A 72089-nucleotide genomic window follows, 5' to 3' on the forward strand; every position below is an offset into this window, starting at 1 on the left:
TATGCATGACATTTTAATTTGTTTACATAGTTATTTGAAAATAACTCAGTATAATGCACGTTGTTCCTGACAGAAAAATATTCTGCCACATTAAACCAGTGTACTTCAGGCTTGACATTTGCATAGGCTGATAAAGTTGTCTTTTCTTTACAGACTCACTTAAAATGAGGTTCTCCTTGCGCTGTCTAGTCACTAGAGATTTTCATTAGTGTCCTGACACTTTGTCTCTCAAGTTAGTGCATTTATCACCTTCCCTGTCTTCTGAAAGGTGATATGACATCTTTGCCTCTGAACAGTGTGACAAAATGACAAACGAAGCATCCAGCTGGCCTTTGTATAGCAGGGGATTGGGAAGGAGGAGGGAAGAAGGATGCAAAAAAACAAAAACCAACAGGAACAACAACAACAAAAAGTTTGGCATTCTGCTGCTTAATTATCAGCTAGAGAAGAGGAGCTTAACAGTCCTGCAATGGGTGGAAGGAGCTTCTCAGCATCACAGGAAACAGTATGCAATTAGAGAGGGTCAGGATGCCCAAGATCAGATTTGCTTAAGGCTAAAGAGAGATAGAGCAAGGCTATGGCAGTGTCACAGTCTGCAGCCTGGTTGTCTCCCTGCGGCAGGATGCCTTTCGTTTCAGTTTCTAATTAAACAGCCAGGCAACCAAGCGTGTCCACTCTTGGCTTACTTGTGTAAGCCATGTGTCTGCATTCACGGACTTGGAAAGCTTGGGAAGGTATTTACTAAAGCAGAGGAATAAACTACAATTATCGTTATTAAAAGTTGATGGATACAATAAATAGTTGACATTACAATAAGAAATCTGGAGTTGACTATGTAAAAATATCTAACTTTTTAGTTGCACTTAGAATTATAAATAAGTTCCTCAGAGGTATACAAATATAGATGAGGCTTTCATCGCTGGTGTAATGTAAGTGCAACTGTGTCTGACTGTGGTCAGTAACAGGAGCCCAGGAATGAGGGTGGCAGTGGGGCAAGTGCAGAGATGTTGCCTCTGGAGTAGCATACCAGGCCTAAAAACCTGCCCTTCAGGGATTTCCTGAGCTGGGTATTGTGTTTCTGTCTTTGTGTTTAATATGTCCCAATAGGCCTTTCTTTCATGAATACATCTAATGTTGTTTTGAACTCATTTATACTTTTGACATACCAAGTCATTGGTAAGGCTATGTCTCTTGAGAACAAACACTTTCACTTTTTTCTAAAGCTGCTGGTTTCAGTTGTGGTTCCTACTTTTTATGTTATGGATAATAATGGGTACACACATCATACAAACAACTAACATAAAGGGAAAACACTGTATGCATTTTCTTCTCAACATCTATGATCTTAGGGTTGGATCATATTTTTCCGTTTTAAGTGACTCTCACAGGCAGTGTCCTAGATTATTTAGTATCTCCACATAAAGAAGATCTTTCATACACCTGATCATCTTTTCTGCTCTTTTCCCCACTATTCCATCTCTTCTGCAACTCTTCTGAGGTGTGGGGGTATATAGAAGCAGATGCAGAATTGGACACAGCAGTTATATACAGTGGCACATGATTTTTGTATATGCATTATTTTGGACTTGTTTCTAGGGCATCCCATCTGCCATATTTTTACCCAGTCACTCAATACCATGATATCTTTCTGCAGCTGTTCACAGTCAGTTTGATGACCACAGATCATTATGTATCAACACCAACGTTAGTCACCTCATCATTCACCCCATCTTCCAAATCATTCATGACTAGGTTGAAAACTAGATGTCTCAGAATATCACCAATGGGATCCTGGTGAGTTCCATGTATTGTGGTCATACTACTGTAATACAATGCATTTTCTCTGAGAATAAAATAAAATAAAATAAAATAATTCACTATAGAGCATATAAACTGCTCATCATTGCCATAATGGTCTACTTTGCAAGTTGTTCCACTTTAAATAATTCTGCTAAATCTTTAATATTTATTCATTCTGTGTTGGCTGTAAGCTCCTTGTTCATTTCCACAGCTCCTGTCTTTTGACTGGTGGTGACAGCTTTCCTAGCAGTATGTTTGGTGTCTCCTACCCATCTGGTTCATCCAGAGCAACTCACAATTCCAGGAGGGGTACAGTGCCACTCAGTATATTTTCCTAATGCATTAATATCAGGCCATATTCCTGTTGACCAATTTCTTCTATGCCAAGCCATTCTGTTGTACATCTACCATATGTTCATTGTCTGCTATTTTGTTTTTACAGGGAAGTCCAGACTCAGGAGACTTTGGGCTTCAGACTAAACCAAGGCAAATTCCCCCTACGTATGACTCTATGCAAAACTCAATGAAGATTAATTGGTTTGAGGGAGCAGAGGGTGACAGAGAGGTGATTGAAAAGAACTCAGTAAAAGACCTTCTCGTTTGATAGTAAAGGAAATAATAGCATTCTAGAGTACCTATGTCTTTCCAGATTACATCATCTGGATATTTCCTAGAGACCAGTTTATGTTACAGATGCTATAGGATACTGCCCTTCCATCAGACCTATGGATATTAAAATAGATGCAAATGCAGAAAACCTTCATTTCTGAAGCACAAGCAGCGGAGACAAAATCTTTTTAGGGAATAGGCACTACAGTGTCTCAGCATTAGGGCTGGCTAATGCTTCTGCTCACTCCTGATACCTTGTACTAGTGTTTAGTATGTATTTGGCTATATCATATTTTCCCTTGTACGAGAACAGCGATTAGCTTCCTAACGGGGAGCATCATAATTTGAAGCATATTTGTTTGTGCTAAAAGACCACAGTCTCAAAGTATAATCCAAAAGATAGTTACATGATATATTATCCCTGACAAGATTTAGGGAAATGTCACATGTCAGACACACAGGCCAACAGTATGTAACAGGACTGCTGCCTCTGGCAGCTTAATTCTAGCAGATTTCTAATCATGTGTAGTTCAGAATGATAAGAGGCATACACAAATTCTTTTACAGTTTTTGAGGAGTCCTACAGACCAAAATGAAAGGCACACTTGAAATACATTGTATTTGTGGATTTTAATTTTTTTTTGCACCAGCAGTCCTAAATTTTTCTGTGATAGACCATTTATTCTTCAGATATAACTGAACAGTTTTTGATGTATGGTTTTCACAGATTTAACATGTTAGGTCTCACTGTACCCTTCTTTTTTTCTTCCTTTCTGTTAACACAGTTTTATAACCTCACTTTTGCTCCTTTTTGCTCCTCTAATCACATTTATGCTTCTAATATTTATTCTTCTTGCCTTCATTAGCCATTGGCAGGAAATAGAGTTCTTGGGTTCTGTTGGAGGTTTCATTGTCTTTCCTTCAAAGTATTGCTAGGAAAAACAAACACTGAAAAAAATTGCCCATTTAAAACTGATGATTCATGCTACAATTTCTTCTCATTTTCTTTGTTTTTTCTTTGTTTTGTCTCTTGATGACAAACATATACCACATATTGGGAGGGGGTCACAGAAGAAAGAGGAGAAATCCCATTTTACATTTAAGGTTGTGTGTTAGCCTTCTAAAGAGAACTGTGTAATTCCACAACTTCTTGCTCAGCCAGCCATACAAATGCTTCCAAAATAGCAGAATGCTATCTTATCTTTTTTTCTTTTTCTTTTTTTTTTTTTTTTTAATTTAATTTTATTTTTTAACACAGCTTTGCAAACAAGCTTGGAGGCTGCAGAGTTGCTTTTAAGCTCTTAGGGCTTGGCCTGTGAGCAACCTCCTTGCCCAAACTTGCTAGCAAGCTGAATAGCTTAATTCAGCTTTCAAAGAAAGAGATACAAGCCATCATAGCATGATTATTTACTGCAAAACCTTTAGCCTGGATTCCTTCCATTTTGTGGCTTTCTGATGTGCTATATATGGGCCTGGTCATGTCCTTGTGGAGGAAAATAGAACCCAAATTTCTGCTGTGCTTGCTGACATGTGCTGCTTGTGTAAGTGAAAGCAATATCTGCAATTTGCTTAGTCTGAGGCTTAGAGCACAGGATCCACCAGCTCAAGCTACTGGTCGACCATGGTCATTATCACATTTCTGGCAGTAACTGCTAGCAGATGCTTTAGAAACAGCAAAGGCAAACAACATAATACATCTTGCCAAATGGGAAGTAGCACCAAATAGGAATGAAAATTATTTTCTGACATTTGTTTTGATCAATGTGTGTCTTGAAACAAACAATGTAATTGTCTTGTGTTTAAGAATAGTTGCATGTATGGTTTTCACGAAGGAGCTTAATATTTTTTTTCTGGAAGATAAAAATCATCAGATAATCAGAGAAACACTTGAGAAATGGAGCCTGAGATACTGTGAGTTCTTTAAAATTCACTTCAATCACTGATGAGATTTCAGTAGAAATATATGTTTTGAATTAAAAACTAATGTTGATTTAAAAAAATTGTAATTCAAAGACATTTTTCATTTTGCCACTATAGTTTGTGATGAGAGACTGAGTTTCGTCATATGTTGCCATGTGATGTATCATGAACATAGCTGTAAGTACCAGGCAAGCATGTGATCAGTTCTATTGACCTGCATGTCATAGTGCATGAATGGCTGCTCTGTTTACCATGGGTCTTCAGATCAGAGTTGGAAGCATTGCCTAATTGCTTGTGCTGCTCTTTGTGGGCCCTCTGTACTCCTTGTCTCCTTGTACTCTCTCTCCCCTCAGCCCATACCCCTTCATCAGATCTTTGTTTAGGAGGGAATGAATCCGAAAGTGTTGTTTGTCTCATTAACCAAACTGTCTGGGTTTCTTGGCTAGCTTCTTGTTATATGGAAGTTTTGATTAGACCACATGTATTTGGGGACTAAAATATACTAGATCCCCTGTGGGGCAGTTGAGCAACATCTTTGCCTGCAGTATATTTGGGTAGGTCTAAGGAACTGGGCCTAGTCTTTCACTGTGTTGAACTGATTTGCAAAATACAAGAGTCTTGTTCTATTCATAGAATAGTTAAAATACGTTCAAAAGCACGGGCTTCAGTATCTTCATCACTCATGTACCTCAGTCTCAGTAGAACAGAACCACTTGGAAAAACACCAGGAATAATTCATCCTTTGTATTCAGTACTGTTTTGCTGAATCTGTTTCCTTAGTATTTTTATTAGCCTGTTACAGCCTGTCTACCTGCTGCAGTTTCTCTACCTTGTCCTCTCTGCAGACCTGTGAACAGCAGGTGAACAGTAGTGCGGTAACAACTTTCAGACCTGTGTTTGATTGGAGGGAGTGACCTGGGGCAGAGAGGCTCGGCAACTTTTCACTATGCATAAAGTGATGATCACGGTGGTCAAACCTGTCTTTAGGGGCAGAAAAGTAATAAAGAATATGAAGGCTTTTATAGACAGATGGGAGTCTTCATGTTCCCTACACTGGTAAAATTAAATGTGCTTTTACTCATGGTTTTATGCATAAATTAATGTTTCTGTAGAAAGGTAATACATTTTATTTGATAAATATCTCCTAAAATATTGACCTTTCTTATGTTGTTCTAAATAGAAAGTATATGTAAACCATATAAACCTGATGTTGCTCGTGTTCTTAGGATTTACAGCTACAGTAGTAATGCTACCCATATGTAATGCAACACAAGGTTACATATTTTGGTAAATCAAAAACAGTAGCTCAGTACAACTGAAGTAACAGAGTTGGCTCTGTTGGTAGGGAGGAGGTGTCAGTAGATCTTTAGGGAGCTTTGCACTGTGTAGTAAACCCTGTCTACACAGTGAGCATGATGCCCACTATGTAGACATCCCTGAGAGATAACCCACCCAAAAGCATGGAGAAGGTGTTCTTCCTGTTAAAAAAAATAAATAAATAAAAGGCACTAAACCATTAAGAACCATAAAGATTGTTTTGTAATTCAAACTGTTTGTAGGAGGCAGAATTGAGAAAATAGTAATGGGTAATACAGAACAATTTTGGCATTTTCTCATAAATAATGCATCTGAAATTTTCATCAGTGTTCTGCCAGCTCTATGTGGAGGGGATGGTATATCAACACAAAGAACATTGTGTACTGTTATGATAAGGCTCAGCAGGCAGAAACATGGTTTAGTGAGCCCAATTCATGGAGTCAAGATGCCTCGTTGTTTAAAAAGAAAAAAAAAAAAATCAAAACAACAACAACAACAAAAGCTATATTAGGCAGATTTTTTTTTTTTTTCTTTTTCCTTAAAAACTTAATTTTGAGGCAACTTTTCCAGGATACTGGAACACATGAAATGATTTGGTTTCTCTCTCTCTCACAGGCCTGAATAGGAAGCTACACATGTATACTCTTTGAGGGAAGATTGCTTCTTCAGTCCTTTGTGACTATAGTGTTGTTTGTCAGTGTTATAAAATGAATACAAACTAGAAAGCAAGGTTTTTCTCAGGCTAAACTCCTGGATCCTAAGAATTCAGTGACAAAACTTGCACCAAAAATGCCTCAGGATTTTTGCTCTGAGTTTTCACTCAAGCAGAATTGTCATAGAAACTCAAAATTTGCCAGAGGACAGACTTAACATGATTCAGAGATTGTCCCTGGACTAGGAAGGTTGCTACCTCAAGCGTGTAGTTTTCTGCAGCTCTCCTGTGACTGTTTTGCACATATGGATGAAATATAACTCTTAGAATACACATCTGTGCATTTCTTACTTACCTATGACCCTGTGGGTCAAGCATTAAACGCCATATAAACTATAGCTATAAATAGAGCAGAAAGTGTCCTTGAGAGAAACACTCTTTTCCTTCACTTATTCCCAGCTGAGTGCTTGTAGGATTTGTGTTTTTCACGGATAGCTGATAGTTTTCTTGACTGAAATGGAAGGGAAAGCCATTTTTGCCCCTTTGACCTTCCTCTGTGCTGATTTCCATTCTGTGTGCTTGCGCTGATTTCACTGAAATGGTATGGACAGTTCATCACCCAGCCTCCATTAGAAGGAGGATCTGTGGATCAACCCCAATGTAACATGATGTTGGTCGGACAGAAAGTTCAGATCATAAACACACATCTGTTTTCCTGTGATCTCCCCAGCCCCCACCCCACAGCTTGCTCCGTTCATAAAAGCATGGTTTATGATTTTGCCTGTTAAAAATATGGTCTGCTTTTCTAATACACCAGTTTTACCTTCTGATTCATATGGAAAATATGTTGTGACAGTGCAATATGTACTCAAGGTTATTCTTACTGGTAGTAAAAAGCAGATTATCTCTGAAAACATATGGAATCCTGCACATATGCACATCTCCTGCAGAACTGGGGGAGGCAAGTGAAAACAAATGCAATCAGCAAGGTAATGAGTAGCTACAAGCTACTTTTAAACATGTGCAGCAAAGAATGCAGTTGGGCCAAAGCAAAGAAAAGTTGGAAGGAAAGTCTGCGCCCCCCCCCCCCCCCCCCCCCAAAGCACCTCAAATGACTGTTATCACAATGTACGTTGGCTCATACATGTACCTCGTATCCTGTTTCAGTTACAACTCTATTGCATGCTAGAATATGTGCATTCAAGAGTATGCAACATGGAGGATTCTATGTCATATGACATAGAGGATACTACATCACACCCAATAATGAAATGATGAATGAGGAAAACATGCAAAGATTCAAAGTGTCAAGTTCAGGGAATAGATGTGCAATTTAAAACTCCAGTCTAGCAAACTGAGTGAGGTAGGCAAACAACCACAGACTTGTTTTCTACCATGCAACATATCCTCAGTTCACTAGATGCTGAGGTGGGGGAAAATGGCTTGTGTGAAATAGTATTGAACAGCCCCCCACATCTCCTTCTAGTCATTTTTCTGGGATGAATGTCATTTGGGGTTCTTTCTGGTTTGTAGATGGAAGGCGAGATGACAAACAGCCTCAGGGCAAGTGGGGAAGGGCTCTCAGTTACACCAAAAATACTGAGTTTTGAGAATTGGTGTTTTGAGAATCATAAGAGACAAAATAAAAATTTAAAAAATAATAATTAAAAAAAAAAAAAAAAGTAGTGTTAATAATCCAGGAGATATACCCAGACCAGGAATTTCGTGAATGGTCTCTGAAATACTCTCTGCAGAAGTACTACATGTTTTAAGAATCTGGGAGTCTATTCTGATGCTTTTAGCAGTTTTAGAAGTTGCAAATGAGTGTGAAGTCAGAAATGTTGGTAAATGTTGGTATTTCCTTTGTTATCCTTACTGCACTAAATGAGAACAAGCAAGACTGAGTGCATCAAGAGTTATTTGTAAGGCTGAGCCTGAGTTTATCTAATGGCTTCAGGACAGATCTTTCCATGGTTGTAAAAGATCAAAGAATGGGAGTTGGGAAACCAATATCTGTACCGGTATTCTCAGTTTTTTTTCAAGTAACTCTAGCAGGACTACCATGTGCCTGGGTTGACGTCACTTGTAGCATACAGTTGAATTACTGTATGCTTTTCAACAGGCTCTGAGTCAGGATAGACCCTTTTGTGACTGAACACCCTCTGCTAGAATGCACCAAGGTGCCTGGAAAGCCACAGCTAATGCTGGGACTGTAACTTCCATATCTGTGATGGTTGTGTAATGGAACTGAAGGGAACCCTTGCTAAACTCTCAAGATAATGGCCCCAGGGCAAACTGCCCTACTGAGCCTTTATTTGAAACAGGGCCAGTGCTACTCTGCTATCCTCTGGGACAGCGGATCCATTAAAGTGTGTGTGGTGCTCTGCTTCTGAGACATTGGGAACAACAGAGAAGTTAATAAATAAACACAATTAAAAGGCAAATCAAGTCTCTCATGAATGCATTGTCTTCCCTCTTTGCCCAAATTCTTTACATTCCAAAATCATATTGGAAAATGGGAGGCAAATGCACAATAAATGCTGTGAGCTGCTTTTTGGGCCATGTTGTTTCCATTTCTATGGCTGTTTGAAAAGTGCATGAATGCAAAGCACTTTTAAACACTCTAAAAATCAATACAGAAGAAACAATAGAAGCACATTTATTCTTGTTTTATTCGATGTCCCTATTGCTGAGTTTTGCTTGACCAGATGTTGCAGGGTTTCAAATCTGTTCAACCGTAGCTGTTAACAAAACTGTCCTTCTTTCACCAAAATTAATATATATATATATACACATTTATTTTAGAAGATGTCTTTGACTTCTCTTTTTAATGAAATAAAGATGTGATTTCTATGTTAATACTAATACTCACGGAGATCTCTGAGTGTAGCCATCACAAGGCTTTTTACACATGCTTCTTGCACAGTATTTGCACAATTACTTGCAATTCTGAAAGCCCAGTTTTAACTTGGTGATACTGGTCTTGCAATTTCATTTTTTTATTATTTTTTATTTTTTAGGAACACATGTTCACAATAAGTAAAGATTTTTCAGATAGAGACTGGAAAAGCTTAAGTCTTTCCTCTCTGTGTGGCAGTTTCCCTTCTCTTTCTTTTTCCGGACAGAACTGACAAGCAGGCATTGTCCCTCCAGTGAGCTCTGCAGTATTACTTTGACCCTAACCCATCAATCTGCCTCAATTGGATAATGATCTGTAATCACTTTCTTTCAGGGGAGTCTATAAATTTGCCAAGGCCCCATTCTTCTCTGAAGGCCTCCTTATGTTCACTCCTGTCTGTGCAAATGCTCTCTCTTTTACAGCACTAAATAGGCATGCACATGGCCCTCTCTGTTCAGAGGCACCAGGCTGTTCACTGTTGATTTTCCATGGCTCTGCTCTCTAAAAGGAGGCAGAGCTCTACATGCCATTGCTCGGCAGGGTGCAGGACGAAGACACACCACTTCAAGAGCAGCCGCTTTTCTCATTAAGACTGACCCATCATTAGGTTGCTTTGTGCTGGCCGTTGTAATCGATGAGAGGACTGTGTAGTGTGAAAAAGCTAATAAAGATGAGCATGAGGTGGTAGAGGAGAGGGCGGGGGAGCAAAGTCGCTAACCCCTGTTAACAGAGAAACACTCCTTTCCCAAAGCTCAGGCACATGAGGGAGAAAGCTCAGGTTAGCTGGCAGGGTGCAGACCCCTCTGAGTCATTTATTTGATTATCTTGCACTTAATTCCCTGAGCAGCCTTGTGCTATCCTCTTTATTGGACCAAAGAAGTAGAATAAGCATGAAAGTCAGTTCATATCCTCCTTCCTCAGCCGACTTCCCTCTTCTGATTAAAGGAGATCAAAGGCTGAAGAGCATGTAACTGGACTTGTGCACAGTGCAAGGAAAAGTCCACATGTGTGTGTGAAGCACTTCAGGTTTTCTTTCATATCCTCCTGAGAGTTTCTAAGGTGCTGAGATAATCACAGAAAAAGTAGGGGAGAGTGCAAGATGTTAAAGCTGCTAATGTGTCTGGGGAAGCATCAAGCAAACACTTGGTCTGTGCTGTATTGGACACACTCTGCAAGCACTTCAGAGAAAAGATGGGACAAGGAAGAAAGTAAGCACTAACATGGTCTTGAGGGAGGGATGGCCATGGGAGGGGACAAAGATGATATTCTCTCTGTCTGTACTGCAGAGAAAGCCACGCAGCTTTAGAAGTTTGCATATGGAAATCACACCAGAAATAAGCAGAAGCAATCAGTGGATGTGACAGCATGCCTTGGAGAAATTAAAGGACCCTCTTGCCTGGGGGAGGAGGAACAGTGTCTGCATCTTTGTGTATACTAGTGAGAAAACATATGTAGAGATATGGAGAGTGAGGTTGCAAAGGGATGATGTCAGACATTGTACAAATGTGGAAGAGCTCAGTAAGGGACCATTTCTCCCTTCTGAACAGGTGGCCTGCAGGGCCTATACTGCTCTTCAGAGTAATGCTGTTTGTTCTTTCCCTTGTAGTCTGGTTTGCTTTTGCATACCTGCCTGGACAGCAAACACATCAACACCTCATCTTCTCTCTGCTATGTCCCTCCTTCTCCCAGTGGCAAAAAGAGCAAAATATGCTGCTCATTCTGATAGCCTGAGAGTGTGAAAAAGCATCTTGTGCGTGAGAAGTGTAAAGAGGGGGTGACCAGTTGCACTCTCTCTTGTACCTGTCACTCAAATGAGTCTTGGTGAACTGCTCAGAAGTTTTTAATGTTAAGCTTAGATTTGTCTCTCCTTGGCCATATGTACAGGGACATCATCATAAGCTTGTAATTCAGTGTTTGCCCTTCAGTACAGGTAGGTCTGGTCCATAGTCTTAGATCACTAACATTGTTCACGGTAGTTTGCCTCAAGTTCCTGGTGACTATAGAAAGGCTCAAAATGGAAGGGAACTGTTAAAGCTACTAGCATGCCTGATCAGCACATTGCTGATATACTATTTTTAAATTATTGTCATAATTTTTGTTTAGTGAATGGATAATTCTCTCTTTTACTGAACACCTTCACCCCACCCATCATGCACAGTTTGGTCCTTTACTCCAGCCAAGGAATACAAATACAGTTTCTGTGCCAGCGCTAGAATTTTAGAGTTGTTATTGAATAAACTGTGCCTAAGTGTGGAAATATAATCTGAGTTGAGAAATGTATGGGAATTGTGGTTTTGTTTGCTGAGGCTTTTTTTTTTTTTCTTTCATTCTTTGAAAGAAGCAAATTGTAAGAGAATTGCATAAGAGAGATACCCACTTCAAAACAAAAGCTGCATGGTGCAGTATCTTCTCCTAGCCTTCTACATCAGCTGTGCCACTCAGTATGTTTCACAGGGGATTTTGTGTTGCTGTCAAAGAGAAACTGCACAGATTTACTTGATTTGAAACAGGGAAATTGTTTGGGGCAAATTTGCCTGGTAAATTGTTTTGGGCAATCTGGGTGAATATGTGTTGTCGTTTGTCTTATTTTTATTCTACTCAAGATTTCAAATGATAACCATCTCGAAGGTAATTTGTTCCCATTGTGTTAAAAATTCCATTGGAAAGTTTCTTTCTATTGTAACTTATTAAACACTTAATTGATATCATGTAATAAAAAGAATCAAAACCCCCTCTGGTCCCTCTCAGGAGCTCAAGTTAACTCCGGTAGAGCCAGCTCTGTTGCCACTTCCAAGTTCTTCTGTAGTGTTCTAGCAATTCATCAGTGTCAAAGACACATGGGAACTCTCATGTTTGTAAAAGCCTGCAAGGGATCCATGTCCTACATTTCAACAAAAATCATAAAATCACATTTCAAGGTGGTCAAAGTTAGAAAAACATCAGGCAAATAATTGCTAGCCCTTTTTTGAAGTGGATAGTAAAACATGGAGAAACATGCAGTTGCAAGAGGTTAGTAGCTGCAACGAAAGGTGAATACTTCTTTGAAGTACCTAGAAAACTGGAAATGAAACAGTGTCAGGATACCAGAAGCACTTGGCTACTGCATGAGGAGTAGTGGTATGAGAACATAAACAGGCAAATATGTTGATATGTCACAGAAATCACAATGGAGCAATAATGGAGGGGCCAATGAAGATCTCATTTGATTCATTGTTTTATCTTCACTAGCCTGCATCATAGTAGAGATTTTTCTCCACCTTCTCTCCACCTGATAGTTTATAGTTTTACCCAAACTTTCAACAAGGCCATAAGAACATAAACTTGTCTGCCTTATTCCTCACCATAGAAATTTAAGGACAGACACAATATAGCCTGTGAAGAAGACCATCATAAAGTACATGATTTCTTGCCGGTGTACATTATCCTTTATGGGTAATTGTCTTGGTCTCCCACCAGTCAAGATGAGTCACCATGAAAATGAATCTTCACATTCAGTGTACTCCATATTTTACCTTATCTTTTAGAACTATGTAGACTTCAGAATACTGCAGTAGTTGGTGTGATATTTCTATATGTCATAGCTGCTAAGATGGTTCACAATTTTTCTTGCTGACTTCACAGGAAATAGTTTCCTTTGTCTCAAGCTGATCAGACAACTGGGTTTTGTGTAGAAAGTTCAGACTCACGTTGTTATGTTGTCTTTTAACTTACTGGTAAATTTGGTTCTCCAGTGGGCAATAATTAAAGAATGTGAAGTACGTACAGTTTAAAGAAGACTGGTGACATTACCTGTACACATGAAGTTTTTTTTTACCTACTGCCATGTCCTTAATATTTAAAAACATGGCAGGGAAAAAAATTTTCCAGCTTACTGGTCAAAAATGTTATTTGGTAGCACAGCTACATCTTAAGTTCTTTCAGGACACAAAATAAAGAGTGGAATACATTTGGATTCAAAATAGAGTGATGAGAAAATTCTTCCATCTACTCTGTCATTGTGATCTATGCAGTGAGATTGTACTGATCCCTTGGCCAAAATTTTAGTTGTCAATTTGCTGATGCTGTCACTGGAACACTGAATCTTTCTGATCTATTCTTGGCTTCCTTCTTGTTGCAAAAGTAAAAGATACTGAAAATGTCACTCAGTTGCTAAGATATATTTTAAATGCCCATCAATAACTGCTACTGTAATCTGACTAAATCAATGTCATAGAATTAACAGCAAAAATTTGTATGCAGTGTGGTAAACAATGATCTGAATGACTTTTAAATATCAGCTCTGTGTGATCTCGGGTATCCAATAATACTAATTGCAATCTTCCCAATTTTCTTAATTCCTAATTGCAGACCTGGTTTCTGTTTGTAGCAGCTCGTATTTCTGCTTTTTGCCTGTTGAAGTGGGTGCATGTGTAATCCCCTCTTACTTGGGGTATTTTTACTCATGCTGTTTTTTTGTAGGCAAATCTCACCCTGAAGAAATGTCAGGCCTTTTACATACGTTTGAAGAAATGTATATGTCTCTTCACACTATATAAATGTCATCTATTGGTCATTGCTTCTTTGTTAATATTTCTTGTTATTTTAATACAGTCCTAATCATAATGCAAATTCTCACATTTATGCTAACATGCCTACTATGAACGAAATCTTAGAAACCCATCACTGGCAAATTTACCTGAACCTGGAATCATTGGTTACAATGAGTCAAGGATGCCCAAAGTGTAGGGGTGCTCCCTTATACTCAAGTCTCAGAGTAAATTAATGAAGGTGACTTTTTTTTTTTTTTTTTTTTTTTTTTTTAAATCCCAAAGTTGCCATCTCTTGGTCTAATAGTCTCAGTTAATAATATGCTGTGTTCTGAAATCTACCTAATTCTCACCAGGAGTTGCATGATGCTGTTTTCTTTTTAACTGACTAATTATTATTATTGTAGACATTTTATTTACTCCAAAGTGATTTGGGGATAATTGGTTAGGTTGCACCATATCATGAAAGAACAGATGGCAGGCTAGTCCGTCAGCTCATCCACAGCATATGAGAATGCTAGGAAAATTAAAGGGTTGGGGGAAGAAAAAAAAAAAAAGAAAGAAAAGAAGAAAAGAAGAAGGAAAAAAGAAAAAAGAAGGTGAATGGGAGGGGGAGAGGAATGAGCTAAGCTGTGCTTGCAACACAAAAACTTCTTGTAGTGGGTGGTCCTTTGGGAAGGTAATCAGAGATCTGCAATATGTCCACTACAATCAACAAAAGGGTACAATACTTCTCTGCAGGGAACTGGGTAGGGAAGAACTTGTTTAAATAAAATTGCAGGGTTGTCAGAATGTTAAACTAATTCTCTAATGTTCTGTGCATTGTCTGGGGAATGTTGGCTTTGCATCATTTGCTGTACTGAAGTACTGAAAAAATATTTTAATAGAGGCCTTTTGGAATGTGTTAACATGTATTTTAGCTTTGGAAATCCTAACCATGTTTAATGACAGCTAAAAATGCTATTAAAAAAGCTGCACTTTCCTGTGCTCCCCTCCCAGATTTTACATTCCTTTTCACTTAGTAGAATTGTTTATCTCAATGCAAAGGGAGTTTAATTTGTTGCTGTTCTGATTGGTTGGCACCTGCATTTCTGTTTGTGTGTTAATTATCTATCAGTGATGCATTGCTATGGATAAAAGTCTACATGGGTTACTTGCATGCAAAGGAGTGTAAACCCTTGGACCAATCTCTTTAGTGTCTTTATTTATGTGTGTGGAACAGTAATAAAATGGCAATAGGAGAAATATACATTTTCCATCCCAGAGCTCTCAAAAACGTTTCTCATTATTACCAGAGTAATACAAAGATCCCCAAAAGAGAAATCCAGATGGACCCCCTTCTTCCCCAGTTTGGCCCATTTTCTTCCCCTCAACATCCTATCAGGAACTGTGACAGATCTGGGAGAAAGAGCTCTCTTAGTGTCCTTTTTCCTCTTGTCTCTAAGTAATTGTGTGGAAGGACAGGAGAGACTAGCACTGTTGCAAGAGTTTCTTGTTAGGCAGTCCTACAATGCTTAGATTTATGAGAACCCCCATCCTGTACCATGACCTCACTGTTTCAGGCACTGGGCAAATAAATTTCTTGCCCCTAAATGCTTGCAGTCTTGGAGGAAAAGGAGGCCACATGGGATTTTTCCTTAAACGCAGAGAGGGGTGTGATTGAACCTTGGCAATCTAAGCATTTTGACTTGTCACTAAATGTATTTTCTCTCGGACCAACGAGCTTCCCTCCCTCAAGTATAGAATCATAGAATATCCAAGTTGGAAGGGACCCATAAGGATCATCAAGTCCAACTCCTGGCACCGCAAAGGTCTCCCAAAAGTTTAGACCATGTGACTAAGTACACAGTCCAATCACTTCTTAAATTCAGACAGGCTAGGTGCAGTCACTACATCCCTGGGGAGCATGTTCCTGTGTGCAACCACCCTCTCGGTGAAGAACCTCTTCCTGATGTCCAGCCTAAACTTCCCCTGCCTCAGCTTAACACCATTCCCGTGGGTCCTATCACTGGAGTTTACAGAGAATAGGTCACCTGCCTCTTCACTCCCCCTTGCGAGGAAGTTGTAGACAGCGATGAGGTCTCCCCTCAGCCTCCTCTTCTCCAGGCTGAACAGGCCCAGTGACCTCAGTCGCTCCTCATACGTCTTCCCCTCATCGCCCTCCTCTGGACACTCTCCAACAGTTTAATGTCCTTCTTGTACTGTGGTGCCCTGAACTGCACACAGTACTCGAGGTGAGGCCGCACCAGCACAGAGTAGAGTGGGACAATCACCTCCCTTGACCAACTAGCAATGATGCATCCCAGGAGACAGTTGGCACTCCTGGTTGCCAGGGCACACTGCTGGCTCATATTCAACTTGCTGTCAACCACAACCCCCAGATCCCTCTGGGGCTGCTCTGCAGCATCTCATTGCCCAGTCTGTACGTATAGCCAGGGTTGCCCCATCCCAGGTGCAGGACCTGGCACTTGCCTTTGTTAAACGTCATGTGGTTGGTGATCGCACAACTCTCCAATCTGTCCAGAATATAACTTTGGTGTATAACTTTGCTTTCATTTAAGTAACTCCAGTAGAAACTGCTAGTTGTATTTTACTTCAGTGAGGTAATCTTCCAGTAGTCACTGAATTGGCAAAGTCATGCTTCCGATTTTTTCTATATATGCTGGGCTTTCCACACATACGGAAGACCAGTGATCCCAGTGAATGGCTTTTTGGTTGTCTTCACCCTTTCCCTAGCAAAGAGCAGCTCCAAGCAGAATATGGGCCCCACCATCTTCACAAACCTTTTCTGTTCATAGGAAAAAAATGACCAGAGTTTGATCATAGCCTTAGTATTTGAAACTTCCTCTTTGTCAAAAATTGTCAATGAAAATTAGATCTTATTGGATTGGGAGTGAAGGATTAATTACACTGACCACAGATGGGCACAGTGCAGAGAATGTCGTTAAACTCCCAACACAGCTCTGTAAAAGTACTTTAATTATGGCCTGCATAAATTTCTATTCCAGTTTTTGGACTCCCTTAAGCAGAGACTACCAACTGTCCTAAATTGCTTGGTGGTTTGTTGAGGTGGAAATGTATCCTCTGTGGACTAAACTCATTACTGGGAGGTTTATTAGTGAGAAGGTAGTTGTAAGTCCATTAATAAATGAGGAGTCAGGCAAAATCAATTATGAATTTAATATGACTGAACCACTAAGCAGCTTTTTTTTTTTTTTTTCTGTATTTTGTATCTAAGGGAAATAAAAGAGTATGGGCAAGTAAGGAGCAATGAAGGTCTTAGCTGGTATGGTTGTTAAAAGCAGGTAAGTAAATATCTGAGAAAATTAAATACACAAACTAGTAGAATATAGTGATGCGAGCTCCCTCAACTTCAGGAAAAGTGTGAGCATACTGAATCAGTAAAAGGTATTTCAAAAGCTAAATCACTAGCCCCGGAATAAAACAGAGTACATAAAGTGTGGGGGAAATGAGCAGGGAGGGAAGAGAAATCTTGTCATTTAGTATCCAATAAATGTAATCTGGACTGAAATTCTGAAAACCAGTAGCAAAGAATTAGCAAGTATCTATTCTAGATTGTGCCAGAGAAACTCATGTACTGCAGAAATTTTCAACTGAACTTTCATCAGAAGGCAGATGAAAGGAAGAGGATAGAGGTGATATGGACAGTAGATTGTGTGCTTAACAGAATCACCTTTGGAAAACAAGACCAATTATCATGAGCTGGAACACGGCATATTGGTTGAAAATGACTAATTTTTTCTAAAGGAAAATTTGGGATGAATGTCAACAGGTTTCTGATGTGGGAAGTTTGAAGCATTTTTTGCAGGAATTAGCATAAGGCCCAGTTTTTCAGCATCTTTTCTAACGATCTGGAGGAAGGAACAGATAATATGTGAATACAAATCGGAAAAGAAGACAGGTAGAGAATACCCTTAAATAGCAATATATCAACCATAGGGTGTAATGAGGGTCTAGAGATATTAACAGTGTAAAGAGGAAATGGGCAGCATAAGGACCACTGATGTACTGAAATGAAAAGGAGCTACAGCACCAAGAGGTACAAGTTGCAGCTTGTATATGACATGGGACATAACTACTTCTGGAGTAAAACCAGTACAAAATAAAATAAAACTCAGGTGGGAACTAACAGCTGAGGTGGGAATACTGTGTGGCTATAAATCACCTGAACATTGAGGGCACACGATGAGGCTATCTAGCAGTGTAGAGTGAGGGCTCAGTTAGAGATCCACTCTGCTTCTATATTAAAAAAAAAAAAAAAAAAGAATCCAAACAACCAAGTTGTATGAGTGACACAGAGGTGGGGAGTATAGGAAAGGGATTTAAACACCACCAGGAAAAACATCAGCTCTGTTTCAACCAGGTCCTGCTTCATGATCACATGAATACAGATTTCTTCCTGCTGGAAATCTTTTTAAGTCTGTGATTCCAAGCTGTTGCTGGGAGGGGTTTCGCTACTGTGTTTCTGTACCTTCCAAGTGTAATAGTTTAATATGAGATGTCAGATGTCTATTTGTAATTGTTTCAAGTACATTTGCGGTTTTATACAAAGAAGAGCTTTCATTTTTGATAAACTTTGAATATTTTCTATACACTCTTTTTCAAACTGCTTTTCACTCTCACATCCTCCCCAGTAGTTTCAGGCTGTCAGCATGTGTTAATGGAAGCATATATTGCCAGTATCAAGAATATAGTATTTTTTATTTTTATTTTTTTTAAATCTATGCAATGGTTGGATTTCAGGTCTGGTGTGGAGAACAGACTTGAAAAATGAGGATTCGATCCACTACTCCAATATAACTAGGAGAAGGCTCCCATTGTTTTCAGTCAATAGGAGTCATGATTGGAAATTTCAGCTTAACTTGAAGAATAGTCATTTAGGGAAATTTTTTGTCAGTTTCAGGAAGATCAGTGTGAATAATTCTCTAAAAGTCAATGTACCTTTGATTTTCATCTTTTCTTGTTGCTGTATTAGAAGGTCTTCTTGAACTTCAGGGTAAGATTTTACCTTTTAGATCTATACTTTGAAATGATAAAATGTGGATTACTGACATTCTTGGTGGCTTTATAAGGAGCTGTGAACAGCTGTAAATAATCAGATGACATGCTATATTAATTTTCTTTACCTTAAATAGTAGAAGTACATTTTCTTCATCCTCATTGAATGATTTAGTTAGACTGGCTGAAATGTTTATGTCCTTACTGAAATATTTTGATAAATGTGTAGTTTAAAAGATTAATTTCTGAAACAAGTTCTAATAAAAAATGGTAGCATGGACACCTGCAAAAAGTGTTTTTAATGGCTAAATAGACTCTGTTGAAAAAAAAAAAAGTTCTGTAATTGGTTTAGGGGCATTTTTTTCTGGTTTGAGTTTTGTAATCTCAATCTTCTCACGTGACTGAGTTTGTTGCAGCAGTCAGCTGATTGCTCTGCATGTCTGTATACTTAGTCTCCACAGAAGGATCAAAAAGATGGAGTTTTATACTGAATTTTGTCCTCAAATGAATGGATTACCAATAAATAAAATAAAATAAAATAAAATAAAATAATAAAATAAAATAAAATAAAATAAATAAAATAAAATAAAATAAAATAAAATAAAATAAAATTGAATGAACTCCTACTGTAAAGGAATAGCTCCTCTGCATACCAAGTTAATGCCAGTGGAAGATCTGCCCCTAAAAGTGTGGAAATAAATTAACAAAAAATCAAAACTCATGCAAAACAAAACTAGGAAATTTAATCAATCTTTTAAGAAAGTATATTGATGTCAACAGTCATATGATGATTGAAAAGAGACTTTTTAATAAGGCAGATCTGAATAAGCCAAACCTCTTGAAAGCCTGTCAGTATGAAATACAACTTGCAGTGATGCACATCTTTCTAGGATTTCAATACAAGCTCCCATTCCAGCAAAAGATCATCAAACCGAGTATCACTGAGTGATTGTTGACCAAAGAACATAAATGAAGCACAGCACAGTATCAGACAAACCTCATGAATAAGATGCTTCAACACAGAGTATCCAGGATGAGGAGTACTGTGGTGAACACAGCCATCACAGCCATATGTACAATGAGCCACATGTGGCCTATTGTTAAAGACCTAGCAAGGTCTCTGCTGACCCCCAGTTCACCTACTGTTGACACCAATGCCGACTTCACAGACAGATGCTAAATGCTATTGGCCCTTTTCCTCAATACCACCCTGTGGGGAGAAGGGATTGAGCTCTCTATCATTTTTTTCTCTGACTTTTGTCTCTGGTGTGAATATAGAAGGACTTCTGATAGTGGTTTCTGCCTTTTTAGGTGGCTTGCTATTTTTAGACAAGCTTTGGTATAACACCTACTTCACAAGTGTATAGTTATCTTTGATATAGCCTCATCCCAGCTGGTAAAACTTCCATCTTTTTACTTATTTCTGTTTGAGATATTTCTAACTGCCTCTAGAGGTTTCACACCTTTCAGGCTTGACCACTCCCATAACTCTGCACTATTTGCATGATGTAAACACTTGAACATATCAAGATATGTGATATCAATATCAAGATATGTGATATCAATGCAATATCAATCAACAAATGATATCAATTGCCAAGTTGTCTCAGTCGATCTGCATGGACTTGGATGGCCAAGCCATGACACAGAGGGAGGCAGGGAGAGAAGCTTAAGCTACTCAGTTGTTCCTGGCAAAGGCTACATCTGTGTACGTAGCCAACTAAATACACTGACAGCTGGGGGTAAACCATAGACCTTAGATATGTTTGCATTGCCAGCTTGTCTCCCCAACCTGCAGAGGTGCTGGGGAGGTGGGACAGGAGAGTTGTAAGGATCTGTGCTGATCTGCTTGCCTGGTGCTTCTCAGGGAACCCACAGTGCAGCTGAGCAGAGGACCTAGGTATCCTAAGCCTTCATCAATTACCTTAACTACAAACCACGTTGCCTCTCAAGAATATTCAGATCTGACCTACAGATCTTTTAGTCCAGTTGCAAGGCCTGAAAGCAACTGTAGTTATTGTGTCTCCCTTTAATTTCTGAAAACCTGCACATCAGTGTGCCACAGGAATTCAAACACTGCCACGACATTTTGATGTGGGATCCTGCTGCTGACTCCTGGTGCTGTGAGCTGTGCTCTGAGGGGTGAAAACTCACCAGAGCCCTATGAGTAAACACAGTTGTGAATTTGCTTGTGACAATGCACCCGGCTTCGGTGTGATTCTGCTCAGCTGCGCTTCCTGCTTGGGAAGTAACTTATCATCTTGTGCCCTTATCAGTAACAACTCTGCCTGTTTGTACAGGGAAAAAAGAGTGTGGTGTGATAGATTTGTGTGCAGTTACTCTGTTGGGAAGCTGAAGACAGAAGATATCCTTTGTGAGATTATCCCCGGACTGGCAGCAGAGCTATTAATTTGGATTTATTTGTTGCAAGGTAAAGGATGAAACTGAGGGGAGCCCTGAAATATCTGTTTAATTTTAACCAATTGCTTGAGTGAGCTCTGTAAAACTTAATCACGGGCTAAAATTAAACACATGTAGGAGTACCGTTAGAGACAAGGATGAGAATCAAAGGCAGCACCTCACTAGCTGTAAATCAGTACTGACCTACTTGCACATAGGGAAGGCTTTGGCTCACGTCCATCCAATGCACAGTTTCTGACTAAGGTGACTGCTTCACTTCCAGGCTGAGGTTGCAGATATTCCCCCGACAGGTATTCCTAGGCCTCAGCATCAGTTCACAGTCTAATATTTCCATGCAAGCCTAACAGTATTTGCCCATTAAAAGTGGTTGCTCTGAGCTGATAAGTGGCCTGCTGTTTCTTATATTTTTCCAAAATATTTCTGCATTTGTTTCTGCAGAGATGTGACAATGCAGCAGGGAAGAGAGTTGGGGGGTGAGTGTCTTGCTAAAGTAGGACTGAACAAATTTCTTCCTATCCAAAGATATTCTCATTGGCTTTCCAAAAGATGTGTAAAAACAAGTGTGACTAATTCATATAATTAAACAAACAAAACTGAAAAATACCCCTTCAACTAATTAAGCAAAAATCACAAGTCACAACTGGAGGGCTAAACTGTTCACTTTCTTCCCTGGAAACATTCAGCAGAATACATATGAAGTATCAACAGTTTGGGAAAATGCAGAAACCAATTCCACCTGGAAAACTGGTGTTTGCTTTTATTTTTTTATTTTTTTCTTCTCTGAAAAAAGTACAATTGAGAGCTTGTTTGTGCTCACATCGTATTTATTTGAATTTAATTTTAAAGGCTGGAGTGAGAGGTGATGGAAAGCTTGATTTTTAAGAAAATTTTTCATTTAAAGAAATGAGTGTTGTATCTTTAACAGCCTATATAAAAAGCCTGAAAATATTAAGTGAAGTTATTGATTATTTTCCTTCTGATTACCATTAAGATGTATTCTCAGTGTTACTTATACACTCTGTAGCCATTTGCCATGGGAGGGGGTGCTGTTCATTGCATTTTGCTGAAGGGAGAGCAGAGGCTCCCATCCTGCAGGATGGAACATGTTACAGTGTCCTATTTTACAGCTATGGTGTTTGCCTCTTTACCTCTTACGGTTGTTCCTCTTAGCCCCTACATTTAACTTTTCCCTCTTTATCTTTCATTAGATTGAAGATTTGTGTGACGTTGTAAAAAAAAAAAATGCTACAAAATGTACACAATCCTATGGTTCCCATGCTTGCTTCCTGTGTGTCCCAGAGCCACAGAGTTTTGTTTGTACAGATGCTTGTACTAAGTGAAACTTAAGCTGTGTGTTTGTACTCAAACGGTGGGTGAAATTCCATCTGTGTTGATGTTAGGAGATCTGCCATATTCTGGAGGCAGGATTTCACTAGATGAATTTCAACTGAGAAAATCCAACGAAAATTCAACAGGTCCTTGTGCACTCATTGAGATAATTTTTCTCACTGCTATGTAACTTTTCCTGAAATCAGTTTCTGCTGGTATCAAGGCCATCAGAGTCCACCTTACAACCCTGATGCAGAGATCACTGAAACCCATGGAAAAGTTCCCAATGATTTCACAGAGTTCAGCTCAGATCCTGCTTCTGAAAAGGCTGAGAGACTCTGGGCTTCATTTATCAGCTGTCATAAATTTGACTAAACACTGGTGTCATCAATGGAATTGCACAGGTGTAAATAAAAAGTGGATTAAGTTATAGACTTTTTTTTTTCCACTATTCTCAGAAAGTGATGCAGAGGAAAAAGCATTATGTTAAATTGATAGAAAAGCCATTTCTGTAGAGCTTCAGGGAAAAAAAAATGCTTGGGAGAGAAGCAACTTGGAAGCCACAAACAGAAAAAAAACTATATGCTTGTCTGAAGGTGCAACATCTGGAGGACTGTAACACTTCAGTTACACATCCCATGTGGACTATGTTTACTGCCTAGGTGTTTTATTGTAGCAGAAGTTTTGCTTGCTTCTTGCTTTTTGAAGTTAAGGTATCTTCAGAATTTTGCAAACCACACATTTCCAAGCAACACATGGGTTCTCAGGGAAACCTTGCCTAAGAATGATACGAACAAAATTTTGAGAAATGCACATTAGCTTGAGCAGATCAAAACAGCCAATGATTGAAGTTGATTGCAGGCACAAAACAGGACCCACATCTATACTTTAATCCAAATCAGTTTGTTTTAGAACAACTGAAGCTGGAGACAATAACCTGAAATGCACTTCTGTGTGAAAAAGTAATAAAGATTTATCTGAGGGGGCACATTCTTTTTTGCCTCTATCACCTAGATGAGCTAATGGAGCTGAGATGAGGAAAAATAACACTAAGAGCAAACCATCCCTACAGCTGATAAGAGATCATTTTTATTCAGACTTCAAAATGCTTTAAAGTTATTCTAAGCAACCACACTGTATATAGGAATAGCATGCTCATCATGGAAAAATAATTATTTAGGAAGAAGCACAACTGGTATTGAATGGAGCATGACCTTTCAAAAATTACTGAAACATCTTTCAGTTACTTAGACACCAGTCACTAAATTAACCTCTCTGGTAAATATGGTGAGGTCAATGGAGTTGTTATCTCAGGAATGACTTTCCATATTCATTTTTCCAGGAATTGTCCAGGAATTTATTTATATATTTGTTTTAAGGAAGATGCAACAAATGAATTAGCAAAAAGTTGCATGTACTAGAAAAGAAAGTAAAACTGAAAGAAAGAAATAATAAGTATTTATTTGTTTCCATCTTTAAATATTGCGTATATTGATTTATATCATACGTAATGTGTATGTATATATATACTATACATATGCAAGAGGTCTCTGTATTTTTTAAATGAAGGATTAAACCATATATTTGATAAACACAAGTGCAAGCCCTAAGACACAGTAATGCTTGCAGAAAGTCCTACACTGGGTAAAAACATATCCAGTATTTTAGCCAATTGCCTATGTAAAGGCATGTGTCCATCTCAGGTGTGCAACCAGTACATCAGAAATCTGACCTGTGCATTTATTTTGCAAATAGTTGCAAAACATCACTTTAATGATCAGCTTTCTATGCTGCTCATGCAAATAAATTGACAGAGATTTTTACATCTTGTGTTGTCTAAACATCTTCTTAAATATAGCCTTAAATTTGGTAAATTTCTTTGCTGAGTTTAGAGTCTTTGATATTTTGACTTCTGTGTTCATTTTTAATAGAATGATTGTCTTTTTACTTGTTTGCTTCTCCCCCCACCTCCAGCCACCCTAAGAATTGTTCAAGGAAAAGTATTCTAGGAACTATGCAGAGGTAAACTATAAATTGTTTTTAGTCAGGCTGGCAGGTCATTTCAGCTGGTATTGCTTTATAATTCAAGGTGTGCAGATCAGATCTTATCTAGAACGTCAGAATATACAGTGATCACAAACTTAATGATGCATGATCTCTATGTCTTTTAGAGACATCATTTAACACAGAACAGGACTGAAGTTTAAATGGGACATTGTTGATCTTGGAATAACTCTTTTTATATTTTATTCAATAGAGGTTTTTCTGCTGGTGATTAAGGCATCAGAGTCTGCTCTGAGGCTAGCTCCCTTTCAGCACTTGAAAGAACCTCACCATTGAATGAAAATTATTTCAGGAACAATTAGACAAAAAGTCAGCATAAATTCTTCCTGTATCCCCTGCATTATCATCACCCAAGTGTCTCTTGCTTACAGTACGTTGTGACAAAGTAAAAGCTATTTCAGCTGTTCTATTGTGATGGCTGTTATTTATGGAACATAAAAGGATACTGAAATACAAAAGGGTTTGAAAAGACCAGGGTAAGATCAGATAAAAAAAAAAAAAAAAAAAAAAAAAGGAGAGAAACAGGCATCTTGGGATGGTAACTACCCTGCCATGTACTGACAGGGAGGTTGTATATTTTTAGAATATACTGAAAGGAATGGTGCTTTTACTTAGGTTTTTATGGTTTACCATGAGATGCAATTTTCTGGCCTTATATGCAGTTGTAACAAAAGTCAGAGAGATTTTATGATAGCTGCCAGAGTTCATAAATGATGGCATACACTAAAATATTTATAGAACTGTAAAATCTTGATTTCTCTCTGGTTTAGCAGATGGGGTCCTAAAACTGGTTCCCAGATTGTCACATTTCTTTACCTTTTGATGACAAAGAAGCCTGTTACCACTTCCCCCCCCTCCCCCCCCCCCTTCCCTCTGGAAAGCAAGTTCACTAGTGTGTAATCAAGTTCATACTTCTATCTAATTATACACACCAAGATCTCATGAATCAAGCCATGTCAGCCATATACTATTTGTAATTATTCAAGGCAAAAGGCATATCATTAAATGTCAGGATCCAAGCAGCTTTGCCATCTCCCTGACCAATGTCCAGTATGAAAGTTTGCTTCACAATCAGTATGCTGCATCCACAGTATGGGTAAATGCTCTTTTTGCACCAGAAGTGATGAACTTAGGTGACTACTTGGTACAAAGTGGCAAAATAGCACAGTTATTTGTCTGTGTTCAGGATGTTTTGTTTTCCTCAAAGAAAATGAATCCCGGTAGCACTGCTAAACTCAGCTGCATTTCAGAATTAAAATTGATGGCTGGAGGTAGCAGAATCAGAATAAATCATTTGCAAAGCAGTATTTTTGATTTCTGACCAGGATTTACCCCACATTAAAAGATTTTTAATTAAAATTGAAGATGCTGAAGGAGAGAAAGCACTAGGTCTGGAGCAATGTATCTGTCCTCTATTGTTGTATTTTTCATGTGAAAGTTTCTAGATGTTTAGCTGACAATTAATGAGTGAATTTGCACACCTCTACCACATTTCCAAGGATGCATTCCTTAAGCTATACCATACATCCACATTTTGTTACAATAATTGTTTAAATATTTATAAATTAGAGAAGGTAAAACTGAGCTTCCCATTTTTCTAAGGTCTGTACAGACAAACAATAAGTACTACCACTACTGAGGCTTACTGCATCAGGCAAGATACCATAAATGATCAAAACAAGGGATCAGAATGAGGATCGACAGAAGAAAAAATGGGGTACTGAAAAATAGTTTTTAAAATGCAAAATATGTCTTTTAATGCAAAAAAAGAACTGCCCACCTAAATAATGAACCTAAATGCATTGCAATTGTGGTAGTGTCTACCACATTATGCCTGTAGAGATGGAAGTGATAACACCAGGAATAAATATCAGAACACCATGAAGAACTGCAGCAAATCTGAATATCAAATTTTAGAATTAGATCTTTTACTGAGAGATCCCAGCACAGTTCTGTCAACAGAATCAAATACATTTATAATCGCTGAGAATGTGGTCAAGTAATGGATGGGTTTGTTGTGTGATTGCCTTAAAAATATATATATTTTAAATATGGACAAATCTTTATTCCTTAGTTTACAATTTCTAACTGCCTTACTGCCCGCCTTTATTTTTTGTTTGCTTGTTTTATTTCTGTTTTCCTACCAGTAAAAGAAAGAGCAAGGAAAAAAGTTAGAGAAGTACCTCTTATTCAGACTCTGTTGGCAGAGCTTTTATGTAAACTGCAGTGATTACCATTTTGCCATATATAGTAAATCTTTATTTCTTCAATAAAGTAACTCTTATTTCCAAAAAGGCAGTATTTTCCTTCTCTCTCTTGCCCTCTGTTGTTGTGTGCCCCCTAGCACCTTTTTGTTTGAGAGTATTCCAAGATATTTTTTAATAGATAGAATAACAACAACAAAGAATAATCTGTTGTTCTTTCTTTTATTCTATTTTTTATTTATTTTAATGAAGTTTGGGAGAAGTATCTTAATGAGTATACGTAGGGTTTAGTTTATTTGTGTGGATATGAGAATTGCTTTAACCAGCTGGCCTTCATCTAGGCATTGCTTTGCTTTAGTTTTAAGTGGATTTTGGGAGATGATGTTATTTGCATCCAAAACAAAGACAGTGTATTGCTATAACTTCTGCGTATATTACCTCACCAGCTTGTTTCATGATTTCATGTCAAAAATGAAATGGTAATAGGGTATTGAAGAAAGTCTCAACTGGAAATTTGCTGATCACTGCCTTGGTGATGAAGACCTATCTGACTTCAGTATGCTGGTGAGCTAGATCTGGTAGGAAAAATCTGAGGCTGTTAAGTTCATTTCTGTGCATCTCTGTTTTCTTTTGGATGTAGAATAAGACAATATTAGAGGCAGAAGAAGAATGTTATTAGATGATAGGCAAAGTTAAGTGTGTTGCACAGAATGTGTGGAGCTAAATCTCTGAGCGCTGGTTCCAAATCTGCATGCCAGAGCTTTCAGACATCAGTGAAGTGCCAAATGGCACTGGTGTTCTTCTTTTCTTGTTCTTGTTTCTTATTAGGAAACAGAGTTTGAAGTCTGGGTGATAGTTGTGAAGCTGTTTGTACTGAATACCTTTTTTTTGTTGTTGTTGTGTAATAGATAGGTGGATGTAGTTGTTACCATCAATAAGTGCACTTCAGGAAAAGCAGGAAATACTTCTTCCTTTGGGAAAAGATGGTCCTAGGTTGGTACTAGTCAGTCAATTTTCTGTGATGTAGTAATAGTGAAAATCCATATATTTAGCTTCTGCTTTTCTGACTGTGCTAACTTAATTCATGGATCCTGTATTCATGGACATGTACCTGACAGACATTTAAAAAAAAAAAAATCTGCTTAATTTGGGAATATGAATCTGCAAACCGCAAGCTGCATTGTGTTTGTCATGCTGAACAGGCCTTCTGAAAACAAACTTTGTCATATTTGGCTGGCTTACCAGTAAACAGCATGGTTACTTTTGTAGAGTCCTTTGCTTATGTCCCCAAATGCATCCTAATTGACTGTCTGGAGAAATTTTGGTTGTAATAATTTCTAGGCTGAGCAAGTTGCCCTGTTCTCCTGAAGAGAAAGCTGGCATTGCAACAAGATGACTCACCTCATCCTGCAATTCATCTTCTGTAACTTGCTTAGGCTAGTTGATGGGCATTCAAGTGCCTTGTTAGGTAAGAAGAATATTTTTATGTCTGAGATGTGTTGGAAAGCCTAAGGTTTAACTTTGTGAAACATGGGGAAATCTTTTTATCATTCTGAATACATTGATTGCTGTGTAATTTACTGTAGGTTATTGTTCACCTGAGGTTTTAAAAAAAATGATGCTATAGCTTAGAGTTACTCTGGCACTTTTCTCCTTGTAAAAATAGATTCTTATGTTTCACTGCCTATTTTTTTCCTTGATTTTATAGGACTTTAGTGATCTTCTTCATAATAATGTACTAGTTGATTACAAAATAATATGTAATAATGATACGTAATCATAAAATACATAAGGTAGTATGTAGTACTGTATGTAGGTAGTACCCTACACAATGTACGGTAAAGTATATAATAATGAAACACTATATAACATATATATTGTTCTCTGTATATAATTCTGGAAATGTTGCTACCAAACATAATACCTGCTTTCACAGGTTTTGCTTGATGTAGATTTGATAAAAATCTTATTGACTTCTATGTCATTTAGAATTTTGATCTGGGACATTATTATCTTCTGCAGTATAAATACTTGAAAGGTACAAAGTGTCTGGCTCTTTTACAATAAAAGGTTACATAAACAGGAAAAAAAAAAAGGTACTCAAAATCTACAAAATATCTGGCATATATGTACAGGTAATACCAATATAAATACTTTCGAAGTATTCAGACTAATGCTACAATATTGTATTGAAATACATAATAGTATTGAAATATAATATGCTATTTCACAGATGGTATTTACATATATTTTTAAACTGCAATCTTGATGCACTATAACAAAACAATGGTATTGTGATTTTTTTATACAGTTCTGTTTGTGCTGGAATATGAGGACTGCAAATTCAGCCCCTGGTATATGGTGACTCTTGAGAGGTTTTCACTTTCAGTAGTAGAAGTGGAACAGATAATATGATGAAACATCAGACTGTGTTTGAGTGATTGTTTGCTCATAAAATAGAGGTGCAGAATAAAGACCAAAAAAAAATGAAGAATACAATATTATCAAGAAATATCAGTGTATATCTTCATAAGAATTATTAGCATGATGTAAAGTCTGGCAATCTTCCACAAAATCCTGAGACATTTGTAAAATCACTCTACATGTTTTATAGTTGTCAATATGATACAGAAAAATTAAACAAAGTGTTCTCAATGGAAGGTAATGAGAAATCATGAATTGACTGGTGTGCACTTCATTCCACTGGTGTGGCTTTAGATTTATGCCGTTATTGTATGCTAGGATAATTGTATTCTTCTGGTAATAAATTTGTTGGTGATGAGAGACTACATGATAGTATGCTTGTTTTAAATAAAAATTTGAGAGAAAAAAATCACACCCCCCTGTGGCGTGGGTCATCTGCTTCACAATTGTAGTCACAAAGTGACAGTAGATTTGATGAGTGAAATCTTGGTCCCAGTGAGGATTTTATCTTTGATCTCAACTGAGCATTCCGACTTGGGTTTTAAGGCAGGAAAAGTAAGTAATCTGTATGTTATTCAATGTGGTGAATTCCTTATTTGGGACAATGCTTTTGAAATTTTAGAACATTTCCATATTTTATTCAGTATCTCTGAATGTTTCAGTTCTGCCTGGGAATGCAAGCAACCAGTGACTTCAGAGGAGTCCACATCCCCACATATGAGGGAAAAAAAATGCCCTTATATGCTCACCATGTAACTGGTTCAAAAATGTCCCTGTACGCTTTTATTTTAGACATGACCAGAGGTTACGTAATTATATTTCAACCAGCAATGTGGTGAAGCCCTCATGCTCAGTCTAACAGGAAACAAATTTCAGAAGCCTCTCTGATTATTCCAAACCCTTTTGTATAGTTCAGCAACTCCATTCTTTTGCTGGAAGTAAGAACTTTCTTTGCCAATACTTCCAATCCATCCCTAGGAGCAGTGCATGGCTGGTAAATCAACACAATTATTATCCTATTCCAGAGGACATACAGAGATTTACATTTGAATGCCAACACTTTCTTCCTTGTTGCCCCAGAAAGAGCTGGGAAATGATTTATAAGGATGCAGAATTGCTGGCACAGATGTTATATAGCCTCAGCATGTTTGCATTGCACAGCGTGGCAGGCTATTCTGGAAGTGTCAATGCACAGGTAGAGCGAGAGGCAGTGCCTGTGCCAGCAGTGCCCTTCCAGCTCCAGCACAGGGCAAACCCTGGCCCTGCTGCTGGTAAACAATTTTGGAATCTGTCTGTCTAACAGGTCATTTCTGCATGCTGCATTTTGGGGAGGGGATTGTTTAATTCACATAATTAGTTGCTTCTGTTGAATTCCTCATGGACTTGGGCATCGTGAAAACCTTTCCACTGTGGAACAGTTGGCAGCTTCTTTTTATGCATTTATTTTATTCTTCTCTTTTCCCCAAACCCACTACCCACACAAAAGAGGCTTGGAGGCTGAATGGATTCACAGAATAAAAATGTAGTTTGCAATAGGAACCATCTTCCTCCTTCTTCAGAGAAGCTGGCATTATTGGGAAGTTTGCCTTTTGCTTTGTGTTATCAGAGTGTTATCAGAGCATCTGAAGACTTCAAAATCAATTAAGACCACATTTCAAATGTTCGTATTTGAAAAATAAGCCACTGGTAGGTCAGATTGTGGGTGCTACATTCCCTCTAAGAGATTCAATAGAAGTAGCTTAAATATATTGGATGTTTCATGATGCAGTGGATGGTGGGAGTCCATCTGGTCTAACAGGTGCAGTACTGATCCATGTGTCTCCTTTTCCTCAGTGATGCCACTTTATACACCTTGAATATCTGAGGCTGAGAAGGGTGTTGGTGATAGATCTGAATCCTGTCACTTTTCCTTATTTTACCTGTTTTGTGTGAGAAAGTCTGATATGATTCACTATTTGGTATTCCTTTCAAGCACATATCAGAGCTGTGAAACTTAAATCAGAGCTCCAGCTTGTGGTTCAGCTTGAACATGTTCAAGATCATTCTGATCTCTCTTTGGAAGGCCTCCTCCATGGAAGAGGAGCTTTGACATTCTAATGGATGGTCCCTCAGAGGTAGTCCATGTCTGCATGTCTCCTAGCTCGGCAGGTCATGCCACCTGTGGAGCTAGCCTTGCCCTTATGTGAGGTAGAACTCCGTGGTTCCAACCCATACAGTAGAATGGATTATGTGGGTAGTGAGTAGCACCTTACATTAGCTAAAATTACCAACATGAGAAAAGAGAGGAAAAGCTCACATTTTACTTACACCAAATGAAATATGCAAAGTTAAAAATATAAATATGTTCCTTGGATGTGCTAAAGGATGCAAGGAACGAGAGGATTAAAAAAAAAAAATAAATCACAGGATATAAATCAACTTAAATACCAAGTTGAACAATCAGCAATGTGCCCATGCCTCTAAGAAGGCTAGTGGAATTCTTGGCTACGTTAGGCAAAGTATCACCAGCAGACTGAGAGAACTAATCTTTCCCCTCTGCTCAAAGTTGTTGAGGCCACACTGTGTCCAGTTCTGGGCTTCCCATTGGAAGAGAGGCATGGGCATACTCAAAAGAGTCCAATGTAGGGCCACCAAGATGATCGAGGGACTGGAGCACATTCCCACCTCAACCATTCTGTGGTAAGTCTTTCTGCATTATGTTCTTCCCATTAAGATAATAATGGGAATAAATAAAACAAAGGACAAAAGTAAAATTCTGTAACCTTTTGATTTGAGGAACATTGGTATTAACTTGAAGACATTAGTCATCTTTGGTTTATAAAGAACAAGAGCTTAGATTTTGGGGATACATTGTTGGAGAAATTGCTGCTTTAAGGCATTGGGTTCATCCAAGGCTAGACAGAGTAGACTACAAGAGTGCACATGCATGGCTCATAATTTAAGCCATTTGGTAGAGAAGCAGTGATGATGTGGAGGAAAAGAGATGACAAGAAATTACACCTTAGTCATAGGAATTTTGTCTGAAGTTGAACTTTTGCAATGTAAATTTTTGCACCTTTAACTTAGGAAAGAATTTAGCCCCATTTGTAGATTAAATTAAATAATGCAACAATGACAGGCTGATATCTAGGGCAAATCCTCTCTCTCTTGACTATGCACAATCCCATTGCAGGTGGTAGATTGTACTCACTTAAATCAGGACTAATGTTTTCTTTCTGGTGGCTGGATATACTGAACAAAATAGGCTTTAGTGACTCTCTGTAGTAGTAAACAACCTCCCTGTGGGTCCTCTAAAATACCCCAACTCCTTCATTCAGTGCTGAGAGATCTACACTTACTTCATAAACAACCCAGGCATTTTAACACACTTTCCTTCTTCTCCCAGGGGGTGTTCTTGGCTTGTATTCTCTCCCTTTATTACAGCTTTAATCTTACAATGTGAACTGGGACTTGTTTACATTTTTATTTTTATTTTTTTTTGTTGTTGTTTTGTGTGTGTGTGTGTGTATGTACGTGTATGTATGAGTGCAGGCAGTAAAGTTCTAAATTGACAGATGCCTTTTTGTAGGACTGAAATGGCATATCTAAGTTTTACTGCTCTATTCCCTGTATTTGCATTTTTAATTACTTGCATCATATTTTATTAGTGTGTTACCTGATGAAGAACTCCAACTAATTAATTTCACCTGGAATTATATGCTGGTATGTGAAAAATTATACTTGGCCATTTGTAGAGACCAGCTGTGTATTAGGAATATCTGATCCCCATCTGAAAGATTAAAAAAAATAATAATTAAAAAAAAAAAAAAGAAAGAAAGAAAGGAAGAGAAAACAGCTGATTGTAAAAGCTAGTCCCTTTTTTTCTCAAGCCCTAAAGATATTATTATTGGCAGATACCCTTTATTTCTCACCCTATATACTACGCATTAACTCAGAAGTTTGTTCGAACTGAGCATCATTCAGTCAGATGACTTTTTCTTCATTCATTTCAGCTTTAATTTGTAGTAAAGCTAATGTCGTTGAGTTCCACCCATATGCAAAGAATCATTTGTTTCCATTCCAGCATGACTTACACATATACAACTTCATTTGAATACATTTTTTCCATTGTATTTTTTTTTCTAGGTGGAATTAAGAAAGGGGCAATACTGAATAAGAATGTAGGTGCATTATGAAATGTTACCTGTAAGGGAAAAGGAGGGAAGAAAAGAAAATACGAGATGTGACCTGATCTTGCAACATGGCTGAACACACACACACACACTTCCTCTCTCTGTGGATATTTCTGGTTTGATTCTTTGTCTGCACTGACAACAGATGGTGTTTTAATAAAGTCCAGTAGGAATATTACTGTGAGTAAACAATCCAATGCATGCCAATTTCATAATTGCTGGGTACTGATACAGCCTCTTACCTGATGAATCCAAATTGGGAGGAAACCAACTGTGCACACACCTACTGGCAGCAGCCAAATTCACAGCTGTGGTATGCTCCAGCACTGAGCTTCACCACGGAAGGTAAATTGCAGCTCCAATCATCTTTCTTGGCACCAGGCTTGGGGAACAGCTGCCATCTGGCTTGTCATCAAAGTATGGTCACCGAGTTTCTGGGAGATGAAATGGCTTACTTTTTTAGCTTGACATGCACGAAGATTGCAATCTTCATCTTTACAGGTATCTCTTAAAATAACGTTCTTGGCTTTCTGAGCCAGAGATTTACCAAGTGGGATTTTCTTCTTTAAGTGATTCCCACGCCTATAGGGACTTGAAGTCTAAACCTGTTATATGCTAATTAAAGATTCACACCCACATGACTTGTCAAAGAGATAAATCTTACTCATTTGTTTTCATCATTAACAGGGGAAAAAATGTAAGGAATACCATGCCTTACATTAGCAACTTTATGTAGGAACGTTTATTTTTAATAGAAGTGGAGATGCAGTTAGGAGCGTTATTCCCACCACTGTTAACACAACCCAATATGGAAATTACATCTTGGCAGAGAAGAAGGGGGTGAAAGGCAAAAGAGGGAATTCAAATACTCAAGACCAGCATCCCAGCTAGAAGTGTGTGTACAGACTGCACCCAGTAAGTGACTACCTATTCAGTCTATTACATGATCATTACAAATATATATTCAGTCTTAAAACATCTTTAAAGGCAATGGCAGATTAAACCACAGGAGAAAGAAGGGAGTTCCCCCCTCCAAAGAGCTTGTAATCTATAGAAGCATTGAGGTGTTTCATTTCTGTTGTTTTCTAGCATGCTGTAGAAGGCAGGCCCCAGTGCTGCAAAGCTGCACATAGAAATAACTGTATTTCCATCAGTGATTCTTAGTGTCAAGAATTTAGTCAGAAAATTCCATGCAGGACTAATCTTTTGAAATTTTCCTTCAACCCAAATTGGGACATTCATTTGAGATCCTGGATAAATCTCACATAAATTAAAATCCCGTTTTGAAGCCTCCTATAAATGTCATTTTTGAAATTTATTTGACCTTATCAAAATCCTTTATGTTGTGATGAGTTAAATGTTTTGTTTTGCATTATTGTATTGATATATTATGTTGTTGTCTTTCAAAGTATTTTTATGGCAGTGAATCTATGGTTTGGGATGGGAAACTAATAACTCTGGACAATTTTCAGTTTCTGTACTGTTCACAGACCTTCGCAGGATCAAGATTTTTCTTTATTGGAGATTACCAGGCTCTTAGCCTGAGAGCAGAACTACTTACCTCTGGGTTTGGAAATTCTACTGAATTCAGAACTAGCGATTGCAGTTCATTTTGCTCTCAGTAATTGTTTTGTGTAAGGAATTAAGTAAGAGAGGCAGAGAAGACTAACTCTCCTACTTCAATGCGTATTTTGGAGTTGCAAAGCATTGCTTGAAAAGGTTCTGTTTCTGTCTGTGAGTTCATAACCAGTAATTCTTACCTGTCTAATTATAAAGATTTTTTGAGGGAGGTCACTGGATCTACATGTACAAACAAGGAGTTTTCTGCTGTTCCACCCAGTGAAATTTCCATGGTTGGTTTTTTTTTTCATACCAAGCCAGAGAAGGTCAGCATGGACATAAATTCTGTGATACACAGCATTAAAAGAAGTGTGTTGAGATGCTGTATTAACCCATCTACTAAAAGACTTATGTGCTTAATAACTTTATGGTGATTAGACCAGCTGTCAGTGCTGGACTGGATTACTTTTGCATATGCTTTCTGTTGGAAGCTGTTCTACATGTATTAGGAGTTAGACTAAACAACACTTAGTCATTTTAATTCACAGCTGACAATATATTTCAAAAATATAAGACAGTTTCTGAATAGGTATAGATAAATGTTAGAGCAATAGCTACTTCATGCATTGCTGAATAAATGTACAAGGAAGTGTTCTGGCAAGACCTACTGAGTTGCTCAGTACCTTCTGCAGAACTGAACACTCTCTCTATGGGAAAAAGCCCTGATGGGCCTCCAAGGAATGCTTTAATGGTAGCTGCATGACACAGCCCTCTGACTGCACTGTGACACTGACAGACAGAAAATAAAGCTGTGTGGAAATGCTTAACAATTTTCTGTTGGAAAAATAAAAAATCTGTTTTCATAGAAAAAGAGAGCTCTGAGATTGGGATACCTGAAATTGTTCGGAGGTGCTGATCTCTTGGTTACTGCTTCAGCTGGGTGATGTTCTGACACAGCAGCTGCCTACTGACTCCGATTCTCAGTACCTTATGAAATTTCATTTTTTCAGTGGAAGGAATACACTAAAACTCTTTCAAATGTTTTGGGGCCTGTGGGATGGGTAGCATCAGCCATAGAGCACATAATAGGATAACAGTGACAGAACCACTCTTCTCCCTTTCTTGCATTTCTGTCACAATCTGGGGGTCAGGGGAATTAGAATTAAAGATGTCATGTCAGCTCTAGAAAATATTCTATTTGGAGTAATACGTTATGATGATCCATTGTTTGAAAGTCATGAGAACTGGGATTTCACATGTGAAAGCAGTATACATGTATGCTATACACTGACAAACACTGAATACACAAAATTAGTATTTTCTTTTAATGGAGAGCAGAGTTGTGAAAATGCTATCTACTCCAGGACCTGGAGCTCTAAACATTGACTTATAGTAGAACAACTTGATTTGGCCCTGAGTCAAAGCAGAAACAATGCAAGAATCTGAAAATGGATGGGAGCAGCAGTCATAAATCTAGCACTTAACTAAGGATTGAACCAGCAAAGTGATGAGAGGTGTTTGTCTTATCCGTGAACTAGCCTTGAGATCACCTGAATTGAAATCCCTTCAGTCTTGTACACTAGGAGTTATCCATGGCTTTACAGTACAGTAACAGTTTCAGGCTTCTATATACGATTTAATATTCTGAGCAAACTTTGCAGTGATGTTCTAAAAGAATTACTTATCCTATAGGCAATTATATGTCCATATCTCTCGCCAGCTTCATGGCAACTTGTAGCAGATTCCTGGCATCTGCAGCTCCTGGAAAAGGGTTAACATTTTTAACACCTGCAAGTTAGCCTTAGTCTTCCATAACTCAATGCAATGCTGTCAGATCTGATGACTTTCTTTTTTTTCTTGGAATGCCATTTACATGTATGATTAAATTATTCTCTGGAGCAGAATTGATATCTAAAGTAGATCTATATTCCTCTAAAAGAAGTAGAAGATATACTACCTTACCCTTCAAAGCTCTAACCAACACTTCGGCTTCACAGGGAAAGAAGGCTGCCCATTTTATTGTTCATTAGAACAACTCTCTGAAAAGACTTCACAGACTGAATAATAATTTTCCCCGATATGGGTACCCCTGTTTCTTTTGGTATGGATCCACTGCAGGTGGGCATGGGCAGCAGTGTGATAACATGACAAGGGAAAGCAATGGACAAGTATTGGACATTAGTTTCTCTTAATACCAAATGATGGGCAGATGGGCAGTCTGTCCATTCCTGTGACTCCAGTGGAGCCATGGAAGGGGAATGCTTTCAAAGGCACACATCCATGAATGGATCCAACTCTGCAATCTGAAGGCTTGTGGATTCAATGTGGTAGAGTGTCTCACGGTAGAAATCCATATTTTTATGTAAACAGAAACTTTCTTGAATCCTGACTTGGGTCCATCTCTGATATTAACTGGCCTTCAGAGGTTGAGCAGAAAGGAAGCCTGTAACTTATAACATAGTTTATTTTATTCCAACTATTTTGTGATTCTTTTCAAACTAATATATTAAAGGATTAGCCAAAATCAGCACACTAGACATTCTCTAGATCTTCTCTTCGTATATAATGAAGGGGTGCCTAAGTTTTCCTGTAGGTAAAATTTTCTTTATTGCCAGAAGACCATTTCATCAGGATGGATGTGTTTATCACATATGATTACTGAAAGGATTTAATTAATCTTCACATCTTTAAAAGGGGTTTACTATATATTATACAGTACTCTCATACTTTCTCAACCCAATTACATCTGAAGCAGTGTTGTGCTACATATATGTATATGAATATCTTCCCCAAGACTGAGAAATACCATACTTCTCAGACAAACAATCATCATCAGAGCCACATAAACATTCCAAGGAGGCACAGAGCAAAATGCTGGAACTTTTATTTTGGGATGAAACAATTTGGAAACCTTCTCAGAACACAGGCTATCGAGTACACAGGCTAGCTTTCCACTAAACTCTAATCTCAGGTAATGCTGAGCTTTGCTCAGAAAAGGAAAGAACCACCCAGAGCCTTTGTCCAATCCCACCTCCATCAAGTGCTTCCTAAAAGTGTGAAAAATAATGATATCAGTAAAACTGATTTTCATTGCTGACCTCTCGTAGCTCAAGTCAGTTCTGGAAGATTAGCTAACATAATCTAACATTAGATTTAGCTAACATACATTAACTAAAAGAACTTCCTCATGTTATTTCTGGCTCAACTGCAGTATTCAGAAATTATAAAGGAGAGCTTATTGTAAGGTCACCATCACAGTTATGCTGCCAAACTTTAGAAGTGTAGCCACAGCCATTTAGATGTCTTGCTTACAGTGACAAGCCACCATTCAATCACTCCTCATTCAAGCGAGTGGTCTGTTGGTAAAGATAGTTTCCATTTCATAGTTAAACTGGGTGGGATTTCATATATTAAATTTAGTCTTCAGCCCAGCAAAGTACATACTTAATTTTAAGCCCAAGTTGCTCAAAGGCAACTGGATTATTTGGATGGCAAAACTAAAGTATGTGCTTAGATGTGAAAATCTCCACAAAACCAGTAAACAACTTACTGACATGAAAGATCAGTTTTCTTTCAAAAATGACAAAAATCCCAAACAAAACAAAACAAAAAAAGTATCCCCCCCCACCAAAACAGCCTCAGACCCAGACTTTTTTCAAGTCAGCTTAACACCCAGCATCATGGGAGCTAGATTTTCCAAAGAGTGCAGCTCCCATTTATGGTCTTAAATACAGTCCAGATTTTTATAAATGCTCAGAATCTAATGTTTAGAGCTCTTTGGACATCTGGCCACTTATTTCTATGCCAGAGCTAAAGGCTTCTAGAAATCTGGTCCCAATTGTGGATGCTTGGCTCTTTTGAAAATTTCACCCCCACGGAAACTACTTTTATAACAGCAATTTTTCCCCCAAAAGGAAAAGCCATGAAATGTAATTATTTTATGTACAATGTCCACACTTTAAACATAATCATTTGCACTTTTTCTTTTGCCTGTTAGGAGTCATAAACAAAACAGAGGAGGAATATTGTCACTTCCTTCTCAAAGCATTTTGGGTCTGTATGCACACAGAAGGACTAAAGAGAGTAAATTTAATTCTATTGTAACATATTGCTTCAAAATTGAAATAAATGGAAGAATCACATACCAAGAGGCATGGAAAAATATTCAGAATGAATGGATATCATAGTAAGACCTGAAGTTGATCAATCACTTGTAACATAGAGTTAAGTGTCTTAGAAATTAAGAGTAAAAAGAAAAAAATATATATATTTTATTTGAGAAGGCCTTTTAGCTAGTCAAGTTATGGAATCTTTTTCCTTGCAAAAAATGTAACTGACTTGTAATTTTTTATATTTGCACCTCAAAAATTATGGCTATAATTGCCACCCTGCTGTGAACAAAGACTAGTCAAGGTACACAGAGAGAAACATCTTTACTGCTGCCTGCACGCAGTACAGCCTATCACATCAAGGCTACTGATCTCTTGACATAAGCAGAATACAACTGCCTAACTGCTAGATATAAACATAATAGCACCATTTAACTGCCACTCGCGCGAAGTGTGAGGAAGTATGCTTAAGTGCCTAAACAACATCATTTTTACTGAACCCACAGTGGATCTTCTAATGGGGAGTTTGCATGGGGATGGCTAAAAGGCCTCATTTTCCAGATGAAGAGACATGTAATGAAAATTAAGTAGCATCCTAATCCATCAACTGTTGTCTCTTCCTCTACCTCATTCCTTACCAATAATCAGGGAGTCATAAATACTGGAGGTGGAAGACACCTATTAGATCATGCAATTCATCTCCTTGCCAAGACCCAGCCTCCAGTGACCCTCCTTCTAGGCCTCTCCCAGAGCTATTTCAGCCATCTCAGATGATGCTGATTGCATTGCACCCTGTCAGAGATGGCAACCGAGGCAAAAATATTACCTCACTCTCCAGTCAGCCTGAAGATGCTGTCAGTGCTCTGCATACGGAGTTGCCATCTCCCTTTCCATAGCTGGAGCATGAGAGCAAGCAGCTGTGCTGCCTTTGTGCAGACAGTGACAGTGCTGTCCTGCCAATCTCTGCCTGTGATCTGGTCTCTTTCCAGTAACTGATGTAGAAAAGCATCTGTAAAGTGGCCTTTCTTCCACTCTCTTCATTCTCTGGTGCATCATAGCTACCCTGTTTCATACATGCCAGAGCATGAGCACCACATCCATCTGTGCTTATTGATGCAGAAGGAGGAAATAGGTAGATATCATAAGATGTTGGTAGTGCTCTTAAACTTCTTCCCACCCCTGTATAAATCAGTACCTTGTGAAAGAGAGCATTTCATTCCTATACCTCCTTGTCAATTCTGAATTGTAAATTATGGGGCTGCTGCCATTTGTTGTCCAGCACTGAAGAACTCATTTTTTTCCTGAACATCAAGACTCATTTTTATGTTTAAGTGCTTAGCCAGGATCCAAAATATCAGTCTGGCAATTAAAATGCACCCTAGGGAACATATAGGCAATTAAATCAAACAGAATGATTAAAAAAATAAGTAACAATTATCTTGCTTTACAATTAGGGGTAGGAGAGGCTGTTCAGGAACCTATATTTGCACCACAAAGCTTATTTATAGCCTTAAAGTAAAGTTACTCCATGCATGCAGAGTTGCTCTCATCTTAGTTGGACTGAGCATCACAGAGCCTAAGCCTTCAAGGGCTTAACAGCCTAACCATGCCAACACCTGAACTTTGTGATGGGCCCCGAGAGGTAGGTGTGCACCCAGCTGCTCCGTCATTACCCCAGAGCACAGTTACTGTCATTCGGAAACATGGTGTGAAGTCCTGAGGAGAGGGAGGCAGGGTGGAAAGTAAAAAGGGAAGTCTGCCTTTTAGAAAATGAGATTTGATGAATAGATTGGAATTCTTGTGCATGACTAGGAAACCTGAGCCTTGGCCCCATTTGGAAACTGTTTGAACTCTCTTCCCAGGAGGAATGCTCATCTTCCCATAAGGAGAAATGAGACAGTCATCTATATTCAAAAGACCAATTTATGGTTCTAAGTACAAGAAATTGTTTCTTGGCTCCAAGTAAGAGCTTTAAAAACTACTTAATTCAAGTCTGCATATTGGCAGCTACACATGGCAGTGAAGGAAGGTTTCATGCATATTCTCTTTACAGTGTCTGTTATTAACTTGGTTTTGATAACCCCTGTGCCACTCAGCTCAATGTTGGGACTGGCTTTGCTGGTCACGTGGCTTTTCCCATTTTCTGTATGTGGAACTTGACTTGGCTTTGCAAATTTTGTTCATGGAAATGGATATGTTCCAAGCCCCTCTCAAGCTCCTGTAAAGTTTCCTTCTTTCCTTCCTCCCTCTCTCCCTTCCTTCTCCCTGCTCCTCCACCCAGCTTTCATTCTGTTTTTTGCCAAGAAAACAGCCTTTGTACTAGCAACCAGCCTAATGCTCTTTGCTTGAAAAGCAAGCTTTTTTTACTTTTCTCTTACAGAATACCTGGCCTAGCTTGCTCTAAGATGGTAGTATTGAAAGTAACAAATAAATAAATAAATAGTGATGGAAAATGGAGTATTTATGAGATTTTTAATTGTGAGTTAATAAATCAATAAATTGATTGTTTGGTCTTATTTATTTATTTATTTTGAAAATGAGCTGTTGTGTAACAGCAACAAGCCTGATATGTTTCTGAGGAATTGTGCCAGAAGACCTATACCATCTTCCAATACATTTGTGGGCTCTGGATCAAAAATGTTGCACCTGTTGCTGCAAGTTAGTTACTGGGGTACTCCATTCTGAGAATAATAAACAGCGGTACATTTTACCAGAACCAGTATGCACAGAAACTCTGTCTTTTTAAAGTGAAAAGTTATTTAGCAATTTCATTTTGATTTAGGTGACCTATGTAAACAAAGCAATTTAAAAACTTGTCATAAAATCAACTTTATCATAAACTGGAATAGCTGCATAATGACAGAACAATTCTTTAAGATTGCTACCATGAAACCAGCGATAATGTAGTGTGGGAATGGTCAACATTTTGCACAGTGGGTCGCTTAGCCAAAAGATATACATAATACTTACTTGAGCTACCACCTGGAGTCATCTTGAGAAAGAGATAATTTACTCTCATTATCCATCCAGTTTCACTCGGAGCTGTACCACTAGCAGGTTATGAGGACAGGAATGACTTGCTTTCTTCTTTGGGCTTCACCAGCCCTTGTGGCTACCTCATGTGGGAGGATTGCTAGTAGCAACAAGGTACTGAGAGCTGGCACCACCAAGAGTGGAAAAATCCATGACCTAAAAGGCAAACTTTCTGTTAAATTTAATGGGTTAATGGATAATTACTAGGTTCTTTCCTTGGAAGTCTTGTGAGAAGATTTTTATGATCAGAGTCAACTTTATGGAGCTTTTGTCTAGCTTCTTGTTTGCCTTCTGAAAGGAATTATAAGTAGGACAAGCTACTTCAAGCAGTTTTTTGTTGTTTTTTTTTTGCTGAGGTCTGGGGGAGTAGGATAGGTTGGTGTGAAAAGCTGCTAGCAAAAGCAGCTGCTGGTGGCTCTGAACATGGAGAGATAGCAGGAAGAGACCTTCAAATCTGTGCCGTGACATCCACCAGGGAGCAGTGAGGAAGCCTTCCAGAAACTGCATTTGTCAGAAGGAGAACAACATTCCAAGAGGCATGAGTCCCACTCTCATATAAACCCTATGGTAGGGTTCAAGTGGGAGAGACAGACAACTTGTGCAAAATTCATGACTAGATCTCAAAAAAAATAACAAAATAATCCCCATATGCTATCTGTACATCCATAAGCAGCAATCACCTGATTGCACTTTCATTTACAAAATTGTTTCATTTTACTTGTCATCAGAAGCCTGGCTTCCTTCACTGCATTTCTTCCCAGATGAACCAGGCTCTGAATACCACAGTGACACAGTACACATTTGGCAGGGCATTGGTCACATCACATTAGGCTCCATCACATCACATCAGTTGATATGACTGACAGAACCCGACGTCTCATGTCACAGCAGGGCATGTTGCCCAGCACCGTGAGTTACAAAGACACAATTTCTAGCAAAGAAAAATAAAAATGAATTGAAATGATGTTGGGTGGGGGAACATTTTTAAGGTCTTCCTGGTCAGTGCAATCTAGCAGCAATCTGTATTCTGTTTTGTTAATTTAGAGTAAAATATGTGAGACTTACTAATATGTTCTATGTAATTAGTTACTTCAGTAGGAAAGGCTTGTATTATTAAAATATGAAAGGAGGAAAAGAGGCAGTAGTTCCCTCAATAAACACTTTGTATATGTATGCATACTCAAGCTTGGCAGGCATTTCCCTAACTATATGTATATGCTATACGTGGTTATATGCTGCTTGTGGCTCTACAAAGGTATATGATTGGATTAAAGGCCTGTGGACACAAGGGAAATGCCTACCTGCCTGCACTGCATTTTGCATTTTGGGGCCTCCAGACAACTCACGTTCCTGTGTGTGAAGAAGCCAGTACTCAGGTTGTACTGGGGTGAAATGATTGCCCTGTTCCCAGGTCAGGCAGCTCTTTTAAGCTACAGGCATCTTCCACCTTTTACTGCAAGACCTGAAGCAGGTCCTTGAAAACCCCTCAAATATGAGAGGAGAGCCTTTCATTTCCATTTGGCTTAGAGAAAGACATACTTTCTTAACCCCGTTGTTGCTCTTTTTTTTGTTGTTATTCTGACAATCATATGGAGTGCAGAGTTTTCTTTAGTGTTTGTTTAGGGGGTGATAGAGGAAGAGTAGATCAGTTCTGATGTCCTAACACCTTGTACTGCTGAAACATCCAAATCATGAACTATAAATATAAATAAGGAAGATAATAATATAAATAAGGAAATATAAATATAAATAAGTTATTCATTATGCAGTTTCTATGTAATACCTAGTAATATAGCATTTATAAGTACACTTTATAAGGATGCCTACATATATCTGTACATATTAGCAATTAATATACATTAACACCTTATGATCTTTTGAGGCTTTGCAGTGCCATTCTTTTTCAGTCTACTCGCTGCATCTCATATTCTGCCTGGACACTTCCAACTCTCTTTTATTATACACTCACATACTGTCTGTTTTTCAACAACTGTTGCCCATTCCTCATTTTTCATGCACTCTTCTCACAGTCCCTTCAGATCCATCCCTTTAGCCTTCTTCAACCTCCCCAAAAGTACTTTCCCCTTAGTGCTTAAGGATGTCTTCTATTTCCCCCATTCACGTCATAGCTTACTACTACAAACAGGAGAGGGCCCCCTATGCTAAATCAAGCTGAATTGCCTCACTGCAAACAATGGAAGCAGAAGCAGAAGCAGAAGTAAGTCATTAGGGTGGTCAGCCTACTTTTCAGTGCAAAACCTTCTGGAGAGGAATGCTGACTCAGCCAAGAAGGGCTTGGCACCCAACCCCCGAGAAAATAAGGGACATGGACTGCCCTTCTGGAATGACAGAAACAGTCTGAACTTTGAAATTGAGTATTTGAGCTCAACCTCTTAAAACAACGGTCACACCAAGCTCATGAGACTCTCATGACCAGATTTAATGTTCACCAAAATATAGCAAAAGGCATACTTTGGCACACTTTCTTCTAGTGCTGGCATTAGATTATCAGCTTCAGGAATATCAAAAGTCACATGAAGGCACTTTTCCCTCCCCAGTTTGTGGGTGTTTCCAGCAGCTCAGCCTGTTGGCTTTGATTACCATTAAATAGCTGAAGCCACTGTATACTTTACTTTCTGTCCAATTAGAAACAGTGTTCTGTGACTTTCCTTCCTTATTTTCTGTTTTGATGGCATTTGTGACTTTGTGGCATGCTTTCATAATTAAACAATAATTTGTAGTGCATTAGTTGAGTGAAAATTCATATATAAATAAACACAAAAAGCTATATTTGACAGTTTTTAGTCAAACACTCATTTACTCCCAGGTGTTTGGTTAGAGCTTTGCCATAGAAACACTGGCCTGCCTAAAATGTAAGTAAAATATGTAGAGTTTGGAAACAGCTTTGAGATACTCTGAATGTCTGTTATCATGAGGAACTGAAAGACAGCTTTTCATATTACCTAAGTATTTTCTCCATTTTGCTTTCCTGGGCTGCTAAAGAAATAATAATAATATTTTCATAATAGGTAAAGTTGGTTTCTGTGGACAAATTCATACTGTTGAACTAAAAGCTGTCAGGGAATATTCCTTAGCACTGGACCTTGATCCTGTGTGCTATTGAATTGTCAGCTCAGGCTGTGGCATGACTGGGACTAGCTAGCACTATTGGTTAGTGTTGTCCCAAACAATTCCAAAAAGCTTTGGGAGCTTTTTGAGGACATTGACCATTTCCAGTAGGCTGTCTGCATGTAGCTAGTCCATTTTAGGGGAAAAGTCTAGGCATTATTTCAGGTGAGAGGAGTTGTTTTATGTTGGTTGATGTCATTGCCAGAGAATGCTCCCTGGTCTTCCAAAAGTACTGGTGTAGAGACTGCCCATGTCGGTACCCAAGCTGACTCAGAAGTTGCACAGATGATTCAGTCGCTGTCACCAGCCGTGGTGGAAGCTGCCAGGTGCTCAGGGCTGCTGTAATCAGACAGAAGCTGAGATTTGTAGCGTGCTGATTTATATGTGCCTGGTTCTGTAAAGATATATACACATGAATGCAGAAAGCGGCTTTGAAATTCAGCAGTAGAGAACAGTTACAGAGCAGTGATTTGTGAAACACTATAAAGCTGCATCCTGAGAACAGGATAAAGACACGAACTCCATCGCCCTGGTTTGTCAAACTGACAACTTAGGTAGTCAGTGTTGACTACAGCAGGTATCTGTTCATAGTGCAATGTGTAAAACAGCAGTTGTTTTAATTTGTATTGATCAAGTACACTGGGATTTTCCAAGATAAATCTTAGGGAATACATAACCCAATTCAATAAAATATGGTGATTGCATCTCACTGTCCTTGTAAATCCACTTCTAGATTATTTTTTTTTTTTTGCTTTAGTATATAAAAGCTACAGAAAAAATATTTATAATGAAACATTATCTGATTTCTTTTTAAAGTTGCCCTATTAACATTTTGTGACATTATTGATGTGTACCTACTGCATTTCAAATAAATGTATTTTTCCTAACTAGATGTGAAATTGTGTAATAATTAAACAGTTAACTTTTATTTCTGATATAATTGCCCAATTTTTATGATGATATCATGATTATAAGCTCCATCTTTTTATTATTATTATTTTATTTTTATTTTTTATTGGCATTTTAATGCATGCTTTTTTATTTCTAGAATATAGATTCTAATACTTAGGTGAAAATTACAGTCATATTTTCTTCATGTTCTTTTGTATGACCATAACTTGATTTAAGCTGGCATAACTTTCTTAGGTGTTATTTTTACATGTTGTAGACATTTACATTACATTTTAGACATTGCTTTTTAGATATATTACAGGGTAAAAGACAACTGTGATTTAACTAGCTTGCAGAAAAAATGTTATAGGAAAAACACTTGTATTGCAAATCTTAAGAATGTATTTTTTAACAAATGTCTTTTTAAAAAATAATTTATGCATATTTGCTTTTAAAAAATATATATTTACAAAATCTATTTTTATAGAAAGTAGCTTTTTATCATGAACAGTTTGTTTCAGAAAATTATATATTACACTGTACATGTAATCAGGATTCACTAGAATCTGATATTTTATATTACACTGGGGTGTTGTAAACGTGTAATGGCATTTTCACCATCAAGTATTTGAAATAAATATTCCTCCTTTCCTACTTACTGGTGCACACTTTCAATTGCAGAATTCCTTCAGAAGAAAGCTTATTTCAAAATGGTTTCCATCCCCTGGTCAATATAATTTTTTTTTTCCCCTCATATTAACTACCACTAAACCAACTGATCCCAGAAAAGATGAGGAAAAACCTATGTACTTTTTGTTGAGCTGTTGCTGTCGCTTGGCTTTTAAGGTACTGTGAACATCACCATCACACCAACTGATTTTGAATACCTACTTTTATGTACAATTTTACCAGCACAAATTCCTGATATTCCTACCACTTACATCAACAGCAAATACATTCCAAGATTTTTTCCTAAGAAAGATGCAATTGGAAAAAAAGGTCTTCAAGTAACAGAGGAAAGATTAAAAGCTATTAAGGGAAAGCTTTTTAAAAGTGAACTTGTATAATAGGAATTTTTGAAGTCCTATAAATCTCTCTGGCTCTCCCTCTCTCAGAAACAAATATGATCCACCTGTGTGAAACAAGTATTAAACAGCTGTTCCTAAGTCATTTTGTGCTAGTGAAAGATAGAAAAACATTAGGCAGAAAGCAAATATTTAACACCATTTATTGATTTGCATCACAAAAGCAGTGAGATTGTTTGTTCTTTACATTTTAGCAGGACACTCTCCTTACTCTTGCAATTAATTTGGCAAGTAATCAGCATAAACTAATTTTGTCACCCACAATTACAGATGAAACACTAAGGGATATTATGCTCTTGCAAGATGGAGAGACGCTAGTGTTTCTTCATTATAGTTTACAAGCACATATCACCTAAATAAAAATGAATGATGTGGTAAAATATTTTGTCTCAGTATGTGTTTGGGCTAAATGTATTACTCATGAATGAATTATGCAGTTCATTCCAAATATGTGCTGACAGTATCTTTACACCACAAGAGCATTGATATCACACACACCAGGCTTTCAAAAATCTTGAGTCAGACCACAAAATACTAAAACTGGATTAAAATCCAAGAAGATTACTGAAAATATAGATGCTTAAAGTTTCATTTATCTATTGTTTTGATTGAACCTTTATGAGACATATCCTTAAATTTTTCTCTGTAGCTGAATGGTCAAGAAATGAACCATATTAATAGAAAAGCAGACATGATCTTTTAACCACTCGACTGTCCAATTTTATTCAGACATTAGGTTAAAAAATACCCAAACATCAATCCTCATAAAACTGATAATAAAAATGGAAAAGCTAGAAATCCTTTGGTACAAACAACAGAGACTTCCCAATAAAGATGCTGCATCATGTAGGTTTCAGCTATTTCAGGATTATTGATTTCCTTTCTCTACTTGTAAAGCCATCATTACTGTGAACACTCACTTTTTGAATTCAAGTAAATTCAGTGGAACCCAAAAGCATCTCTAAAAATGACACAATCAAATCTAGTTTTGTCACAGTTTTAAAATTTCTAGCCTGGATTTATCACCCAGCTAGAGATGATCAATCTGATTTTTGCATTGGTGGCACTTGTGTGTGAATTCACTCTATGTGGGCTTACAGGAGAAATGTTGATGAAACTGCAATCACCAGCATCTCCCACGTGTCAGGCAGGTGTGCTTTACCTGGGAAGGGAAATCATTAGCAATGGAAAAAATTTTCTCTGGAAGTTTCAATTTAAGCATGTCCAATGACCAAGAAACTGGGACTGGGTGGTGTCCAACCATGCCTGATTATTTCTCATTGGTAAATTGCCTAGCACAACCAAAAGTTGGTCAAAGGGATGGCAAAGCCAGCACACATCAGCTCTCCAATATCTGACATGCAGTCCGTCCTCAGACCAAGTGGTATCTCACTCACTGGAGTAGTCTCACCTGGACGATGGCATTCCCATACAAAGGACACCCTGAGCATACTTCTGATCACATCTCTGCCTACACACTCACTTTACCAAGCTTCTATATGCCATCCTGTACACCCTCCCCTCCCCATACCAGTACCAAGGGCATTTCTCACCGCCTGCCTGACCACATGAAACAGAACATTCACCCCTTAAGGGAATGTATGAATTTTACAAGAGGTAGCTTTACTCTAAAAAAGACCAAATTTCTCACCAAGGATGTTGCAAACCAGGACAGGGGAACTGATGTCTGCTGAGGTGACATGGCAGGGTAAGGCACTCATGAATTATGAGGGCAGATGTCAGTTCCAAGTGACATGTTTTCCATAACCTACTGCATCTCTTTGTTTATCCATCAAATACAATCTATAAAGCAACTGCTCATCTGTTTAGTCTGGGGTCGAGCATAGAAATGCAAGTCAGACCTCAAATTTAGTTTGTCATTTCCCTGCTCAAAAAGGGATGTGATTTATGTTTATAATAAAGTATTTGAAATGTCGTTTAATAGGAAAACAAATGGCAGTTGGATTCCCATGAGCAAGGAGAGGAGATTGTGAAACTTTGAATTAAACGGTTTTATCACACTTTAAGTTACATATTTTTATTCTAATTGTAAAAATTATCTGCCTTGACATATCTTTTCCATTATTTTTGTTAAAGGGTATTCATCAGTGGTGTTAATGATGACACAAAATTTTAATATATGCATTAAACATTTAAGTTTTAATATGTTAACATGACACAGGATGTGAATAATAACAATGTTTTATACATGAAGTGAAAACATATTTTATGTTGGAAATAGTTAGAATGCCTGGCAAGTGACTTATATCCATAACAATTTCATTTAAATATTGCTTTTGCACCCCATCTATCTTAGATGCAATTTTATAGTCCTTTTTAAAAATTCATTTCAGCATGACCTCTTTGAGGCTGCAACTTAGTGCCTCTAGCCTACATATTCAATTGCACTTGTACTTGTTCCTATTCAATTACTTTTCAAAGTGCAGAAACCAGCAAGTGCCCAGACCTGAACTGCATTTACCATTCTGGGACTCTTCAGGAATTGCAACTTCTGTGCGGTTACACAGTAATAAAAGGCAAGAGGAAATCCATCAAATTGCTAAAATATGATGGTCTACTAGACTTGATATAGATCTTCATAATTTGGGAACTCTTGGAACAGACAGGTAGTTCCTAATATCAGATTATGCTCTCTCCAATATCAGAAGATTATGATGCATATATACAACAGCTTTCCTTTTATTTCTGCATGTCATGCCTTTTTCTGTCTTGTGACTTCACAATGAGTGTCCCAACAACATTCGGGAAACGGATATCTTTGAAGGGATAAATTTTAAAATGGAAGGAAATGTTGTGATGTTTTAATGTACCTAAGTGGGAAAGTAATTTACAAAAATCTCTGGAAATATTTCATCCTATAATGGTTTATTATCATAAGAAGAAGTTGTGTTGACAAAAACAAAACTCTGCTCTCTGACCTCATACAAAGCATAAATTCAAACCTGTTTTTCATTCATGGCAGTGTATACTCTTAAGCAGACCTTGCAGTATCCCCAAAGGCACGTAGTTTTAATCTGGTAAGGCTGTGATGTACATCAAAAAAAAAAAAAAAAAAAAAAAAAAGATCAGAAAACAGACGTCCCTGTGCAGTGAAGATCTTTTGGAGCTGCAGACAGGCTCCCCTGTGTGGTGCACATTCTCATTTGCTGGCTGAGAATTTGTGGGTCACCACAGAGCGCATTTAGATCTTCCCACAGTCCAAGCAAAATGACACAGTGGCTGACAGTACTGTCCAGCAGTAGGCTGGCTCTACCCCAGCACCTCCAGCAAACCCAAGAAATCATCAAAGTGGTCAAAAGCAACACCAGGGAAAAGCAGTAGATATCCACAGCTGGAAAATTCCTGTGAACAACTGAGATTTTTTTCCCTACAGTGAATTACAATTTTGATGTTTTGATAGCACAAATAATGGACAGATATTAGAAAAATCATCCTTTCAGAAATTCAACTTAAGGGCTACTACCAAATATACAAATGTTAACATGTAGATGGTATGTATTTATTTTTTTAGCAATACAAGCTATAATTTGCTCCTATGCTTGTTAGTTATCTCATTTTTAAGTGAATTAGTTTATATGAGGGTCAGAAGGATTGTTCTCCCTCTACAGAAAATTCACCTACAGAGGCTCGGTTACTGATAGAAAAGAGTGAAATGGAACTTTTTTTTTTTTTTTTTTTTTTTTCCTGTGGTGAATAATTCATGCTTAGGAATGGTTTCATCACTGAGCACTCTTCAAGTCATTAAACTGAACTGAAGAAAATGGGGTGAAGTCATCATCAGAGAAGGTCAATTTATGGAAATACAGTTATCTCTTTTACAGTATTATTAATACCTACTGACAACTCCGTGTTAGGAGAGGAAAAGCCAATCATTAGCCTATAAGGTATGAATTCTCAAACATATGCACACAATGAGAGCATCATTATTATAGAAGGTATTTGAATGCAGCAGCTATGAGAAGGAGAAGACAGGGAGAAAGGAAGGAGGCACAATTCTTGATCCAAAAAAAGCCACAGATGTAAAAACTAATTGTCAGCAGACTGCTGTATCTCTTGCCAGGAATCTGCATGGTGCTATTGTTATCCATTTGTAGCTGCCTATTGGTATCCACATTGTAGATCATTTTGGTGCCTGAAGAGCAACCTCTTCAAACCTTTTGCCTTTTTTCAGACCTTCTTTTGGCCTTTGAAGAGCAGATTTGTTTTTAATTTTAGGAAGAATTAACTTGGCTGAGTGTTAAAATGAAAAATTTTCTCCCTTTGAAATGTGTGTAATTGTAACATTTACAACATTACCTACAAAAGTCTATTTAAATCACGTTGTCACCTGGAAAAAGTTTACTTCTGTAAATCCTACTGCTTTCAAACTGAAAGCCTTGTATATAGATTACTGACATTAATCTCAGCAAAGTGTCTGTCATGACATGAAGGTTCAGATAAGGCTACTTCCTTAGCGGAATGTTAGGCATTAGCAGTCAAAACCAGTGCATGTCCAAAAATTTGTGTAGTTAAAAATGCTGTTCCACTGTGTGACTTTAAGAGGATATAATGGCAAGGTTATATATAATCCCTGTAGAAATACCTCTGAAAATTCTATATGCAAACAAATTAGTTTGCTAACACTCCAACTGTGTAGCACAATATTTAAAATGGACATTTAACTGGCAGACACATAATGGTGTATGTATGTAGTAGGTATTTGCTTAGAGAGTCCCACTAACATTGACTTGAAATTTTCAAAAATCTGACGAGAATTCAAGTATATTTCTCTGTGATAGACAATAAAAAATTGAAATCCTGAACATCTTGCAATCAACACAAATCATGACTTTAATTTCAAAGGGAGCTCTCTCTTTTATCTATCTATTTATTTTTGTTTAGAAATGTAAAATCTGTTTATTTATAATTTTGTTTTTAAATGAAGGCTTTCATACTGGAACACAAAACCTCAAATGTGTTATCTGATATTGACATGATCAGTAAGAGCTACTGAATGCATTAAATCTTTTCAAAGTGAGTTAGTTAAATAAATAACTGTGGATTCAGGATAATTTAAGAATATAGTTTTTAAATGATAGTAACGTAGGACTGAAAGGCATCTTTAAAAGTCATCTATTCAGTCTTCCTGCTCTGAGAGAAGGCCTAATGTACTCTGACCATCTATCCAATCTTTGTCTGATCTGTTCACAGAAGCCTTCAATTATGAGGTTAAATAACCTCTGTAGGCAGCCTCTTCCAGCTTTAACAATCCTTACAGCTGGAAAGTGTTTCTTTGTGTCTAATCTAATCTAATCTAATTTTATTTAATTAAATATAATCTCTTTCTCCCTTTTCAAAATTTAAACCAGTGATTTCTTTCCTACATTGGGTGAACATGGAGAGTAACTGATGAACATTCTCTTCATAACTTACTTTTTACATACTAGGAGATAGTTACAAAATTTGTCCTCTTTTCCTCTTTTTTTTTTTTTTTTTCCTAAACTTTCCAACCCAGTTCTTTTGATTTTCTGTCATGTTTTTAAACTTCCTATGACTGTTTCTGTTCTTGCCTAGACCCTTATTTGTCTGCATCTTCAGTTGCCATTCACAAAACACTACTACTGCCATGTAGGACAGAATAAGGACCTCCATGCCTTCCTTATGACCCACCATTTAACACACTCCAGAATGATACTGGCCTTTTTACTCAGCATAGTGTTCGATCCTATCAGATTTTAAATTCCCTATTACTGCCATATTTTTTACTGGTTAGGTTTCCTACATTTTGTGTTGGTTTTCTTCATTCCCAAGGATATCTCTCCTTAGAATTTCATGGTTTTGGTTTTGGATTATTTCAGTAACATTTTAGGATCTCTGTAAGTGTAAGTGCTAACCTTGTCCTTCCAAGTGGTTGGAATCCCTCCTAAAAAGATGCCACCTGCCAGTGTTATGTGTTGTCCTTAATCCATTGTCCAACTCAGTAAAGTGACTATTCAGTAGACTGGACCCGACATATATTTGTTGTGTGAGTTTTATAGCAAACTACTGAAAATGACAGAGTTAAGGATCTGTTTTGATTGGAATCCTTCAACTACTTTATTTACACATTTATTTATTTGCACATTTATTTATTTACAATTACCAACCTACCTCAACACATAAATATGGACTTCCTTACAATGTAATTCTCATGTTTAAATCCCTTTTATGAATGTCAGCACCCATAAAAAACTATGTCAAAACCCTTATGTCTTTCATAAATTGTATACAGAAATATTAATTTCATTGCTTTTTCTTTTTCCTTTTTTTCTTCAGGCTTTTCCAGGAGAAAAATGCTAACTACAGAATCCTTTCTCATTTCATCAAGCACAGCATCGCTAGTTGGTTGAGGGAGGTGATTGTCCTGCTCTACTCTGTGCTGGTCCAGCCTCACCTCGAGTACTGTGTGCAGTTCAGGGCACCACAGTACAAGAAGGACATGAAACTGTTGGAGAGTGTCCAGAGAAGGGCGACAAAGATGGTGAAGGGCCTAGAGGGGAAGACATGAGGAGTGGCTGAGGGCACTGGGCCTATTCAGCCTGGAGAAGAGGAGGCTCAGGGGAGACCTTATCGCCGTCTACAACTTCCTCGCCAGGGGCAGTGGGGAGGCAGGTGACCTATTCTCTGTAAACACCGGTGATAGGACCCATGGGAATGGTGTTAAGCTGAGGCAGGGGAAGTTTAGGCTGGACGTCAGGAAGAGGTTCTTCACCGAGAGGGTGGTTGTACACTGGAACAGGCTCCCCAGGGATGTAGTCACTGCACCAACCCTGTCTGAATTTAAAAAATGATTGGACTGTGCACTTAGTCACATGGTCTAAACTTTTGGGCAGACCTGTGAGGTGCCAGGAGTTGGACTTGATGATCCTTATGGGTCCCTTCCAACTTGGGATATTCTATAATTCTATGATACACTTTTTGCCCTGGTTTATGACACACCTTTGCAGAGAGGCTTGGAAATAGGCTTGTTTTTACCACTAAAATTATAGTTCACAATCCATAATTTTCAATAGCATTTCAATAAGAACAAATAAAACCATTACTGGTAGAGTTTCCATATACAGTACAAAATGTTATTTACTTTGATACAGCATGCAATAATCTTACAAAGTGTAGGTGTATGCATAAATATGGCACTTGTTTTGCACTTGTGATTTGCTCTCAGAGAAAGGCACAGGATTGCTAAATCATGTAGTAGATTAGTGTAGAGTGCCACTGCTTACTAATTTCACCCACTAATTCACCCACATTGCCATCAGTAAAATTGTACAGGAATAACACACCTAATTCCCTTAGGTGTTTCTGTAAGTATTACTGCCTGATTGCCTGACTGTCTCTCTGGGTGCCTAAATGCCTTTTCAGATCCGGCCCCTAATAAATAATGAAATCTAGATGTTGCCCTCAGCTTACCAGCTTTGCGTTAGCATTGCCTGCATCCTGCCTGTCAACTGGATTTAGCATATTTGCATAATTATTTTTCATTCATTCACTACTAGTTTGTTGTTGTTGTTGTTGTTTCTTTTTAAACAAAAAGGGAAAACCAAACCAAACAAGGAAGCAGGGAACAGACTATCTGCATGAAGTATTTAAATGCATCCTGCTAGGCATGTTTGAGCAGATACTATTTATGCATTTAGTTTGAAAAAAAGTAAAACATTTAAGGTAATTAAAATAATTCTGAATTCAATTTTAAATCCTGCTGGCATTATTTAGTATTCTATGAGAACTGTCATGCAAAGGAAACAAAAAAAAAAAAGAGAGAGAGAGAAAAATCTTTTCCCAGTACAATGAAGTAGTCCTACTGCTACTGAAATGTATAATGAAACTTCTGGGAGTTACTTTTGTAGGAGTAACAAATAACTTCAAGTTTTGACATATGCCTGTTTTTTAATAGGATCTACAGCAGTTCAGAAAGAGAGAATCCACTAACTGTCAAGTTGATGGTGGCTGAGGCTGAATATAATAGAAGTTTTGCTTTTGCTAATTTGGGGATTGGAAGCTCAGAGGTAAAGAATCTTGACATCTTCTGCAGGAAGAGAATTGTTTCCACCACTGCAAGGTAGATGATTCTAATGCAGAATCCAGCATGGATTTCACATAAATTTGCAGGGACACACTCTGGAAACACACAAGAAAAAAAAAAGAGCATACCTTGCACAGATTTGGGAGAAGGATTATGGATAGTTGAGCTAACAGTAGGACGAAGTGTTTCCATTTCATGTGAACCAAAATGGAGAGAGGATAAAAAAAATAAAATTAAATTACAGGAAAAAGATAAAAAAGTAAGATTTGTTCCCCCCAAATCCTAAAGGTCTACAGCTGATTACTTAATTCCTAGACCATAAAAACAATGGCCATAACAGAAGCAAAGAAAATAGGTTTCATCTCAGGATTCTGTATTTCAGAAGGACACTGTCTGTCTGCCTTTCTGATGGGAAAAATGATATGTACATTATTCATGATGGTATCTACCCAATGTGTTCTTAAAATTCTCCATTGATAGGTGTAAATCAACAACTTCAGCTGGCAATCTACCCCAGAGTTTCATTACTCTCATCATGAGAAATTTTTTTCCCTGAAGTCTAAACCCAAGTCTCTCTTACTTGTTTTTGACCACCACTAGATTTTCAGCCTTCCCTTATGGTACATGAGCTCTGGGTTTCTTGCCATTCTGGTTGCCTGGCCTCTCTCCAGCTGATATGAATCTTTCTCTACCTGTGAAGCCAGAGTAGGTTCCCATATCCTGTGGCACCTAGATGGAAAAGGGAAGATACGGCCTTTCACACATCTTATGTTTAATCTTGAAAAATCTGAGCGATTACTTTAAAGGTGATAAACACTGTCCTCACAGGGAGGTGACATTGCTTGTTTGCTATACATCTGTCATTGTTTAACTACTGATTTCAATGACTACTGAAGAAGTGGCCCTTATGCTTTCAGCAATTACAAGTTAGTTTAAAATGCAGCTACTCACCTTTCTTTACATTAAGCATGGCAATGATTTAATACTTTTATCTGCACCAAAGCGATAAATAATGCTGAATATGAAATTGAGATGAAATCCCTTTAGAGAAATTGAGAGTTGGTGCTTTAAGATTTCTAGGAATGTTGTGTCTGATTTTGATCCTTTTCTAACATTAAGTATTAAAACAAATTTATTTTTGGAAACACAATTGAAAAATGATTTAGTAGAATTTTGTGGTATCATGTCTTTGTTAATCAATGAGAACTATGTTACCTTTACCAGTAAGAAATTAAAATTAGGTGTTTTTTTGTTTGTTTGTTTGTTTTCATTGCTACTTTTGGAAGCTAACCATATTTATGAAAATCGAGAGAGTTCCTTCTAGCTAAAATACATCTTATGTATATATAATATATATAATATATAATTAATACATACCTATTATGCAGAGCAAGCTGAGTTGTGGTATGGGTGTGAAATAGGTTCAAATGAGGTTCAACACACATATTGGTGGTAAAGATTCTCTACTATAAATTAGCTAATATTGTATTTGACAATACAGAGAGATAAGTAAGTGTCTCATGTCTAACGAACAGGTGATCTGCACTCCCACATATGATCAATGAGCATTCAGCTACAATGAATGGATTAAATAAAGATGATAGTTTTTAACCTTCAGACTAAGTCAGAGTGTATTGCTGTGACACATGGTCATACTTGTGCCCACAAAATGTGGAACACGTGCAAAACATCCAGCCACTCCCTGGTACTCTGTCCCCCTGCTCGTAGTGGATCACTGCTGAAAAGTTGCAAGTCAGCTTGGCTGGATTCAGCTATGGGATCTGATTCTTTGTGATGTTGAATACTGCTCTGATACAGTCTGCTGACTGCAAGTCAGCACTTAATGGAAAATGCTCAGGAAATTCCAGAAATAAGTCCAGAGTCTGCCAATCCCTAAGAGGAGACAGGGAAAGCAAGAAGTGACTCAGAATGGTCCCCAACTCTGTTTTCTGATTTCATTCAGTTGCTCCTGCCATCAAAATACACTGCCAAAAGGATGTAAAAATCAAAATTAATATAATTAATGGCCAAACTATGTGTGGGCCTTCTCCTGTGGTTCTAGTCATAAGGTTGTGGTAAATTTAAAAAGAAGGCCTTTTTTTTTTTTTTCTTTCTTTCTTTTTTTTTTTTTTTGTTTTTCTTTGTACAAACTGGACCCAATCTCTGCAGGCTCCAGGGTTCTATTGTTCAGTTTATTAGTCTTTCCCTGTAGTTTTAACCATTGAGAAGCAGAGGCAAATTGCTCTGCTTCTCTAAAGAAACCAACTACATTAAGATAACAAAAAAATGAGGCCTGAAACACTTTTGTTGTTTAACTATTTTCCTTTTTACTGTTGAGGTCTACAAATCTTAAGCTCATGTTCTGTAGGCAGGCAGGCACCCACACCATACATTTAACTGTGGATTAAGCTCATATGCACAGCTGGCAGAGTAAGTTTTTTCCATCACCTTGGCTTCTGGGACTCACTTTTCCATGAACGCAGAACAGTTAAGAGTCTCCAGTGCAAGACTGAAGACCCAGTTGCCTTTTATGTCAACGTGGCAAGATACAGAATGCCAAGCTTCTGGGCTTGAGCACTGTTGTCCCAGAAGACCAAAGCTTATTTTCAGGAATTCAAATCTGATGGAACCAGAATCTTTCACATGTCTGCAGGGCGTGTGAAGATTTTTGGGAAGTTCAAGAGCAGGTTAAATTGTCTGTTCAGAAAGCAGGTACACTTTTTAAGTATAAAAATAAAGTAGCTGCCTTTTCGCTTCCAACTTACTGACTAACTAGTCTTTCTGTTATTTATGTATTTATTTTTATTTTATATATATATATATGCTTTTATATATATATAATATATATATTATATATATTATATATATTTTTATATTATATATATATATATATATATATATATATGCTTTTTTACTGTCTTTTGTGAACTTCAGGCAATTTACATGGCTCTTTTCATGTCAAGTTAAGGTGAGCGAATGGTCCCTTAAGCTGTAAAAATCTAGGAAGGAATGAAAAGGCAGCAGTAGCCATTGTAATTGGAATTACTTTATTTACTTGTGAATCAGCAGAGCTATGAGATGAGAGTGGATAAAGAAGTGAGAGAATTTATTTGCCGTGATTGGTTGAATTCATTAAAAAAGCTGCATTTTCTAAGAGGTACTAATGAGGGAGAGATACCAAAAATATAATGTGCTCTAGATTGAGGAAAGCTGGTCATGACAAATATTGCCACAGGTAGTGCACTTGGCCAGCTCTTCTGAAAGGAATTTTTGCAAATGCATGCTGCAGTTATAGCATAGACCAGATTGGAAACTCCATCTCTGGTGTTTTTAGGTGGTGGTTCCTTGACCTGACACAGCTGGCTATTTCCTAAATAACTGTCTCACCTGGCATCCTTTCTGGAAGCAAGTTTTCTTTGTTTTTTCTTTCTTTCTTTCTTTCTTTCTTTCTTTCTTTCTTTCTTTCTTTCTTTCTTTCTTTCTTTCTTTCTTTCTTTCTTTCTTTCTTTCTTTCTTTCTTTCTTTCTTTCTTTCTTTCTTTCTTTCTTTCTTTCTTTCTTTCTTTCTTTCTTTCTTTCTCTTTCTTTCTTTCTTTCTTTCTTTCTCTCTCTCTTTCTTTCTTTCTTTCTTTCTTTCTTTCTTTCTTTCTTTCTTTCTTTCTTTCTTTCTTTCTTTCTTTCTTTCTTTCTTTCTTTTTCTTTTGTTTGTTTTTGTTTTGTTTTGTAACTCAGCAGTCTTTTGTGGGCATGCAGGCCTTGTGCTGTCTGGGACAAGGAGTCCTTTCGTTGCCTTTGTCACCTACTCCCAGAATACATAGGAGAACAAGGAGTAGAAGAGAGGCATTCCCTGTGAAATGGTCCAGCCTCGTGAACAGTAATAAGAATATGCAAATCTATTGCCCTTTTCTTCTGAAAGACAGATTAAACAACACAAAGCTGAGCATGAACATTTAGTTAGGTGATCTTTAAGGTCCCTTCCAATCCAAGCCATTCTCTACTTCTAACTAATAGACTGAGAACTACGCCAATGTCAGAATGCCAGAGAGCAGGTGCTAGAGTAGTTAAGCACCACATCAGATGTTTTTTGGCACTTCATCTGTTTCCAAAAATACTGTAAGTTAGGAGAGAGAATGGGGATGGGGGAACCAAGTGAAAATAGCACTGTCCCATTATAACTGATTTGGTCTTACATTGTAGAATTTGGTTACCAGCACCAAAGAATGGAGAAGAAACTGGATGGCAGCAGAACCAAAGATTGATGAAGCCACTGAACAGTTGGCAGTGGCACCAGTATGGAATCATAATCACCAGAAATCTTAAAAAAAAAAAAAAAAAAGCCAGGTTTTGTTTTCTGCAAAAGCTGGAGAGCATAGTGGTGGTTCAAGCTGAGGCCCTGATTCTGGAAAGAATTGTACAATGTGGCTGTCTGTGATGGCAGTAACATAACGATTTCCAGACTCCTGGTGTAGCCATTTCCATTTGTTCCTGCATTCGCATGCCCACACATAATAGTTTGACTGCTACAGCTCCAAAGCTCAATTTAAGAATAAAGCATGATGTCAAAGCTGCCCAACTCCTCTGAAGAGGCGACCATTGAAAGGCTGCTGTTATTTTAATCCTAACAGAACAGAAGGATTCAAGCACAAAGCAATATTTTGGGTATTGTTACTTATAAATACATAGTAAGATGTCATGTTTTAAATTCAAGGATTTTATTTAAGTAGAACAGACAAACTAGGATAGGAGGGAAAACTGATGAAAGAGACCACAATTGCATACTGGAGCCAAAATTGCAGCTGAGCCAAAAATACACCTGTCTCAACATTCAGTCCAATCCCCCTGAACTGGGCTGCATACCAACTATTCATAGTAAGTCCAATTTTAGCCAGGAAAAAAAAAAAAAAAAGAACCTGTGAAAGGACATAACTCTCTTCTGTGTCTGTTAGTGGAATATTACTACAAACAGTATTTAGAAAAACGGGGAAAAATGATTTGAGCTACTGCATTGTGTTTTTTTTTCTTTTTCAGGGCAGAAAAAAAATAAATATCCCTGTGCTGATTGCTAAAAAGGAGGGCATATACCCCCTAATACCTTTAAATCTTGTTTCTTGTGAAAAAGAGCTCTTACTATTTTTGTTTCTAATCTAGGCCAAGTTCTGAAATCCTTGTAAAAACCAAGGGCTTAATAATGAAACAAAAAATAACTACTAGCTTTATTTTTACACTAAAAGGAGATAAGGATTAAAAATACTAACATGTACAGCTGAGTATATTACAGTTTGCTTCCCCATGGAAAAGGGGAGTTTGTAAAGATTAGGAACCAGACTGCACTGCTTGGCATATGAGGACCTATGACCTTGACCATGGTCATTTCATTCTGGCTGAGCTCCAGCTCTCCTCAGAGGGTGCCTGGCAGAACATGCAGAATGGTACTGGTCATTGACACAATTTAACCAGTCACTTCTTATTAGCAACTGTTTTTCATTAGAACCATGTAAAATCATGCAGAAATACTTTCATCACTGTGTCCTGAATTTACATGCAATCTATACATGTTTTTCTCCACATTCTTTCTCCTTTTCCTACTACTTTTACACCAAAGGAAAAATTTCAACTATGACCAAAATTTGTAGGCTTCTCCTCTCCTCTCCTCTCCTCTCCTCTCCTCGCCTCTCCTCTCCTCGCCTCGCCTCGCCTCGCCTCGCCTCGCCTCGCCTCGCCTCGCCTCGCCTCGCCTCCCCTCCCTTCCCTTCCCTTCCCTTCCCTTCCCTTCCCTTCCCTTCCCTTCCCTTCCCTTCCCTTCCCTTCCCTTCCCTTCCCTTCCCTTCCCTTCCCTTCCCTTCCCTTCCCTTCCCTTCCCTTCCCTTCCCTTCCCTTCCCTTCCCTTCCCTTCCCTTCCCTTCCCTTCCCTTCCCTTCCCTTCCCTTCCCTTCCCTTCCCTTCCCTTCCCTTCCCTTCCCTTCCCTTCCCTTCCCTTCCCCCATCCACCCAACTTCTCTAAATCATGAATCATAGGCAAATTTGGCTGTTGCTAGCTGCCAAATATCGCTTAAGATATTTCCGTATTTGCTCTGACAAAACCAAATTCCATTCAAAATCCTTCCAGATTTCTATAAGTAAATTCCAGAAACGGTTAGTTTAGAACCAGTAGAACCATTCTGGGAAGGTCTTTGTTACATCCTGATTTATCTGTAAAGTACACAAATTAAATGAAGAAAGAAAGAAAGAAAGAAAGAAAGAAAGAAAGAAAGAAAGAAAGAAAGAAAGAAAGAAAGAAAGAAAGAAAGAAAGAAAGAAAGAAAGAGAGAGAGAGAGAGAGAGAGAAAGAAAGAAAGAAAGAAAGAAAGAGGAAAAGGTTGGAATCTGTATCTGTGATGATCACTTGGTGTTTTGGAGCTTAATACCATAATGAATTGATTCAAGTTTTTGGAAAACCCATTCAGTAATTCCTTTTTGAACATATAATTTATAGATACTTCATGCAAATACACACATACGTGTCTCATTGCTACATTTCATTCATAAAAAGTATCAACAATATGTTAGTCTTCAGTTCACACCTTATATTTCTTCCCAACCTTTAAAAGGTGTGACATGGTAAAATGGATTTGCAAATCTCTTATTGCTCCTCACTACTGTAACCTCAGTGCTTGTTAGTACCTGCAGAAGCAGAGCTAGGCTGAAGAAAAGAAAGGCATTTTCTAATGGTCTAGGGCCAATGGCCTATTTCAAAGAACACCTTGAAGACCACAGACATCCTTTCCAGATCATAACATTCTCTATAAAGAATTGTCGTACATTTAGTTCACTATAGTTCACCTACAGTTACACACCTGATATTGAGTATTTATACTATTTCTAAGTACCTTTCTTTTACTGTCGCTGTCCCTGGGGGTGTTCAAGGAAAGGTTGGACCTGCTGCATAGGGACTTGGTTTAGTGGGTGACATTGCTAGGAAGGTGATGGTTGGACCAGATCATCTTGGAGGTCTTTTCTAACCTTAATGTTTCTATGATTCTATGTTACACTGATCTGAGGCTAGGGAACAGGCTGTCCCCTCAAACACACAACAACAGTGGGCCTGGACCTTACCACAGTCACAATGGTGGTGTGGGGCCAAGGTAGGAACATCAGCCAGACAGCTGTGTGGAGAAGAGGTGTGCCCATGGTCCACTACACAATGTGGGACCCAGCCATGGCCATAAACCAGACAGCAGTATCAGACCCACACATGGAAATCAACCTGACAGTGGCATGGGACCGAGGTGTGGAAGTGGACTACTCTGTGGTTAAGCACTCCAGCCTGAAAACTTCCCAGATCAAAGGCATTCCATGCAGCCAGTCCCGAGCAAGGACTGGCTTGGCCATCAGCCACCCTGAGCTGTGCACAGTCCTTCTCATCAACCATATAGCATCTGTGGGCCTCAGCCTTACCATTGGCACAATGGTGGCATGGGGCGAAGGCAGGAGTATCAGCCAAGCAGCCGTGTGGAGCAGAGGTGTGCCCATAGTCCACAACACAATGTGGGACCCAGCCATGGCCATAAACCAGATGGCAGTGTCAGACCCACACACAGAAATCAACTTGACAGTGGCATGGGAGGTAGGAGTGGAACTGGACAACCCTGTGGTTTGGCACTCCAGCCTAAAAACATTCTGGATGGAAGGTATCCCATCTGGACTGGCTTATCCTTCTGCCAAACACCATGGAGCCCATGGAGGTGGATCCACCAGAAGATGTGGAAGAACCGGTGGAAGTAGATCCATCTCGGCCAGGTCAGACCTGGGACTACTGTGGCATGTCTTTGCTCTCTGCTATCAGAGCGCACCAACAGCGTCGCAGGAGTTCCTGGCCAGCTCCCTACTCGTTGCTGCTCAGGCTCCATCCCAAGCATTAGCTTGGAGCCACCAAACACCATGGACATCCTGCAGGCTTACCTGCAAGACATCCTGGCAATAAAATACTCTGTTGCTGATTCTCAGGGATTGTGTGAGTTCTTCTTTCCCATCCCCCAGCCCTTGTGCCAAAGGTGGCATCCCTTCTGCACAGAGCCTCAAGGAACAGCACAAGAGAGGACCCAGCTTCCTTCGCGCTGCTGCAGTGGGATGACAGAAGGAGTCGCCGAGGGCCACCATGTGCGTTTAACATTTGTGAAAATAGACTGAGGGGTAAAAATAGTGTCTAAGCAATTATAGGTGGCTAATTTCTTATACTAGGAGTGAGTTTCTATATCTCAGTAATTGGTAACGACAGACATGGAGAAGGCTGAGGTACTCAACAACTTCTTTGCCTCCATCTGCACAGGGTAGACGGGCTTCCCAAGTCTTTCATTTCCGTGAACCCTTAGATGGAGGCTGGGGGAGCAAAGTCCCACCCGCTGTAAGTGAAGAGCAGGTTTGAGACCACCTGGTGAATCTAAAAAGGTACAGGTCTATCAGACCTGATGAGACATGAATCCCAGGGTCCTGAGGAAACTGGCTGATGTAGTTGCCAAGCCTCTCTCCATCATAACTGAAAAGCCCTGGCAGTCAAAGGGCATCAGTAACTACCTAAGGCCTATACCAGCATAAGCCTACCTGGGAATGAGTGGCAAAAGAACCCTAATGTGACTGGCCCGGATGCTATGTGCATCCTTGGCATAGGCTATCTCACGAGAGGATATTTCAAGGGCCTTTTTTCTTCAGGGAGCCATTCTATGCAGGGGACAGGCAGAGATGATTTTTCCCCCTTGTTCACTCTCCCTTTCTCCTTCACTCCCCTCTTCTCCACCAGGCTAGTTAAAATAGCTCTTCAGGTCTTCGAATATCCTTGGGATATCCAGACCAGCATGTTCTTATTATAATGTCTCCTGAGTGTGCTTCAGGAATTGTCCAAGGTTAACCAACTACTTAGGAATGCCATTCAGAGATCTGTTCTGAGGCAGCATAGTTATGAGTGGCAGGCAGTATAGGAGGATATGGGCAAGCATCTAGAGCAGTGGACACCTCCAGTGCTTTGGAAATTCACCCCTGAACAGGTGCAAAATCCTAAAAAAATGGCAAAATGCTTGAAAAAGGAGTGTCATCACCCTGGCAATTCCAGAGAGACACAAATCACTGCAACGTGCTGGGGCTTGGCCCAATGCAATTACTCACCACTCACTGATCAATCCTCAGCCTATCCCCATGCAGTCGGTACCCCTGCCGTCCTCCAGCCAGCCACTCCACATTAATTGTCCAGCATGACGCCATATGATATGGAATACCCCTTTGGGCAGTCGGGGTCAGCTGTCCTGCTTCTGTCCCCTCCCAGCTCCTGTTGCACCCCCTGCCTGCCTACTGGCAGGACAGAGAGAGAAGCTGAAAAGTCCTTGACTTAGTGTAAGCACGGATCTGCAACCAGTCAAACACCAGTGTATTATCAACATTATTCTCATCCTAAATTCAAAGCACAGCACTCTACCAGCTTCTAGGAGGAAAATTAACCCTATCCTAGCCAAAACCAGGACACAGCACATCGCATGGTATGGAGTACACCTTTGGTCAGTTGGGGTCACCTGTCCTGCTTCTGTCCTCTCCCACCTCCTCCTGAACCGCCAGCTCCCTGAATGGCAGGTCAGTGTGAGAAGATGAAAAGTCCTTAACTCAGTGTAAGCACTGCTCTTCAACAATTAAAACAAGTACAAGACATTTCTTCTCAGAAAGAGTGGTCAGGCATTGGAAAAGGTTGCCCAGGGAAGTGGTGGCATCACCATCCCTGGGGGTGTTCAAGGAAAGGTTGGACCTGGTGTTTAGAGACATGGTTTAGTGGGTGACGTTGGTAGTAAGGTGATGGTTGGACCAGATGATCTTGGAGGTCTTTTCCAACCTTAATGATTCTATGATTCTATGAATACGCTTCAATTTCAGATGTGCTCTTGTTCGGACTCCAGTGAATACCGTCTTTATATGCTTGCCACATTGATCTATTCTGTCTTTTAGTCGTTGTTTCATAGTGTGATTTTTTTCATATGATCTTCTCTACCAGGAATAACAATATTTAGTACACATACATTTTTCCTCTAATAGATAAGAGAAAATATTAAAATGTTATGTCCAATTGGTCTCTGCTGTCATCAGACCATAGCAGTGGTATGCCAAAACAGCTTGTCTTATGTTAGCTATTTGCTAACATCCAGTAGACCCAGATCCTCCGAGAACTGAGGTTTTTCATCTGCTGCCATCAGAAAGTCATCTGTCCTTCTGTAGTCTTCTCAAGTGTGATTGGAAGAGAAGGGTGCAACCTTCCACTGGGTGGCTTATGGGGAGAGCTTATGGATAATGGGAGAGTGGAAGATGAAGCTAGAAGACCTCTGAAGAACGTGTTTCCAAGCTCTGCTCATTTGAAAGCTGTTTTCACACTCATATCCTCTTAATACTGAGTCAAAGAAATGTTCCTGACATGGCCATAATCGCAAATAGTTTTGTATACAGTCTCTTGTTCATTCAGATGAAGGAAAGCAAAAGATATGGGCTATGTAAATTAGTCTTATTTCTGGAATGTCCTTTTGATAGAGTTGAAAGTTAGGGAGCAGCAGGCCTTCTGTGAAAGCACGTTAATATTAGTGGACTAGAATTTCCAGTAGAAACACAAAAATCTGGCCATCTGTATTACCTCTAGTTTGCCTGATCAATGGCTCATTTTAATTAAGTTTATTGAGTTTTACATAAAATGCAATACAATGTGGGTATTTATGGTGAAATAAACTGCAAGATGGAAGACACAAAAAAGTTAATGAAATCAGTCTCCACTACTTAGATTCCTCCCATATTCCAGACACACTGCATTAGAAAGATAACACTGAAAGATTCAGAACTATGTATGTTTCTGGACTTAAATTTTTTAAAAATGTGGTGTTAGTCAGCTTTTAGGCTGCAAGATTTGTAGATTTGGGAGTAGTTTGACCCTGACCTAATTCAGGTATGTAACAAAAAGACAGGTATGATTCAGGGTCATCATTCTGGTTTTGGACCATCCATTGCAGAAACACCCTAACATTTATTCCTGAAGTGGCATTAATAATGGGTCTTACTATTCTGTATTAAACATTTAGGTCTGAACATCACAATGAAGTATGGAAAAGTACAATATAACTTTAAACAGATACACCTATGATTTACCATCTAATTGTTTACTAGCAGTGCTTTTTCAAATCTGTAGTGCCTTTACTATGTACATACATAGCATAAATACATATTAAGGTGATTAAAAAACAATCATGCTATAATATATTATTTCCTCTATTGACTTGTTTGTATACCTACTTAATGTGGCTAGCTAGTTAGATGTTTTAAAAAATAGCAAACAAACAAACAAACAAATATGATTTCAAGACACTACATTAACAATTAATTATCAAACTCTATATTTGCTATTTGCTCTTATTCTAAGGGTGATTCTTGTTTTCTGCCTCTCCTCAAGAAAGCTTTGTCTCCTGTGATAGGCAATGGCAAAACACAACAAAATAAAACAAACAAACAAACAAAAAACACTAGGATGACCATGACTTAGATTAAGTCCTAAATACTGAGTGATCTATTTTTCTTGATCTATTTTGCAAATTTTGGCCAAATCTGTCAGACACTGGCATACCTAGCTGTGGAATTCTGATAAGTTTCTGAGGCAGATACTCTCTGCATTTTGGTTTGATTTATGGAAGTTTAACTAAACCAGACAGCCTGCTAAGACCTACAAGTTCCTGTTTAAAATATATAACTCACAATGTGTGAATGCTTTCCCCTGAAAATGTATTGATTGCTTTGTATTTACTTAAGCATCATCAACATGTCCAGAGTCTTGGCTAAAGTTCAGGGAATGTAATGAAAACTTCATTGTAACACCATCACACAAGCTGAGACAACATTTGGGCCAGCCAATCAAAGAACATGACCTCTATCTCTTTCACTCATACATTATATTTCCTCTTGCTAGTGTGGGGAAACCAAAGAGGTGTTATACTTTGAATAAGGAAGAATTCACCCAAAAGAATTCCTCCTGGGGGCAATTGGACCCCTTGCACTGAGCAAAGTGATTACATTTGAGGTACAGGGCAGTATATGTGGAAAACTGTGTTTGGCAACTGGTTGGCCCATGACAAAACATCGTATTTCACACTCAGGTACACAGCAATTGTTTTTACTTAAAAAATCATTTTGAAGATATCCACAGATACATTTTGCTTATGGAGCTGTAATCATTAGGTTAAATTGCTGTGTGCTTGGCATTTCGACTTTCAAGCCTAAATAAGTTCTTTCACAGCTTCCTAAAGATGTTGAATCCAAATCATAAACTGTCTTTTCAGTGGAAGCAACCCACTTCAAGGCCATGGTAGTTATGCTGTACACAAAACACTGAGTTCAGGGTTGCGCTCACTTCTTTTAAGGACAATAGAACTCTTTTCCTTCTTTTCTTTCTACAAACCAGATTCAGCCTGGTTACATTAAATTCTTATGTTAATGTTCCATTAATTAGCTTTCTTTTCTTTATATTTTGTCTTCATTGTTCTCCTTTTACTTTGTTTTACTCCCTGTATAATTAAAATGTTTAACATTGTTCCTTCCTGTGGTCAGGACACATTCGCTTAAATCTATTTCATTCTCAATCAAGGCAGAGGACAAATGGAAGCAATTAAAACTAGGAATCCTTCCCCAGTCCTCTCCACTGCCCAGCCTGTAACGCTGCAACATCGCTGGTGTAAAATAATCCAACCTTTGCCATTTCACACTCCAGCATCTGCTCTGGGCCTCTAACCCGCTCCAGGCGAAGACATGCCAAGAGGAGGCCACAGCAGCGTGGTATTGCCGTGCCATTAGCCAGTGGCTTGGGATAGCTGAGGCTTTTCTGAGGAAATAAGCGTGGTTTTATTTAACCTTCTGTATATCTGTCTATAGATGTGTGCCCGTGTATGTATTAGCACACATCCCCCTCACAAACCCGCCCCCACAGGCTCGCTGCCTGCAGGCCTGTAGGTGGCGCCTCAACACCGCCCACCTGCACGGGGCCGCCGGCGGAGGCGGTGGGGCCCGGCGGCAGGCACCATTGGCCGTTAACCGCCGCGTTTTCGGCGTTGATAAATTATTATTATTATTATTATTATTTTTCTCCCGTGCTTGTCATTCATTTCGCACTTGTATCCCGCTTGGGTACAGGGGGCCGTCAGCCAGAACGAACAAAAGCCCGTGATGTGGCTGCGGGGGTGGGGGGCCGAACAGTGTGTTCTCCTTCCCCTGGTTGCCCACATCACTCACGAGTGCCCTTTGGTTAAAAACGTAAATAAAAATAAAATAAAAATAAAAATTAAGAAAAAAAAAAAAGGATGAGCAGAGATGCTGGTTGCTTCTTGAGGGAGATGTACTCTGAAAAGTGGCCAGTGGAGAGGCCTTGCAGGAAGGCCTGCAAAAGGCAGCCCTGGTATACACTGCTGCCTATGCACTGCCGGCCCTGGCCTAATGGACTTCTGCTGTACAGAAAAGCTACCAAAACAAAAGAACAAACAAACAAACAAACAAAAACAGTTAATTAAAAATATCGTACATCTCTGCATAATGTTTAGCTTTCTGTCCTTTTTTCACCTCAGCTTTAGTTTTATGTGGTAGAGTTGTCTCTGATCAGCGGGACCTGACTCTGCCCAGCTACAGTCACTGGTCAGTTTAGGTCACTGCATTCTCAACAGAGCTGCTCTTGTGCTGTATTTTCACATAAGCTGAGTTTACGTGCCAGGCATAGTTTTGCTATGCTGGCATAAAACTCGTTCAATGGAATGGTGAATCTCTCCCTTTTTGAAAATAATTGGTAAAGAAGCAGCTTGCACATTAAAACAAAGAAAAACCATCCCCCATTATTCCATTAAGCTTATTCTCAGCACTTCGGCCATACAACACTGTACTGCACAGCAAAGGAAGGGCTCCATATATCAGTGAGATGTGCAGAGCTCTGGTGGCAGCCACAAAATGGCACCCAGGCCTAAAGGCAAGGTGGATGCCAGTGTTAGAGCACCTGCCTTGGATGCAGATAACCACAGATTTAGTCCTGCTCACTCACATGAACTGTGCTACAATGTGGCTGGGAGTTGGATGGGGAAGGCGAATAGTTGTAGCTTCAGTAGAGTGTGCTGAGCTGTGGATCCCCACCTGAAGTAGGGGAACAGTTAGACACTGAGTTTAGCTAACACAAGCTAGATCCTTCTCCACGTAGATCACATCTCAGCTTCTTGACTGCCTCCTGTGCCCCACAGTAACCAACTTTTTTGCACAATACATCCACATCCGTGTGTAACCAAGGGACCTAAGTAAGGGCTGTAGTTTTAACTCAGAGAGATACAATTTCAGCTCTCACTTGCTGTTTTCCTCCATGTCTATAAAAGGGAATTACTGCTATTTTGACTTCCCCAAAGACTGTTGTAAGGCAAACCTACTGAACACTGTGGGACAACCTTCTACTATGCTGATATAGGAAAAGTAAGGGAAGGAAATATGTTTTTAAAAGCTAACTTCTTACTTTTTGAGTATTTATTTTTTATTAAACACAGAAATTCACACTGATACACACTGATAAAATCAAAAGATTTATTTAAGGGGTTTCTTTGTTAGCCCATATCAGTTTATAAAGTAACTGGGCAGTGCAGACCTGTACAATGCAGCCTGTTACAAAAGGTGTAAGGGATTTAAATACCAAATACCCATTTTGAGAAGATGACAGGATAACAGTAGAATTACTGCTCTACTAATTCTACTTGATCATTTTCAGTCACATTTGACAGAATCACAGCTCAGTGTCAAAAAAACTATTCTTCAGTCCACCATTTCTCAAAAATCCTCTTCTGTGAGCAATACAGTCATTCCAAAATGATGGGTTATTTCTGGAAAAAGGAAAATGTCTTGTTTGTGATATCTAGCCTTCTACATTTGTATGCTTTTAAAATAAGTACTTAGGATATTAAGAGGGGAAAGTAATGGTTTTGCATCTTTGTTATTAGAATGTTTACTTCTCTTGCTTCATTGATTTTTTATTACGGTTCCAAGGTTAGAAATAAGGATCGTCAGTGGCAGCTTTTTTGCTGCTTGCTTTAGTTTCAAGTGATAATTTCAGGAATATTTTATTTTGCTTTATTTCTCGCTATCCACACATGCTGTCTACCTTTCTATCTTACATTTAACAGGAATAGGTGGTTTTTAAAAAGCCACTTTGGAAAAGTTTCATGGCTGCAACATGCCAGCATAAAAGACAGATAGTATCAAGCCGAGCTGCCTTTGTTGCTGCTGCTGCTGTCTTGGCATCTGTCGATGAAGAGCGCTCCAATCTGGGGATCCCTGCTGGGGTGAGATATGGCCATGTCTCCAGCAACGGACCAAGCAACACTGGTGCCAGAACACTGCAACCATCTGATGCAAGTCTCTCCTAATGAAAGTCCAGCATGGGGCTAAATGAGTTTCCTCCACTGCTGGGTGAGGGGCTAATGATAAAAGCACTCCCTGGGCTCACTGCTGCTGTTGGTAGCTTTGTCAGGGCATATGGCAATTGGCTAACTACAGTTCCTGAGAGGTTTACCCTTGCTCTGTTACCTCTGGAACTGGCTCATGGGCTCTTCCAAGAGTTGCGTGCAGGGGTACGTGTGCAAGCGGGCATGTGGGTGCTTGCTGGGGAGCACAGGGAACGGGTGGGGAGGCCTGGGGTGGTGGTATTTTGGCACCTGTTGACTGCTATTATTGATGCTGGAGAAGCACAGCTCACACAAAATCTGTACCGGTTTGCAGTAGGAAAAGCTAAAGCTGTGCTAGTTAACAAGGTTAGCTGCTCTCCCTCACACTCAGATGCAAATGTTCCTGGAATGTGTGGGCTGAGGCACTCGGCATTTTCAGTCACAGCATTCATATTTTTATTAATGTAAAATAATAATATTTTTAATGAATAGGCCACTTGTGGCCAGGAAGTCCCTAGGCAGCTCATGAAATACAATTTATAATAATGAGAGAAAGAAGGCAGATTTTATCTTTTAGAAGTAAACCTTTCATTAGAGAAAGCAGTGAGAAGTAGGGTGGAGAATGCTAGAATAACAGAAAAAAATAATAATAAAAAGGCAAATGTGCACATAATGCAAACACACACGCACAGATCCTGCATGGAAAGAAAGTGTGCTGAGGAAAAAAAAAAAAAACAAAAAAAAAAACAACAACAAACAAGAACAAAAACCCCAACAACAACAAAAACACTGTAGGGATAGGTGCTTGCTTGCTTGCTTGCTTTTGTACTTAAGCAATTTCTTCCAACTAGCTGATGTTAAATGTGAGGCCTGTATTTTTTTATTTATATTTTTAAATGCAGCAACAGAAGCATGTTCTCTGCACCTGTTGGTTATACAATTTCCTTCTCACAACAGTGCCTTTGCTGTTGAGACATGATCTGAATGACAGGCACTGCTGAATCAGCTTGTAAATAGAAATGGATGTGGGTTCAATGCACTTTTCCAAAATAACCTCCCTCTTCGAGCTTTGTGTGACTTGCCCCTTTCCAGGTATACTTACTTTATCCCTGTTTAGCTTCTGCCATTAGATTTCTCTCTTCAGTTCTAATATTCTCCTTTTTAGCTCTCACCATTATTTCTGCATTCTTGTCTTGTTCTCTACTCATTTCATTCCCCTGGGTTCCCTCCCCAACATGATCTTAACAACTTAGATAACCGCAGAGACATTTATAAGTGAAATGTTTAGTTAAAACATAGTGGCCCTGCCCCTGGGATGCATTCAGGGCAGATTAAAAATTTCTAAGACTTTTCTTAGAGACTTCCAATTATAAGACTCACTTGTGAGTAGTCTATTGAAAGTGCGAACAACTGAGAGACAGCTTTAAA

The sequence above is a fragment of the Anas platyrhynchos genome, chromosome 2 (assembly GCF_047663525.1).
Source record: "Anas platyrhynchos isolate ZD024472 breed Pekin duck chromosome 2, IASCAAS_PekinDuck_T2T, whole genome shotgun sequence".
NCBI lineage: Eukaryota > Metazoa > Chordata > Aves > Anseriformes > Anatidae > Anas > Anas platyrhynchos.